Raw genomic sequence first — 69,573 nt, 5'->3', positions numbered from 1 at the left:
GAAAGGCGATGAATTCTCCTCGACGACCCTATAGGCACTTCCGCCTATTCTATATTCTCGGAGATCTCGTACTTCATTTCGAAGATTATGGATTATAGTGATCACATCGAGACCGGTAGTCGGAGTAACTCCCTGTTCGGGAGAAGTTACCTGCCGCCTTTCATTAGACCCTTGACCCGTGCGGTGGTTCCCGTTAGTTGGGGCTGCTATGGGGATGTTTGGCCGAGAGCTTAGTTGCTCTCTTAGGTCATCGCCAAGCTTGTTGCGTTGGGCAGTAAGATGGTCCCTAATATCCGGGCTTGCTGCACGGAGGCGCAGGCTTCGTCTAAGACGACGCGCTCTTCGCGTGCCCTGACTTTCCGCAACATTCTCCCTTTAACCAAGTCGGTCATGGGCCGACCATCGGGAGCTCCCTGCTTGCGAGACCACAGGTGCATTTCCCATCTTGGGTGAAGGATCCGAAGGACCGACTTCATTCACAACGGGGAGTTCCCCGTCCTTTGTGAGAGAAGTCTCGATATCCTCCGAATCATCAACACCCTCATAATCTGGGTCGCGGTCGCGACTTTCCTCATTGAGGTTCTCGGGATCTCCATCGGGGATCACCGCGTTATGCGCGGGTTGCTTCGCAGCCAGTCGGCTGTGGTACCTCGCGTTCTTTGCCTTTAGTTGGCGGATATTCTCCTCCAACTCCATGATGCGGTCGTCCCTGCTATCTGGAGATAGAGATGGTGAGCGGGTCGAGCTCTCTTCGTGGAGCGACTCTTCGTCACCATGCGCTCGGGAGCGCAAGAAATATTTTTTGGTCCCAGTAACGTTATCGGGGTTGTTAACGCCCTCAGAACGTACGGTTGGAAAACTACTCATCCTTTCTCAAGTCCGAGAAAGTCGAGTTTTAAGAAGAAAAGAAACAGATGGATGGAAGGGATTTCGGGCTGAATAGGTCGGGAAGTCCCCTCCTTCTAGCGCCAAAATGTTGTTGCACGAAAATGAACAATGATTGAATACCTCGGGTGGTTCGATCCAAGGCTGGACCAAGTGATCGCACCCGGGCCAAAAGTGTGTACTCGAAAGTCTCGAGCTAGGTTTTCTCCGATCAACCCGCCTCCCAAAAGAGAGAAGGGGTGAGGATGGGGAGTGACCGTGCCTTATGTGTCGGCTGCCTACGTACCCATGTGAATAGGGATCAGGTCAGAACGTAGTTCAGGGCGTATGTAACATAGTGCGAGGCACGGAGCCTGGAGGGTGTGCTCGACAGAGGAGACGGAGCGCGGAGGAGTCCTCGGCGTCGTCTCAGAACTCTAGGATCGAGTGACCCGAGAGAGAATATGTGTTTTCTCTCTTTTGGAGACGTCGAAGACTCTAAGTCAAGAGTTCCTTGTTGGGGCGGAGATTCCGGACGCGTAGGCGATTTCCAGTCGAAAATGGCGGACTCGTAGGCGATTTCTTTTCAGAAATGGTGGACGCGTCTAGTGTGCTAGACGCGTAGGCGATTTTCAGTCGAAAACCGTTAGAGCACTCGTGGGCTCGAGATTAATCATTCGATCGAGAGAGGCAGCACTCGGGAGTCCCCAGGAGTGCTTCGCAATCTCTAAGAACGAGAAATCGAGGAGAATCCGCTTCAGGCCAAGGATGGTATCCAGAAAAGCAGAGAGAAGTCTCAAGTTCCTTGAGAATGAATGGGATGGCATCCTCCTCAATGAGATGGGGTATTTATAGTAGTTGGAAGGCCTTAGGAGGTGTGTTTCTCGTCCATGTGGGACTAGGGGGCGTTCTCCCTTCAAGGAGAGGAGCGCCGCGCAGCGTGCGGCGCACAACGCGCGACGCACGGACTGCCCTGCGCAGCGCGCGGTGCGCGGTCTGCTAGGCACAGCGCACAGTGTATGGCGCGCGTCTAGGGCACGGCGCGCGTCCAGTGTACGACGCACGTCCAGTGTGCGGCGCACGTCCAGTGCGCGCACCTTCTTCGCGCGGCGCGGGAATGCCAGGCGCGGCGCGCCTGGCAGGCCTTTGGTGGGCCTTAATGACATTCATTTTATTTGGCCCGTTGGGCCTTCGGAGCTCCGGATATCTTGAAAGTCTCTACTCGAGGAGAACGACTCGACTCGAGGAACGAGACTCGACTTAAGGGGAACGACTCGATTCGAGGAGTGACACTCGACTCAAGGAGAAGGACTCGACTCGAGGAGCGAGGCTCGACTCGAGGAGAACGACTCGACTCGAGGAGCGAGGCTCGACTCGAGGAGCGAGACTCGACTCAAGGAGCTGAAAGTTTTGACACGAGGGCTTGCTAACAACTCGTGACGGAAGGCTTGCCACTCTTCAGGACGTCCGGCCTGACCATCGGCCCTTTGAGCGGCATGTCTTCTCGGCGTTCCGGGTTTTCCGAAAATGACCGACAACAATAGCCCCCAACACTAACTTTGAAATACGTTCTGACCTGATCCCAACTAATGGGTACGTAGGCAGCCAACCTTTGGCACGGTCACACCCTCCAAAACACAGCTCGGGGTCTGGAGGGTGCAACTCGGTCCACGAGTTCATATTTTTGGCCCGTGTGCGATCACTTGGTCCGGCCTTGGATCGAACCGCCAGAGGTAATTAATCGTTGTTCATTTTCGTGCGACAACAGACCACGTTCATGCCCGAGCCCCCCGAGTCATCACTCGTCGTAGGGGTCACTATCGCGACCACCTCTTTTCCTTTCCTTTGCCATGTTTGGCGCTCGGTCGAGGTTGTCACCCCGGAAGCGCACATGACAAACTCTTTGAGTTTTGCGTCTTGTACCAGAGCCTCAATTTTTCTTATGAGTTGGTGGCATTTGGATGTCACGTGTCCGTGATCCTGGTGATACTCGCAATATTTTCTCTTGTCCCACGTTGCGGGGTCGTTCCTCAGCGGCGGAGGTGATGCTAACTTGTCTCTGTGCAAGGCTAGGATTCGGTCGGGTGTTGCGTTGAGGGGGACAATGGATTTCCTCCAATTGTCATCAATAAACGGTTGCCTTGAAGTCGAGGAGTGATGGCCGATAAGGGCTTGGTCGTTCTTACGCCTTTTCCTTCTCGCCATCAACTCTGCCACGATTCTCAGGGTTCTACCCACGATTGACTTGAGGAAATCACTCCTCTTAGCTCCTTCAGTAATGGCGGTGATGGCATCTTTGTCGTCGAAGTCTTCAACCTTATGTGACTCCTCCGTGAACCTGGCGAGGTATTGATGTAGCGTCTCACCATTTTCTTGTCTTATAGTCCATAGGTGCGACTTAGACTTCTTTTGTGCCACGAGCGTGGCGAATCTGGTGAGGAATGCCTCTCGGAGCGCCTGGAAGAAGGCGATGTCGCCCGGTCTGAGGCTCCTAAACCACTAGAAGCCTGAGCCACTTAGGGTCAAGCTAAAAGCTTGGCAGAGCGTGACATCGGCTGCCCTTGCATCCTCATCCATGTCTCGTAGTGTTGGATATGGAAATTCGAGTCAGATCGACCGTCATATGATGGGATCATAGGCAACTTAAAATTCCCCCCAGAATGTTGCGCGAGGATTTGAGCGGTGAAGGACGAGTACGATGGTCGGGGCCATGGGCGTGGTGACATGCCTCTCGTTGGATGCTTGATCGACAACGTTGGATGGCGGGTGTTGGAATTGATCTAGGGTTTAAGAAAAAGATTAAACGCTTCGGGAAGCGGCGGAATTTTAAAAAATTTCTTTTCAAGTAAAAACAGTTTTTACTAACCTAGACAAAGAAGCAAGTACATGTAAGTAAAAATCAATATGAGCTAAGAGTTTACTAACCTTTCTTGAAGCTTGAACTTTGAAGAAGCTTTTGGAAAGTTCGCAACGCTCGTCTCCCCTCGCAGCACGTCTCTCTTTCTTTCCTCGGCACCTCGAGCAACCACGAAAGTTTCTATCACTAAATCACTCGAAAAGAAGGAATCAGTGAGTGGGCACTTTTAAACACTACGACTTAAGAACGAGTCTCGAAATCGCAGAGCTAAAACTAGGTCGAGTGAGGACCTAGGTGCCAAGACAAGAAAAAATCGAAAATAAACTAGAGAGAGAGAGAGGATTTTCGGCCAAGTTCTAGAGAGAGAGTCTCTCAATCTCTTAAACTTAGGATGAATGAAATGTGAGGAATGGGGCTCCTATTTATAGGAGAGGTTTTACCTTCAATAAGGTAGTTTCCTCTTCTATAGAATATCACATATTCATGAGCAAAAATCCCTTATTTCCCATTCCATGTTGGGCGCCCAAGGCTGCCTCCTAGAGGCTTGGATTTGTTTCCTTTTTTGTTCCTTGCCTTGCCCATTACACTCTTGGCCGAAATTCCTTGTGCATCTACATGCAAATTTGTTTCCTCTTTTTCTTTTGGCAAGTATCTAAATACATTTATGCACAAAATAAACTCTCTTTCCTTGGGTATTATGGGCGCCTATTCTCATCTAGAAGGAGCTTCTAGAAGCTTCTTCATTTGTTCATGACAACATGAGAAAAGCACATTAAGAATTTTCAATAAAATTCTTATGAAACAAAATTAATTCACAAGGCCCAATAATCAAGTTATGGCCGAGTGACATTAAGTCATCAAATGAACTTGTCAAAAAATTTATTGAAATTCATTTCATCATATGTCTCAAAAGACAAAAATACCCTTTTGACTATTTTCGTTCTTGTTTTGACTTAGCTTCCAGTTTAACTATTCCTATCGATGTGATTCGTGACAGTGACCTCATGGACCCAAATGAACAAAGCTTGAGCTAAAAACTTGGACTCAAAAGTTCACAAACCTTTTCCAAGTTTAGCTTAATGCCAACTGACTCCACTAAAGAGCTGACAGTGAAAATCTCTCGGTTCAAATGAATTTGTTTTCTACTCAAGAATTCGACCTAATTATGATGAGCGGATCCACTGAATATTATCTATGTTTACCCTTCATGAATGTCATCAGCTAGTCGGAATTTACTAAATTACCATTTTACCCTTCTAGCTGTTATTTCCTCAACTCCTTTGTCGCTTGTGAATAAGTTAGAAACAATGTATTGACGAGGAGCTAACAAGTCACATTGTTTCATCCAAAAGAGTCAGGACTCAATTTGGACACTGGCCAGTTCATTTATTCACACTCCAAGGAACAAAGCATGAGGTGACATACATTGCATTTCAACAATCTTGTACATGAATTCCATATCTATGAGAACTTCACAAAGTTACTCATGACAGACTCACAACTTAGTACTTCACCAATAGGCCTTGTTCGGAATCACATAGTGAGTCCGAACTTTGACTTTCTCAAATGAGAATACTAAGGTGTGAAATGGCATGTCTCATTTCAGGATTAAGGTAAGCATGATGCAATTCATACATAGTGACTTTGAGACATAAGAGGTTAAATGGTTTGTTCTTATATTGTCTCTAGAAGTGCACTGGTCAATTCAGTACCTTCGGAAGATACCTAGAAGAACTATAGAGTCCCCAACTCTCAATGCCTCATAACCAGACATCATAGATTCTTCTAACAATCATACTGAGGTCAATAGTCCTTTGACCCTAAGATTGCGAATATATCGTTTTAAGCAAACTACGAAGAGTTTGTTCATGCAAATCTACATTTGTCTCTTCGTAAGTTGTTAAGTTTGTTTATGGACTAAAAGACTAAGGTTTTATCATAAAGCTTCAAACAAAGAAAGAATGAATGAACGTTTCAACTTTATTAATGAATAGATAGGCAATTACAAGCAAGAGTCTTCATGAGACTTTATTACATCAAATGTACAAAATAAAGACTACAACTCTTCTTGTGGGCACCATTGACAACAGCGGGTGCCCCAGAGTTATTCCCCCCATGGTCCCACCATGAGAGTTAAGTCTATGCCCCAAATCTCCCTTTTGTTGTTCCCTTCGGGAATTGAGGTGATCCCTTAGATCTCCATTGGTCGTTCCCACGACTCTCGACGTGGGAACATCATTCGAACGACGTCCTTGACGTACATCTCGATTATCGTCATCATCCTCTCCCCGGGGGAATTGAGCGTGTGTTGTAAATTTGGAACGCCCCTCGTGGGACCTCGAGATTATGCATCCTCGAGTGTTCCTCAAACCTTGACTCCTTGATGCGGTCGTTCGATAGTGTCCCCTCAAGGGCGCGTTTGTCTTCGTCACCATGAGTGGTTGGTGATTGGGTGTAGGATTGACCCATCTCGGTCGCAATGACTCGGTCGCCTGCGATGTAGTCATGGTCTTGAGAGTCTCCTATGTCGCCCTCATAGCCCAATAGGCTGGCAATGAGGGCCTTGTCCACTCCGGGCCGTGCTAGCAACTCTGCTAGGTGTCGTTTCGTCTCCTCCACGAGGCTATCTCCGTCGGGGGCAAAAGAGTCATGAGTAAGTTCGTCGCCTTGGGACTATCGCCCCAATTCCCTATGAGGGAGTCGGTAGAATTCATACCTCGAGCAAGTCGCTCGGATGTCGTTGTAACTTGGACGGTCCGCTGTGGAGGCGTCGGGTGCCTTGCTCATCTCTCGAGAGCAAGGTTTTCAATGTCGAAGAACGTCGTGGTAGAGGGAGCGAGCTGCCAAGGTCGGGAAGTCCCCTTCTTCTAGCGCCAAAATGTTGTCGCTCATTTTTGGACAATGATTCAGAAGCTCCAGAACGGTTCGACCCAAGGCCAGACTGAGTGGTCGCGTTCGGGCTTGAGCGTCTTGGACTCAGTATCCTGAGTCGTCCCTTAGCTTGCTTGTAGATACGTTCATCGTATACCTGAAACAAGGAGAGAACACATGAACTACAAAGGGGAAACAGATGGGGTGCCTTTGTTTACCTCTCTGACGCTCAAGATTAGGAGGATTGAGGAAGAGTGTAGAGGTGTTTAGAGGGTTAAGATTCTCGAGTTGAGTGAAACGAGCGAGCTATGAATTCGGCAGCCTTTCGGGTACTCAAGCACGAGGGAATTGTGGTTAACTTTTGGTGAGGGGCCAAGTCCTATATTTATAGAGCTTGGAAGTGCCTTGGTGGTTGATAGGCCAAGGGGCCTAATGGCCGTTGGCCAGGTGTCCTGCCGGACGATCGAGCGGCATGCTGGACGGCCGAGTGGCCTGCTGGACAGCCGAGCGGACTGCTGCCCAGATGGCGGAGTGGCCTACTAGACGGCCGAGCGGACTGCTGGCCGGATGGCCGAGTGGCCTGCTGGACGGCCGAGTAGGCTACTGCCCGGATGGCCGAGCGGCCTGCTGGATGGGCGAGTGACCTGTTAGGCGGCCAGGTGGCCTGCTGGATGGCCGAGCGGACTGCTGCCCGGATGGCCTAGCGGCCTGCTGGACGGCCGAGTGGACTGCTACCTGGATGGCCGGGTGGCCTGCTGGATGGCCGAGCGGACTGCTACCCGGATGGCCAAGCGGCCTGGTGGACGGCCGAGTGGGTTGCTTCCCGGATGGTTGACTGCGTGTCGGACGGTCGGGAGGTCTGCTGCCTGGATGGCCGACTAACCGAGTGGCCGCCTGCCTGCTTGATGGCCGGGAGGTCTGCTGCCCGGTTGGCCGAGCATCGGCTGGACGATCGCAATGGCCTGGAGGCCGGACGGCCGTGGTGGATGGGGGGCCGGACACCCAAGGACGATCAGGCAAACCTTGGCCAGCCAGGGAATGTCCGGACGGGAGACGGCCGAGCAGGTTTAGACCGACCGGGAGATAGCTAAAGCCTCTAATGCGAATTTCCCCTTTTGCCCCTGTCGGCCGTCGATGGGCCGAAATCACCTATCAGGTTTTTGAGAAACCCTCCCACTATGTCGAAGTACTACTTGATGAGGTTCTGATCAGTTAAGTTGTGTTTCAGTTGGGGCAAGAACAGTTCTTACAGATGAGGTAGAAGCTTCCTCACCCAACTTTTCTTCAAGGACAATTTTTCTTCTAGGTTTTACATCTTTCATAAAGTCCTACTCAAGGAAATGAGCGTTCGTACTAACGAAAGTCTTGTCGTCCTCGAGACTATAGAATGTGAAACCTTTGGTTTCCTTTGGATATCCAACGAACAAACACAATTCTGACCTACTAGCCAACTTGTTAGTCTTTTGCCTTAGGACATGTGCAGGGCAACCCCAAATTCAGATATGGCCTAGATTTACTTTACGGCCAGTCCATGATTCATAAGGAGTACAAGGAACTGTTTTAGATGGAACTTGGTTCAGAATGTAAGATGTTGTTTCGAGGGCGTATCCCCAAAAAGAAAGAGGGAGTGATGAGTAACTCATCATTGATCTAACCATCTCCATTAGAGTTCGGTTTCTTCTCTCTGACACTCCATTTTGTTGAGGTGTGCTAGGTGCTATAAGCTGAGAAGCAATATCTTTTTCTTTAAGATAGTCATCGAACTCTCCAAACATATACTCACCACCTCGATCAGATCAAAGGGTTTTGATCTATTTGCCAGTTTGTTTTTCCACTAAAACCCAAAACACCTTAAATATGTTAAAGGTCTCAGATTTGTGTTTGAGCAAATAGACATAATTGTATCTTGAGTAATCATCAGCGAAGGTAACGAAGTATTCGTATCCTCCCTGTGCTTGTGTACTGAGCGGACCACATACATCAGAATGTACAAGTTCCAGCAACTCAGTGGCTCTTCAACCCTTAGCTGAGAAAGGTTGCTTAGTCATTTTTCCTTCTATACAAGATTCACAAGTAGGTAGTGAACCTATTACAGAGGCTTGGAGTGGACCGTCCCTCACAAGTCTCTTAATCATTTCTAGACTTATATGACCAAGTCTTAAGTGCCAGAGGTATGTTGATTTTATTAGATCAGAGGAATCAGAAAGTTTGATCCTCTTTCGCTCCCTAATTAGATCATTGTCTATTTCAGTGTCTAAAAGAGAAGGTTGCGTGGGATAAATGTAAAAAAGAGCACTCTTTATACATGCATCGGTGATAAAAGTATTTGAAAAAGAAATACGAATTCCATTCTTTATGAACTTTAAACAATAATCTTGCTCAAAACTCGAGCAACAGATATTAAGTTTTTTACCAAAGGAAGGAACAAAATAAACATTATTTAAATTTAAAGTTCTGTCTTCAAAAGACAGCGTCACTAATCCCACAGCCTTCGCCGACACCGAGCTCCCATCACCCCATCTGAAGGAGAAGTCACCTTCCTCTAAACTTTTGGTTTTCGTGAAACCAGTCAAGGAGCAACAAATATGGTTAGTAGCATCGGAGTCAAAAATCCACGTTGATATATTATGTCACGACCCGCGAGCGACAGCTCGCCCACGAGCCGCGACCGATCGACTCCATATCATACATATTAAACAATAGATCATAATACTCTTATATATTAAAATAGTTTGCGAAAATCCGGGGAAATTTTTCGCTTTTATCACTTAGAGTCTTATAGCGGCTCCTATACAAATACGTTTCGGAACATTTTAACAAAAGACACTAACCCCCGGTTAAGAAACCCCATAGCCCATAGGTCAAGGCAATACGTGCTCGGTCTCGGTCTTCGATCTCGTTTCTCTCTTACAAGCTTTTCCCTTATCTACATTACCAAGGGTCATAAAACTATGAGTCGATTGACTCAATAAGTGGGAGTCTAACTTAGGAAAAGAAAAACAACTAATGCCATGTAACGTGCAAACAAACACATAAAAATGCATAATGCAGATGCATATGATTCAAGAGCATGCCTAACGCGGGGCCTTGCTCTACGCTATCACTTGCCATTCCACAAGATTGTACAACATCCCCTGCTACAACCCTTGGAATGACAAGAAGCCAACCTCAGACTTCGAGCAGTAGTCCTCAGTGGCTTTAGTGTTTTAAAACTGTCTGGGATCCACTAGTGGTACTATCTTTGTTTGGGCCCCGGCGCTACGTGCCGTCATGACACAGCAAATGGGCTCGCCGGGGCGACCTTTCCCATTGCCAGAACGGAGTGCTCTCAGCAGCTCCCGTGGAGTACTCAGCGCCATCAGGACAGCCTTAGTCCTCAACACGAGTCGGAACTCGTGGGTACCACCTGCAACATTATTTATTATTTGGATACTCTAGCTTATAGAGTATACAATTACAAATAGGAGACCGTCTCGGAATAAATCCCGAAAGAATTATGGTTTCCCTTTCATGCTCGTTAAGTGTTTTAGATTGAAGACTCGGGACGTGACTCCCGGTACTTCTACCCTCGGCTCGAATCCGAGAGTCCACCTCTCCTGTCACAAGAGATCTAGCCAAACTCTATGGTTAGCAGAGGGATCTAACTACAACAAAGCAGCAACGTGGCTGCTTCTATTCGCATTTAAACCTAACGGGCGTACCTGAACTAAGTTTTCAAGCAAGAGTGGCCGAAGCCTTAGTTTATGTCTGGTATAGATTTCCAAAAGTTGTTTTGACTTTTTAAGTTAAAAAAATTGGAAACAAAAAGTGAAATAGGGGTTTGGTTTAATTTTTCAGGTAAAATTTTTAAAAAAATTTTGAAGTTGTTTTGAAAATAGGGTAAAGGAAAGTGAAAATAAAAAAAGGGTGTTTTTCGAAATTCTTTTCTCGCGTGGTACTCGACTTCTCTGTCATTCCTCTCATTGTCGAGAAAAAAAAAACTGGAAGAGGGAAAAGAGCGCAGATCCGAGAGAGAGAGAGAGAGAGAGAGAGAGAGAGAGAGAGAGAGAGAGAGAGAGAGACGTCGGAGTTTTGGGTGAGTTTTTCTTCTTCTTCTCCGTTCGTCATTATCGTATGCATCTGTTCTTATTTGTCTTCGTTCATCTTCTTCATTCATGTTCTGAAATTTGGCTTCGATTTTGTTCTCTCTACAAGGTTAAGCGTGATTTCTTGGAGTAGGAGAGGCCGACAGTGTGGGTTCGCGTTCTACATCAAGGTAGAAATCCAATTCCTTTTTGTTCTCTTTGAAATCTGATTTCTAGGGTTTCCAATTAGGGGTTTTGATGTCGTTTGGATTATCTCGTGGTTTGTTTGTGTTTAGGCTCGGGTTGTGGTCGTTGTTGATGTGAAATCCTGTGTAGGGTTTCAGTTTGATGATTAATTGATTTCGTTTGATGATCTGAAATTATTTGTGGTTTGCTCGGTTTGGGCTCGACCTTTTACGATTCCAGATTTAGCATGAAACCATAACTGTGTAGTAAAAAAAAATCTATACCACAGACACACACACATACACAAACACAATCCAAATTTTTTTTGTAAGCAAATATTATTAACTCTTGAATAAAATCCTATGTCATGGAGATTCTTTTACCATAATTAATTGATATTGTAAAATTATTTGGATCAGACATTGAACTTTGACTTTGATGTGTAAGTGGTTTGATATTGTATGTGAGGCTATGATGATGTATTTTCCGAGATTTTTGATGAGTTTGATTTGGAATTTGGGTTCGGCCGTGGGGTTGCTTAGCCGTGTGACTTATTGGCCGAGTATTGTTCTAACTGTGTGTTTTTGGCCGTGAGTTGATTTTGGATATGAATATGTGTTGCTTTGCGATGTAATTCTGAGCCTCGGAAATTCGGAATTGCTGGTGTGTGGGTTGGTCTGAATTGATTTTTATTATTTGGAATTAAAGTTGATTTGAGAATTGGGGTTTGGAAATGGTTTTGAGTTTTAGATTGTGGTTGCGGGATTTGAGACTTTGGACATGAGATTTGTGATGTTCTGAATGTGATATGATTTTGTTGAGTTTATTTGCAGGGTTGAACTGATAAGTTTATTTGTTCAGAATGTGATACACTGATTTGTTCGGCAGAGATATGGTCAATACTTGTTTTCTGTTTACACTGCACGACATGTTCATTTGATTTGCTGAATACATGTTCATTTGTCAATACATGGCGAATACTAAATTCATACTAATTATGGAATGTACTAAAAAAGTTTTTAATCAAAGTGGTATGCCCTGCAAAACTGCATTGTTTTCATTTCATCACATATCAATTATGGTTCAGTGTTTTGAAAAATGGATGACGGTGCTCATTGACCGGACGAGCCTTCGGCTAAGTTCATTGACCTTTGTCATGAAGAAGTCCAAGGCCGTATGGGACCAGCTCAATTTGACAAACGCTCTTGGATGAAAATTGAGTTGGAAATGGTGGCAAACTTCGGTAAGCCTATAAGGTGGATAAATTGAAGCAAAAGTGGCAAAGTCTTAAAACTCATACCAAGATCGTCCAAGGACTTACGGAAGCCACTGGTTTTGGATGGGATACGGACACAAATACAGTGACTGTCGATGATGAAGTTTGGGAGACTTATATAAAGGTATGTGCTTTTTTTTTGTGTATTTAGTTTATATTTGTAATACGTTGAACTTTATGAATCGGCCGGTGTGTAATATTCTTTGAAATTGTGTCAATTTACAACAACTTACGTGTGAATTAGATAGGTATTTCTTCAATATTTGACCGCAAATGATAATACATAATACGTTTGTCTATAATCTAATGAGTACCTAATAAGTGTAAACATATACCAATTACTTTCTGTTTGTTTTATTTTTATTTTTGTTCTTAAACAATTATCATCGGTTGGTATTGACTAGAATAATTAATAGCATATATTTGATTAATCTCTCATTTTTTTTTATTTGCTTGCTGTTTCTGTTAGTAATTTCTGGTAGTTGCAGAAATATCAGTCAAGAGTCAAGCCTCAACATGATACGACTACAAGCAGAAATGCTTATAGTCGGGTGACTGAAGGCCTTAATTTAATATAGTTTATATGTAATAAAAGCCAGGTCGTTTTATACCTATAGACTTTTTCTGTGTCAAGCCTTTATTTACATGGTCAAACTTTCTCGGAGCAAAAACTAGAGGGGGTCAAACTATACATGTTTTGATAGAGCATTAATAGCAAAGGTGGTTGTTTCATTTCTGTTGGTGTAGTTTGTAGAATGTAGAATCTGTGTTGACATATTGTCATCGGTTGAATGAGTTGGGGTTCAATTTGAGGCTTTATGATTTTTTTTAGAAGCATGCACTGAGTGAAAGTTAATTTCTAGGAAATATAGCTTAGTGAAAAATATTGACTGCAAAATGGCATGTAGTGTATGTATATAAGTTTTTATAATATATTTGATTTCATTGAATAAATTTGGAACTCCAACATAGGGTAAACCACTGCCTCAGAAGTCAGACCCGAAAATAACTTTTATTTATGTAGGTTTACTTTTTTAAAACTATTTATTAAGGCTTATAGGTCATATGTGTTTACTTTATTTAATGTTTTGATTATCTGTTACAAAAAAAATATGCTTCAATAGTTAGTATACGGAATGAGTTACATAAATCCATAATTTGAATATGCTAATTTTCTGAATATATCAAAATTTGAATGAAACTGTGATATCATGTGAGAAAGTCATCAGCACAACATGTAATTTATGCTCGGCAGATTTGTCACCCTTTTCATTATCTTGTTTGTGGTGAAATATATGAGGAATTTTCATAAAAAATTATCTTGTTTTTGTCCCATTTCTGATTTGTCATACCGGTTAATGCTATGTTTTGTGCATAAATATCTCGAGTCGAAAAGGTTCAAGAGAAAGGGATTGGCGCACTACGACAAACTAAAGGAAATATTAGCTGGTAAGCCAGCAACCCGTGGATTAGCGATGGGACCAGCCGAGGTAGCCGCCATCGGCAAAGCTGCAACAAGCACTCGGGAAAAGGTCTCGTGCGTATCGGCTGCGGGAAGTGCGCCTGATGCGGAAGAGGGAGGGGACTCATCTGATGAAGCCCGGGAGGTCGAGAAACAAACGGCGAAAAAATCTACTGCACGCAAGAGGCAATCCCCGATGAGCAGTAAAAGCATGTGGCGAGAGGCAATTTGTCACGACCCGCAGGACACCCGTCGCTCTCGGATCGCGACCTTTCTCGTAACATTTTCATAACCATTTATATTTTCAAACGAAATGAACATAAAACATTTTCAAACGCCATTTACAAAACGTTTATTGAACAACAGCGGAAATAAATTTAATTTACATATAAGGAATAGCAAAAGTTTCTAGAGCTAGTCCGCTAAAAACCGGTAAAAATTTTCGCTTTTAAAAGGGTTACAAAAATGCGGACTACCCTAGCTTGCTATCCATAAGCACAGGCCCATAATCGTGCTAACCGAGTTTCAAAACGTAAAAAGAGGTTCGGGCCGATTATCTAAACGTTATGATATAATAAAAGTTCTTCCAAAAGCTATATAAAACTTTCACGAGCATACAAGCTCGGTTTTCAAAAACCTGATACCCATTTCCCAAAAAGACATTTCCTATGCCACAGGTCGTCATGAGATCTACCTTGACTAGCACTCCTGCTTCGCCTGAGCTTTTCCTTTATCTACAAGGAGATGGATTTAAGGGGTGAGTCACACCGACTCAGTAAGCAGGATATCTAACCTAGCACTACAAGAGATGCATCGTTGTAGATGATAAAATGCAGATGACAGCAGATAATAGATTCAGAAGAATAAAGAAGTTCCATTATTCAATCAGGATAACAAAAATCTCAGTCAATCAACAGAGACATATTCAGTTTTAGAACCCCGTTCTAAAACAATCAAACACATAATCATATAGGAATCCGGCTAACAACCGTCTTCCTAGAAACTCATCCATCTCACTCATACCGGCGCCTTACATCAGTGGACTGGCCAATCAACACTTCAGTCCGCAGCCGTTCATGAGAGATGAGTAAACCATTCTGAGAGCTTGAGCCTAGCCCTTAGAAGGCCGAAGTTTTAACGTCTGGGATCCATTAACACATGTAGGAGGGCCTTAACGCGCGTTTGGTAGAGGGAATCAAACCCTCACCAATCCATGGTCGATCCAGGGTTCATATTTCCTTCAGGACAGATAAGCCACCCATCAACTTACCTGAAGCCACCCATCGACTTCCCATTAAAGGGCCTTTGGGAATGCCACTCGCTACATTTCCGACAAGGGTTCATTACGTTTTACAGGAGCAGACTACAGCCTACTTGTCTATCTTATTACAGGAGGAGATCTTATCGGGATAAAGCCCGTCATTAACATTATTAATTTCACTGTATGGCTCTTTAAGTATTTTAGAAGGAGTTGTCGACAGCTGTAAGGCTGGACCTTCTCCTAGAACAGTTCCTCTCGGGATTGAATCCGGAGGATGTTGTCGCACGAAAATGAACAACTATTTAAAACCTCGGGCGGTTCGATCCAACGCCGGACCAAGTGATTGCACCCGGGCCAAGAGTGTGAACTCGATAGTCTCGAGCTAGGGTTTTCTCCGATCAACCCGCCTCTCGGGAGAGGTAGGGGTGAGGAGGAGGAGTGACCGTGCCTTGGGTGTCGGCTACCTATGTACCCATGTGTGGGATCAGTTCAGAACGTAGTTCAAGCGTATGTGACGCAGTATGAGGCGCGGAGCCTTGATGGAGAAGCGTACTCGACGAAGGAGACGGTGCGCGGAGGAGTCCTCGGTGACGTCTCAGAACTTCGGAGATCGCGAGCGCGAGAGAGAATGTGTGTTTTCTCTCTTTTGGAGACGTGGAAGACTCTAAGTCAAGAGTTCCTTGTTGTGGCGGAGATTCCGGACGCGTAGGCGATTCCTAGTTGGAAATGCCGGACGCGTAGGCGATTTCTTGTCAGAAATGGTGGACGCGTCTAGGGTGCTAGACACGTAGGCGATTTTCAGTCGAAAACCGTTAGAGCACTCGTGGGCTCAAGAGTAATCGTTCGATCAAGAGAGGCGGCACTCGGGAGTCCCCGGAAAGCGCTTCAGAATCTCTGAGAACGAGAAATCGAGGAGAATCCGCTTCAGGCCAAGGATGGCATTCAGAGAAGCAGAGAGAAGTCTCAAGTTCCTTGAGAATGAATGGGATGGCTTTCCCCTCAATGAGAGGGGTATTTATAGGTGTTTGGGGGCCTTAGAAGGGTCCTTTGGCGTCCATGTGGGACTAGGAATGCGCGCGGCATCAATTGGAGGCGCACGGAGCGCGCGGCGCGCGGGGCGTGGCGCAGGGGGCGCGGGGCAGGACGCGCGGCGTAGGATGCGCGGCGCATGGACCGCACGGCGCGGGCGCGTCTTGGCGCGGCACGCGCCTGCCTGGCACGGCGCGCTGCCTTGATGGCGCGGCGCGCTGCTTGCTGCACGGCTGGCCGGCGCAGCTTGCTGTGCGCCCGATGAATGGCTCGTCTTGCCGGGCTCTTGCGAGCCTTTAGGGGTCTTCGAATACCATTCTTCCCACGTGAAATATGAAGGTTTCCACTTGACGAGAGTGACTCGACTCGAGGAGCAAGGCTCAACTCGACGAGAGTGACTAGTGGCTTGACTCGAGGAGCGACTCGAGAACGACTCGAGGCTCGACTCGAGGAACAACTCAAGGCTCGACTCGAGGAGACTGTCTCAAGGCTCAACTTGAGGAGCGAAGCTCGACTCGAGGAGACTGTATGAAGTCTCAACTCGAGGAGCGAGGCTCAACTCGGGGAGCCGACTCAAGTCTCAACTCGAGGGGCTAGGCTCGACTCAATGAGTCAAGAGTTTGGGCGAGGGCTTGAAGACTTGCCGCTCTTCAGGACCTCCGGCCTGACCATCGGCCCTTTGAGCGACGTGCCTTCTTGGCGTCTCGGGTTTTTCGAAAATGACCGACAACATTAAGCGGTGAACTTTTAGTTGTTTCCGCCGGGTGTTTGAGGAAAATAGACTTCCTAGTGCTTCACTATCACGAAGATTTTGTGGTTATGAAGGATATTCTCACAATTGCTAGTGCTCTCTCTCGCTTTTCCGCCTCTCTCGACACGCGTGTGTGATCGACACGTGGAGGAGGATCCAAGCGGATAGGAGACGTAGCTTGACATTGGCGAGGCAGACGCATTTGCGTCCGTCGCTCTAGCCCCGGAGCAAAGGGGACATGCGTGGGCAAGCGGGACACGCATTTGTGTAGAGGCGGACGGGCGTGTCGCGGCTTGTTGATCTTTCGGTGAAGTCACGCCCAAGCCTTTCTTCGATGGCATTTTGCTTGATAATATCATTAATCCGGAGTCCATGGGACTCGACGGTGACTAGCAGGGCGACGATTGTGTAATCGTGACCTATTAGGGGAAGATCATGGCTTCCGTCTCGGCCAGCTTGGAAGGCGACTGCACTTTTGCATTTTGCAAAGGCGTGCTCATTCCGAGGTCTCAAAGGCGGAGGTTGATGATGCGGGCTGATGCTTCGAGAAGACAGAGTGGCACCTGGAGGAAGGCTCTGCCGCACCGGAGGGCTTCGACTGCTCGGGGATAAACGCTAAAAGTTTGACCACGCATCAAGCATAAGTCGGTCTCACGGGGCATCCGCCATTCCCGCCTTGGTGACGCTTCTTCGTCTGCGTTCGGAAGATCGACCCTTATTCCCCAGGCGCGAACGCGGGTCTCTGCATTGGCTAACCTGTTCTTCACGTCGCTCCAGGTGCTTGCTCGAGGAGCGGGACTCGACTCGAGGAGACTGACTCAAGGCTCGATTCGAGGAGCGAAGCTCAACTCGAGGAGACTGACTCAAGGCTCGACTCGAGGAGCGAAGCTCGACTCGAGGAGACTGAATCAAGTCTCAACTCGAGGAGCGAAGCTCAACTCGGGGAGCCGACTCAAGTCTCAACTCGAGGGGCTAGGCTCGACTCGGGGAGCCGACTCATGTCTCAACTCAAGGGGCTAGGCTCGACTCAAGGAGATTGGCTGGACTTTAAGGAATATGACTCTACTCGAGGGGCGATGCTCGACTCGAGGAGTATGACTCGATTCGAGGAGCAAGACTTAACTCGGGGAGAATGACTTGATGAGTGATGCTCGACTCGAGGGGGATGACTCAAGGAGAGTGACCCGACTCGAGGAGCATGGCTTGATTTGAGGAGGATGTCTTGACTCGAGGAGCACGGCTTGACTTAAGGAGAGCGTGCCTCGACTCGATGAGCGAAGCTTGACTCGAGGAGTATGACTCGACTCGAGGAGCGTGTCTCGACTCGAGGAAATTGACTCGTTTCAAGGAGCGAGATTCGACTCGAGGAGAATGACTCGACTCGAGGAGGTTCTATACGACCTCATTTGTTTCCTGGGACTCTTCCAGGAGGAGCTTGCTCGAGTGAAGTCTCAGCTAGCTCAGGCTGAGCGAGGTTCTCGCTCAGAGGCGGAGTTTGCGAGTTTTTACGAGAAGCTTTGATTAGCTCGCACGGAATGGAGAGTCTCCCAAGGCAGGTGTGATCGTGCTCAGTCGGCGGTGGCGGAGATAGCATGAACTGTGCCTAGTGTGGCGGTTCAGGTGCGTTGCGGTTAGTCATCATATGCAATGCCTTGTGGTGACTCAGAGCGCGTCGTTAGAGACGGCTCTGTACGTTGTTTTAGGCATCGTAGGCACGTCGTGAGGGATGGCCTAGATGCGGCATGTAGGTTACTTAGGTGCGTCACGAGGGACGACTTGGTTGCGCCATGTGGGCGTCTTAAGTGCGCCACGAGGGATGACTTGGTTGCGCCATGTAGGCGTCTTACGTGCACCATGTAGGCGTCTTAGGTGCGTCGCGAGGGACGACTTGGTTGCGCCATGTAGGCGTCTTACGTGCGCCATGTAGGCGTCTTAGGTGCGCTGTGTAGGCGTCTTAGCCTGCATCTCTGGGATGGCTTGTGGCGCGCCGCGGAGGCGTCTTAGCCTGCATCTCTGGGATGGCTTGTGGCGCGCCGCGGAGGCTTCCTAGCCTGCATCTCTGGGATGGCTTGTGGCGCGCCGCGGAGGCGTCTTTCGCTAATTTCTTTGAACTCTCGGACTTGGAATTTAATGGCGTACTCTTCTTCTCCGAATGATTGATACTCGGAAGGTCAACGAGATCCATTTCAAACTTGGGAAAGCAATTTTCATGTAAGTAATCTCTAATTATGTTCATAAAATATAAATTTTGTGTTAAACTAATAAGAAACAATAGGATGTTTTCAGGTTCTTGGGGTTAGAGTATGCATTGATCACCGACTTATCAATGGAAGAAGGCCCGTCTAATGAAGATAGGAAAGCACATTTTTCCCTAGACTTGTGCGAGAATTATTTGGACGGAGAGAACCATGACCACTATAGAGCCACGCTGATCACCGCAACTCACGATAGATGAAAACCATGACCGCAATATACTGCAATTCACCGCAGTGCACCGCAATTTTTCGCGAATTTGAAGTCTACTATATTGAAGTCTAAAACAGATTAAACCATAACAAAATAGACACAAATTGAAGTCCAAATCATAACAAAATTGTCTTTAAAACAAACTTAGAGTACAAGAAGTACAAGATTATCCAATTTAAAGTCATTACATACTAAATGAGCAAAGTCATTATCCAATATATTAAACTCTTGAAGTACAAGAAGCTCTATTATGATCGCGAACACCACATTTGGCAACATTTGCGACGTGTTACTAGAATTTCACCTTGAGAGGGTAGACGATTCACTCTTTGTCTCTTTTTTACTCTTCCAACTGCTCTTTTGTAAGGCGGCACTTGCACATCCATGTCTTTGCATCATATCTTGTTTAAAAATTTATGACATCATGACTTTTGAAACGCGTACATAGCGAGCTTGAATTCAGGGTTAAATTATTCGGTCTTGAATTTGTTTTGAACATTCATTTTAACGTGGTCATAGCATACACCATGTTAAGCATTTGAAAACACCTCTTTTGATGCATGTCTAATACTCTCGTGCTTGTGGACAAAGACGGACCTAGATGGGATAAAGACGAAGGCCAAGATTAGAGACGAGCTACGAGGACAACAATATTGTCGAAAACATAAGTTTGAATAGAGTTTCGATTTTGGGGTTTTAAATTTTCAGAGAGCATTTTGAAGAAGAGTTGAGGACTACAATATTGTCGAAAACATAAGTTTTAATAGAGTTTCGATTTTGAGGCTTTGAATTTTCAGAGAGCATTACGAGGAAGAGTTGAGTTAATGAGAATGGAATAGCATTTTCGTCGGATGGAAAATGCGTAATAGAAAGGAAGAGGTTTTGAATCTAGGTTTTTAGTGTCTTAAGGTATTTTTGTCAAAATGCACGCACTTTCCAAAAAAAAATTTACCACTCTTTATAAACTCAATTTCTCAATCTCAATTTCTCAATCTTCAACACGCATTTTACCAAATTTTCCTCATACAAACTATGACTACTTTTTAATTGTCAAAACTTAAAAAGGCTCATTTACTTGGTTGCTCAATTTTATAAAACTATATGACATAGATATCGTATCGAGAGAGTGAAAAAAAACTAGATCTCGCCTAAATATAATTAGAAATCGGCTAGTTCAACAACTTAAATTACGTTCCCTCGGTAAGTTGAGAATTGAGAATTGAGATCGGTAAAGATGTGGGTGGAGATATTGTGTGGTCTGATACTGTACAAATTGGTGAAACGTTTCTTCTACGCGGACGACCTCGTGGAACTCGACACTTCCGACTCTTCGGCTCTCTTCTCCGTCGCCAACAGGTATTCATTTCATTTAATTTGTTGGACTGGATTGGATTCGATTGGATGTTGCGTTGTGGTCAGATTGGAGAAGCTTTACGGCGGTAAAGCATACGTGGGCCTAAAAATCCCCGATGCCGACACGGCCAAGCCTGTGACGATCGACATCGTGCTGGTCTCCGACGGAGAGGCCACTGTGGTTTCTGTGAAGAATGTGTCGGGATTCGTGCGCGTGAACCCCGATGGTTCCTGGGACTGCGAGTCGGATCGCAAAAGAGTGCAGCTTTGTGATCCGGTGGAAGAGATTCGCAGGCAAGCTTCGGTTCTGGAGTCGTACGTTGAACAGAGAGGACTCGCCTCATCGTTCTCCTGCAAAATCATTCTTCCCAATCCCAAATCATGGTACCACCCCTTAACTTGTCTTGTCATTTGTTTGCTTCGTTGGCTTATCGTTTACATGTGTAGTGTCCTCCAACAGAGCTGTTTTCCGCCACAAGTGATCACGTACGACCAGTGGTCTCAACTGAAAGCCAGACACAAGTCAAGTCTGTCGGGGTGGATTAAGGGTGCTCTTGGACCCGCGAAGAAAGAGGCACAACCACACGACCTGAACTTCATTCTGGGTACCGCGCCCATGTGGGACAGGCTGGAGCTGAAAGGCAACAAGCCTGTGCTCGGCGAATTCCACGAGTTCAAGGGAAAGCAGCAAGACATGGATGCCTTGGCCAATATCAAGAGATCCAAAGTGGGTCGTGTCCTAGTCCAGAGCACCAGTATGCTTGGCTTAGGTACGTATGTATCAAACTCACTCACTTTGCTTTCCAATCCGTATTTCGTGTTTGATGAATGAGTGATTGTTGAGTGCCAGCCCCTTTGAGGCTCCAGGTTTTGTACTCTCCGCGCGACTATCGTGCTCAAGGGGCCTCAACTTCTGAGTGGAAGGAAGTGTCGGTGAGATCAAGTACGGAGGTCGTCTTTCAACCCACCAATTCTACTAAATTGCGCAAGTTCAAGCTCTCCTCAATTCTCTCCATGTCTCTCAGTGCCTGAAGTCGATTGCCATGTCTTGCTTATGTTTCTAGTGTTTTTTTTTTTTTTTTTTTTTTTTTTTTTTGTTAAGGCGTCTAACAAATTTCTGTATAATTTGTATGCACACACGTGGAGGGACTCGATTCCTTGTAGAAAATGCAAATGAATGAAGTGGAGTGTTAGGCCATGAATTGTTTCTCAAGACAAACGCAGTTGAGGCTTCATATATTAAACATCTGAAGATATAAAAGTAAGTGTTATTCCATGAGCTGGTGCCGTTATAGCTACAAAGATTTTAAGATATATATATGCGAACATAAGAGCCAACACGGAGTTGATGTGGGTGTTATGTACATGAAATGAACAAAAAAGATGAGAGAGTGCGGTGTTAGAAAAGGGAAGAGGAGGAAATGGTATTGGAAATGAGGGAGGCATCGGGGCGGAGGGCAGGGGGGTGGGAGAGGCAGCGGGAGGCGAGGTCCATCAAGCGCGCAGCGGCCTCGTGGTGGGAGGGGTGCAAGCGGGGATCGAGGGGCGGGGGGAAGGGGAAGAGTTGCCCGGTCGCGGCCGTGAATGGGACCGCCCCCGTTAGGAGGTGCAAGAGCAGCACCCCGAAGCTGTACACATCGTTTTTCTTCGAGGGGATCCCAGTGCGCATGTAGTGCGGGTCAGTGTACCCCGGAGACCCCCTCATCACCTGAGAAGAAGACGAAGACGAGAACCCAGTCCTGGCCGACCCAAAGTCGCAGAGGACCGCGTTGAGGTGGCGGTCCAGTAGCACGTTGGAGGCCTTGACGTCTCCATGCACCACCGGGAGGGGCCCGCACCTGTGGTGGAGGTGGTCCAGGGCATCCGCCACCTGGAGTGCCACGCGCACGCGGGCCCCCCAGTCAAGGAGGGTGTCGTGCAGGGTGCTGTTGGGGGCGTAGTCCAAGACGAGAGCCGCGAGCTGGTCATCCTCCGGGTGGCGCGAGTACCCCTTCAACTTCACGATGTTGGGGTGGTCTCCCACGCGGCGCAGCGTCTCCAGCTCGTCCTCGAACACTCTCCTTCCGTACACTAACTTCACCGCCTCCTCCGTCTCCTCCAAGTGGTACACTGTGCTCGATCCCCCGCGCCCCACCACCCGCCCCTGCTGCGTTGCCCGCTCTATCTCTTCCCACCCCACCTCCCTCAAACCCTCCTTCCTCTCCTCTCTCTCTTCCGCTGCTACGCTGAAGCACTGCACCAGCATCTTCATCTTCCTCTTTATCTTCATCTTCATCTTCCTCTTTATCTTCTTCTTCATCTTCCCTCTTTATAACTCTCTCTACCTCCCTCTATGTATATATATATACACACACTTATGCGGTCAGTCCAGCGACAGACATCCACAGACACAGTGTTGCTAGATTCTGTGTTTCGTCTCTCGCTCGCTCCCTCTTGCCTTCTTCCTCCAATTCCTAACCACTCTATATAATTCTTTTTCATTAACGATGCTTCCACTCTTCTTGACCTCCCTTTATACCTTCTTTTTGTTATTTATTGCTTTCCATACTCTAATTTATTATTATTATTATTATTTCGCCCTGGTATATAAATATATTCTCTACTTTTCACATTTCTAATTTCCTACACACGGTTTCATCTTTGACTTCCTCAAATCTATTAAAAACCTGGGTGTTTATTTGATGTTCCACGATCACCATGCCAACAACACCGCGGTGTGTATATAATACTAATTAACTCCGACACAATCAATTTGTGGATTGCTCGCTCGACTCACCTTCCTTCATCTTATTCTTTATATTAGTGTCCCTCTTAAATTATTCATCTCATAGCTTTGTCAATCAACATAAAATTCTCTTAAAATAAAATTGATTTTCACCGCGTCATATATAATTGCACAGCTTATGCACGTGGACATTACTAATATTCTCCCCATCTATTCGCGTCAACAAATGGTTTCATTAATTTTTTTAATGTAAATTGGTACATCTGATCATTTTTCTTTTGAGCTTCTTTAACTTTTGAGAAAAATTATGATGATGACGATGATACCTTTTTTAAGGAAAAAAAATTACAATAGTAATAACAAAACAATTAGTTATTAGCAATATGATAATGAGAGTGTGGCATAAGCTGAACCTGGATGAATTGCGCAGGCACAACATCCTTGTCCCAATTGATTAATATAATCAGATCTGAATATGATGGATTACAACATTTAATTGTGCATAACGTCCATCTGTTAGCTATACCTAATGAATTTGACTTTTGATTAGCCTTGACATTTTGTTTGAACATAATGATGTGTGGCAACAACTTGAAACAGCGACTTCCTATCCGAACCAATTACCACGTTTGTTTTTAATTTACATTTTATTTACAAACAATGTGGATGCTGGGAAAAATTCTTATTGCAACAAATTAAATATCTTTAATATTTGAAGGCATGTGGAAAATATTAGTGCAAGATAGTACATGTCAGATTAAAAAGTTGCAAGTTGATCAACAATTAATGGGTTCATTTTGGGGGATGGGCCCAAAAGTATAGAGGGGCAGCCCATCCAAAAAGTAGAGAAGCGATGATGATAAGACCAAGAAGGCGGTGATTGGAAGTTCGAACGAAGAAAAAGAGAATGCAGACTCACACACTCTCCGCCACCGCTGCCACATCCACATTCCCTCGCCTCCGCTTGCCGTCTCGGAGTTGCGGAAGGAAGAGAATCATTGCCAACGTGTCATGTTGTGCCACTAGTAATAATGTAACTACCGATTGCAGTCATACATGCATACATATATACTGACAGTGAACAGGTGAAATTGCAAGCGACGGTGACGAGCAAGTGCTTCTTCGACGTGGACATCGGAGGCAAGCCTTGTGGGCGCATCGTTCTCGGCCTCTACGGCGACGTGGTCCCCAAGACAACCACCAATTTCCGTATTCTCTGCACTGGTCTCACTCTCTTTCACTCACTAGTATATATGTTTCCCAACTGAAAGCCACACAAATACATAACATATTCTGCAACCAGGGGAGGAAGGGTACGGTTACAAAGGATCCTCCTTCCACCGCATTATCAAAGATTTCATGATTCAAGGAGGCGATTTCACCGAAGGCAACGTACGTATATACATACATGTATGTATATATGTAGATGAAGCGTGGATACATATATATTTATTTGTGTATTGTTGTTGACTGCCAGGGAACTGGGGGAGTGAGCATCTATGGTTCCAAGTTCGAGGATGAAAACTTCGATTGTAAGTCGTGTGATATCAATTGTGTTAATTTGAGAAATTGTTGTTAAAAAGATTAATTAATTTGGTAGTGAAGCACGTGGGGCCTGGCGTGTTGAGTATGGCTAATGCTGGGCCTAATACCAACGGCAGCCAGTTCTTCATCAGCACCGTCAAGGTCGGTCTGTCTGTCTGTCTCTCCTCTCTCTCTCTCTCTCTCTCTCAAGCGCTTAATTTAAATAGATAGATTCAAGGGAATAATGATAGATATTGTGGTGCAGACAGCGTGGCTAGATAATAAGCACGTTGTGTTCGGGCAAGTTGTGGAGGGAATGGATGTGGTGCACACACTGGAGTTTACGGAGACCACCAGATCCGACTTTCCTCGCCAGCCTTGCCGCATCACCAACTGCGGGGAACTACCCTGATCCCTTCTTTCTAATTTTAATTTGGCAACTCAAATTAATTAATAAAAGATATTCGCTTTATTAGATATTGTACTAGTAGTAATACATTGTAAATAGAGAGGGTCAAGTATATCATGCGAGCACAACGGTGGTTGCAGGGTGGATGTGGAGGTCCACAGGTGATTCGGCCTCAGTCTCCCACAGCTGTGGCAGCGCTTCTCTCATGTTGTGGATGCTCATCAGTGCATGATCCGCTCCTTCCACCACCTCCGACCGCCCCACCTGCCACATCATATCCGAAATCAATTACAATTTTAACCCCAACACACGACTAATTCCTCATTTTCTTTTCTTACTATCACTGTCTCCAGTCCCGCTGCTTTTCCGCTCGCAATGTTTCTAGGGCTGTCATCAAAGAATACCTGCCAACAACACAATGTCATTTCTTTCTACTAATAATAATAATAATTAAATAAAATTGAATGCCAGAGTGTTTGTTGTGTTTGTTCGTCGTCTTACTGTCTTGGCGGGGTCAGCACCGGCAATCTCTATGGCTGCTTGGAGCGCTTCCAGAGAGGGTTTGCAGAGGATTTTGGAGTGAGCGTCGCTGGGAGGGTTGAGAGTTTCAAAGCATATGATTCCTTCGAAGCACTCCTCCAACCCCATCATCTTCAGAGCCCGCCCCGCGTGGGCTCTGTCCGCGTTCGTGAATATCTGCAAAATACAAACCCACCAACAAGGCTTAAAACGATTCATTGCTTGTGTGGAAATGAAATAAAATAATAAAAAAAAGGCTTTGGTTTCTTAATCTACTATTTTTCGCTGGGGCATAGAAGAAAGCAGGTTCCTGAGCACGGGGTCGGGCGTGAGCACATCATATGGCAGTCTTCCGTGGACGTAGGCGTGGTACACGTCGTTGTCAAACTCATAATCCAGTTCCTGATCCCACAATAACACATTCACGGAATTTCAAGCATAGATTAATGAAATGATGTGATGAATGATACCTTAAGGCCGGCCATGGTGGTCCCACACTCCCTGTATAATTGGAGGCACATCTCGGGGACTCGCGTTTCTTCAATGTGCAACTGGTGCAACATGAACTCTGAATCCAACCAAAACGTAACAAACATGAGGTGTACATCCATCCAAAGCATCGAAAGATGATCAGCATACCCTCAATGTTAGTGCGGCATGCGGAGTTGAGACCCAAGCTCAAAGGGTACAGCGTGTCATCCAAATCTGCATCAAAATGAGTGAATGAATGAATGAATAATAAATGAACAGACGAATGAACAAGAGTCATGTTAGTTTGTTACCGAAGAGCAAGCAATCGAATTTGGGTACAGAAGAGGCAACGCCATCACCGTCCATCTCCACCTGCACTTAATACCAAATTCGAAGCTGGTGAAGAGAGTGATGATGGAGGTTGGGAGATGCAATGTCTGTATATATGTACACACAAAAACAAATATTAGAGACCCCACCATGCAACTATCTTGTAATGCATCTGACTCTTAACACCATAATATGAGTATCACCATTTGTTATTCTAACTTATATTTGCTTTACTTTCATAATCATAGTGGATTGTTCATCATATCCCACCTGTCACTTGTTTTGTGATTTATTTAAGGCAATTAAGTTGGTATGGAGTTAATGACTCACATAAGCACAAGCTCAAAAAGTAAATATAATCCCTGGAATCCAATCCAACAACAACAAGCACATGCATATTCTATTCTTCTTCTGGATTTTTGCAACCAAACGGGCATCAAATGCATTTGGAACTGTTACCAAATTGGAAGATAATGGATTCGAACACAACATGCACTTATTATCTTGGGGAATCTGGAACGGGAAAGTGAGTTTACTAGCCCAATCAGCACATCAATATTAGAAAAACAGCTCAAGTTTGAATAAATTAAGAAAATAGCTCAAGTGATATTTCACTATCTAAATTACCCTTGTATATAACAAAGCAAAACTCAATCAGTCTTCCAAAATTGCATCGACATAAATTCCCCAAACCTAAACTCGCCGATCCACTTCACCCCACCGATCCATTTCACGCCGCCGCATCGTCGCCGATCGTCGTCCATCGTCGTTGCTGATCAACCAGGGCCTCTCTCTCGTTCGTCGTCGATCGTCGTCCATCATCGTTGCAGATCATCCCACAAATCAACAAGTTTGAGATCGTCACCACAACAATTAACGTAAGATTTGAGTACATTAAACTCTTCGTCTCTCCGTGTTTGTACATGGTCAGTTCATTACATTAAGTAAAGCAAATCCATAACTCAAAGATTCAGTTACTTAATTAACTCATCCAGTTAATTAATTAACCTAATGCAAGCATTCAGTTCATTACATTAAGCATACATTAAGCATAGCAAATCCATAACTCAAGCATTCAGTTTATTCATTAACCTATTCAGTTAATTTGTTTACCTGATGCAAGCATTCAGTTCACTACAATAAGCAAAGCAATTCCATAACTCAAGCATTCAGTTTATTCAACCTATTCAGTTAATTAATTTACCTAATGCAAGCATTCAGTTCATTACATTAATTTACTAGGACAAGCGATGTTGCGATGATGATGATGATCGTAAAAGTTGGTTTGATTGTTGAATTCTGGACAGAGAATGATCGCCCAAGCTTGTTTTGAGCGTGAATTTATTTGTTCTGTGAATATTATGAGCGAATGTATATTATAAGCGAATGGTATAATTGTTTGCTAAGAAAAAATGAGATATTTCCTTTAATTAAATGAAACTGAGGGTATTCCCCTAATAAGAATGGTAAGATGGGCTAGTGACAACAGATATCACATCTGGAACGATATCTCGTATATTTTGGTAAGTTAATAATATTTATCTAACTTAGAATACTACAACTCTCCAAACATTTAGTTTTAAATAAAATAAACTCTCTAAACAATTATTTTCAATGTTTAAATTCCTTAAATTTACTTGTAAAATATAATACAATGGTTGCAATTACTTTTAATATTTACATCTGAATCTTAAGGGTTAGGAGTTTACGATTATTTTAAAATATTTAAAGAAGATATCTGTGTCCATTCCTTGTCGCATGATATATTTGCCGATCTGTCCTCGATGGGGTTATTTGAATATAATCTAAATGTTTAAAAAATTGTATTTATAATTCCAAATATCGCATTATAATATGTGAAATTTTTTGTAACTAGCCAAGTTTTCCATTTTTTATTGGGGGAATAGCCCAAGTTTTATTTTATTAAGCAAATAACCCATATATTCGGCTAAGACCATAATGCCCTCACTTCCTTCGCGAAAAGGTTAATTTAATTAACTTATTAGTTGAATATTAGCTTAGGTTCTGATTTTTTTGTGAATAAAGTTAATTTACTAAATGATTGAATTAGGAATTAGGTTAATTAATTAAATACTTTGAATATCAATTGACTTAAGTTCCTATTTTTGTAAATTTTTTGTGAATTTCAAATCTTTCACGAATCAGTTAATTAATTAAGCTAACTCACTCTAGTACGTTAATTAAATTAACCTATTCGCGAATTTACAGTGAATCAACAAAATCAGAGATTTTTCTTTCTCTTTTTCTTTTTCTGCGGCGAGGATTCGTCGAGGCCTCCGTCGAACCGGTTCGACTCGAGGCGGAGAGTCTGCAGTCTCGGGAGACGAGCGAGCTCGGTCTCCGGAGTCTCGCCAGTGAAACGGTTATGTGAGAAATCCAGTCTTTGAACTCGCCGTAGCTTTGAGATCCCGGAGCAGGAGGGCGTGGCGGCGACGGATGTGGTGGAGGAGTCGTCGTCGGAGAGGTTTGGGACGGCGGTGAGAAGGAATGAGTTAGGGTTAAGGGAGGTTGTGGATGATAGGGGTAGTTTAGGCAATCTATTAAAGTTGGACTATTTACTTAATAAAATGAAACATGTGCTAATCCCTTAATATTATTGAGCCAATTTGACAATAGCCCTTTTAATATTTGGATCATTTATATTATATAAACAAAGTACACATAGCTATTAGTTTATTTATTTATTTACTTTATATATCAGTAGTTTATACCCTACAAAATAAACTATTGAGATTAAGAACGAAGAGTGTGCTTACTTAGGCTATACGTTTGTATTTGATTCTGAGTAAACGAGGGTTTAGGATATGTTTAGCTTTTTTTTTTTTTTTTTTTTTTTCGCTCTTAGGGTCATTTCTGTTCACTTGAGTGGAGGCGCTATTAATCTCGTTATATACTCGGTATATGCTGTTTGAGAATTAATTCAAACTCCTCTCTCTCTCTCTCTCTCTCTCTCTCTCTCTCTCTCTCTCTCACACACACACACACACACACACACACACACTAAATCGGAGCTCGATCGTATACTAAATTTGTAATTATGAATATGAGGAATCGTAAAGCTAAATTGTATTGTTATGTAAACGACAATTTGTACATTGTATATAGTTTGTACTTGTTTGTAATGAGAAATTTCATTTTCTAGACCAAAAAACTATGAAAATATCACCATTAGACCCGTTACTTAAAAAATATCCAAAATTGGACTTTTGGACACACTTCGGACAAAAATACCCTTATTTCAAAATAAACCCTATCTTCTTCTCCAACCACACCATTCTCACTCTCTCACTCTCACTTTCTCTCCAACCACAACCACACTCATTCCGACGCCCATTCCGACGAAACCACACTCATTCCGACGCCAACCACACCCATTCCGACGTGTTCCGACACGCCTCCGACCGAAGCTCCGTCACGCCTCCGACCGAACCACCATAGCTCCAACCTTCACCAAATGACAAAAAAGGTTAGTTTTTTTATAGTTTTTTCATGGTTTGATTAGAGTAGGAATGATAGGATACAAGATTTGAGTGGTTGTTAGTTATTTTAGGTTGATTTGAATGAGATTTGGAGGTGAAATTTTTTTTTTTTTTTTTAATTTCTGGGAATTTTCCGATGAATCTCATCGGAATTCATCGGAAACTGTCGGATCCGACAGTTTCCGATGAATTCCGATGGAATTCATCGGAAATTTCCGACTAGTTCCGACGTTTTCCGACCCTTTCCGACCTCTTCCGATGTATCGGAAATTCCGACGTTTTTTTTTTTTTTTAAATGATTTAAGATAAATAAAGAGTTTTTTGTATTTTTTTTAAATGATGAACAACATAATTAATCTAATTAGTTGTTTGTGTAATTAATGATTAGTTTTTTTTAATTATGAACATCAAAAATAGTTGTTTTTTTCTAATTAATGATTAATTATTTTTTTTATTATGAACAACAATTGTTTTTTGTAAGTATATTTTTTAAATGATGAACAACATACAAATGAGTTGTTTTATATAATTATCCCGCACCTCCCGCTCGTCACGATCATCCCGCACCTCCCGCTCGACCCGATCATCCTGCTCCGTGGGCTTTGACGGAGAATATGTGGAATCAAATGATACATTCTCAGGCAACCGTCTTGAGAGCACTGAGTACGAACGGTCGCAGGCTAGAAAGAATGAGGCAAACTCAGGTTAGTATTAATTTTCGTTTAATAAATAAGTTTCTAATCAGTCGTTTCTATAAATGTTTAGTTTCTTATTCAGTATTTTGTGTCACAATTTATAGCTTGACATGCTTGAGAAGATAAACATCATGTTCGAGGACGTGACAGGTTTACCTCCGGGGCCGTTACCAACTACGCAAGCTGGTTCACGCCGTCGACATCGATCGCGTAGTCCTCCTCCTCCTGGTCCTCCTGATCCCCCTAGTCCTCCTAGTCCTCCTAGTTCTCCTACTCCTCCTCCACCACCTCCTCCTCCTCCTCCTCCTTCACAGCCGTCCTCTTCGACAATACCGCCTTCTTCGACTCCATCGTCGAAGAAGCCACCCTCTCCGAAAAGGAAACGTTCACGACGGCTCGATGTATCGGAAAAGACGCTACCATTGTCAACCCTAGCGCAGAAGAGGCTGAGGTCGGAAAGCGACTCGGTACGAACACCATCTAAGAAGCGTCACCGAAAAGATACTTTTCCCTCCGATTTCACAGACCCGACGCGGCCGAAATACTCCTCAGAGGTGCGGGTAACGCCGTTCAGACCATTGAAGGAACCAAAAACTTCTGATTGGAATGACTGCGTGAAGTGGTCCCGCACTTCTAAACTTGAGGGAAAGTTCTTGGGCCGAGTTTATGTGAAGGTCGCTGATGTGGAGACCGAGTTCTTCAAGCTCCTTTTGGAAAATGGAAAATGGCTAACAGATACGGTAAGTTCAATTACATTGAGTACGTTTATAAAAAAAAAAGTTAATTAATATGTTTGTTGTTTCATATACGATTACAGCATATTGATGCTATTCTGGATATGCTTCGGAGACGTCAGCGACAGTATGCGGAGTATCGTCAAGACATATGTGTCATGGATAGCCGGTGGGTCCAAAACGTATACGGTCATTATACGAAGCAAGAGGAGAACAAGAAGATAGTCGCAGAACAAGGCACAGAGGTGGAGCTCGTAGAATGGGATCGCAAGGTCGTGTTCGACCCGATGACTGGCTGCAGAGATTCCCAAGTCATTCCGTGGACTAGAGCGCGAGAGATCTTGTATGTCGTCAACTTCAAGAACATGCATTGGTTTACGTTCCGGGTCGATCTTCAAAAGTGGACCATAACCGTCTTGGATTGCCAGAAAGATATTGTGAAGATGCAACACAATTCAGTTGATTTTAACACGATGATGGAGGTTAGTAAATGAGATCTCTAGTAAATACTCTTATGAACTTTATGTTTATTATCTTACATTATTATAACATTATTATGTTAACGTAGAATTGGATACGAGCGTTGCCGACGGTTATGGCAATGTCGGGGATGTTCACCGAGCATCCAAAGGCGGAGCGAGAACTAGATGGCGGCGAAATTCGACTTCCTGAGTTTCTATGGCTAGTCGATGAAAAAGTGCCACAATGTGTGACAAGGTATGTAATTTGAATAAGAACAAGATTAAGAGTATTTTGTGTATAAATTTTGTGGTTTTGTCTTTCAGTGGTGATTGCGGGATGTTCGCAATCAAGTATGTGGAGCACATCCTTGTTGGCGTGGGGTTCGATACACTTCTAAGCGAGAACATGAGGACGTTCAGGAAGAAATGGTCGACCGATTTATTTTTCCAATTAGAAGCGCGATGATATGTATTCATTAAATATTTGGATATTTTTGTGTCATTAAATATTTTAAAATGTTATGTTAATGTTCGCTATGAAAATATATGATAAATAGTAAATATAAATTATATGAAATTACATAAAGATGAAGTTCACCTTAAACTACAAATATTCAACAAAACACGTACAAAAGTTGTCAACATAGAAATGCGTCTTTAATTCAAAACAAACAAAATAAAAGATAAATGTTGTCACTCTCTCCAAGTGCACGTCTTCCTGTTATGGCCAATACCACCACATTTACCACATTTGCGGTGAATAACAACTTTTTCGCCTTGCGAAGGATAACGATTGACCCTGCGCCTTCCTTGTTTACTTTTCTTCGGTCGACCGGCTTGTTTTTTTTCAATTGGTTCTGACACCTTCATGTTCTTTATGTCATCCGGAACGTTCCATTGGTCTTCGTTCCCAACAGGATATATGGATTCCTTGTACATCTCAATCCATGTTTCCTTCGAATAGAAAGGACTGCATAAAGAATAGATGTCGACACTCCTGTGTTGTGCAGATGCAATGGCATGCTCGCATGGGATTCCAAGTAGTTGTGGTAGGCCGCACGTGCATGTCTTTCTCAATAAATCAACATCAAAGTCACCTCTCTCGTCTTTTACATGACATTCATACATACCGAGTCCATAGGTATTAACGAATTGTGCCTTATTGTTTAGATGGGCGAGATTGTCTTGAAACTTCGGGGATAGTCTTGTATCACATTTTCTAGCCATTTCCTCTCGATCAAAAAACCACGTTTGAAGTGTGAATCTAATAAACTCAAGCAACGTGGTAATTGGAAACGTTCTAGCATTCCTCGTCTTATTGTTGAAGCTTTCTGCATTATTACTTGTCATTATATCGTACCTATATACACAGTTACATATTAGCGACGTTCTAGTTAAAACACTTGTAATGACAAAGGGAAAAGTTTTAGTTTTACCGTTTTCCAGGAAAAAATGCTCGTGCCCACCGATCAAAACCGACTTCCTCGAGATACTTAGCCATCTCAACATCTTTTCTCCGCAATTGCTGAAAATGAGCTTCGAAAGCCCTCTTATTGAAGGCATAAGCGGCTTCATACAGTTCAATTCCACAATGATCGGTCTTGAATTTGTGTTGAACATTTAGTTTGAGATGATGGAAGCATGCTCCATGAGGGATACCGGGAAACACCACTTCGACGCCATGTATGATGCTAACATGTCGATCGGATATGAACACCAACTCTTCAACGTCTTCACCGATAGCTTCTCTCAACTTTCTCAAAAACCAAATCCACGAAGCATGACACTCGCTATCTACTACCCCGAATGCAAGTGGATATAATTGTGAATTAGCATCCATCGCAATTGCGCATAACAACTGTCCACCGTATTTTGTCTTCAAAAATGAACCGTCTAATGATATCACCGGTCGACAAGACTTGAATCCTCTACGACACGCCCCAATAGAAAAGAACGCGTACTTGAATCTATCGCCATCTTTCACAAACGCAGTCAGAGTCCCAGGGTTCTTCTGCTCCAACATGTATAGCCAAGATGCTAACTTCTGATAAGATTCTTTTGGCGTACCCCTTACGTATGAAATTGCTTTCTCCCTGGTTCTCCAAGCTTTCAAGTACGATATCTCAACACCCCATCTTGTCTTGACTTCCTCTCTTACGTTATGTGCCGAATACTCAGCCATAGAGCTAATATTGTACTTATCTTTAAAAACGTGACCAATAACCCATGGTGCAGCTCCTCTATGTCCTTCTGTTCGAACCACACGCGCACAAGAATGTCTACTCTCGTACGACGTAATCTGCCACATTTCAGACCACTGCACAACACCCCTCAGCTTCCAAGTGCACATCTCATTTTTGCATATGACATACCATCTACTTCTCGAAGAGGATTTCACTCTAAACTCGAAATTATTTTTTAGAGCAAAAACATGAATCTCTTGCTTCATCTGCTTCTTGGACTCAAACTTCTTCCCAAGATACATTTCTTCTGTGCTACCTATTGCATTCAATGGTTATAATACATATAACATTACATTATTCATTTAAGAATATAAGTACATCTCATTCTTAATACCTGTCAAAGAATTTGGCAACCGACTTGGATCGTCATTATGTTCTTCCTTCACAAAATCATCGGTTGTGAACTCAGGGGCTTTCCATGAATAAGGCACGCAATCTGTTGGTGGTACAACTTTATGAGGGTTACGTGATTGTTCACCGTGTCTCGATGGTTCACCCTGTCCCGATGGTACTGTAAAATGTTTTACAAAATCTTCATATTCTTCAGTGTTCGCGAACTCTTCAAATTCTGTTCCTTTGTCACAGTTGTTTCCATCATCTAGGTCAAACTTGTCGTCATCATCCAGATCGTTGTTGTGGTAGTCATATCTATCACGCTTGTATACTTCATCGTCTCGATCATCTATTCGACTGTTGCACACGTCATTATCATCTCGATCATTTGTAATAAGATTATGTTGTCTCTTGTTGAGTTCAACACGAGACAATTCTTCGTTCATGACATTTTTCCCTTTATCTTTTTTTTTTGGAGTTAACGCCTTGACTTCTTTCGATACCAAAGTTACACAAAGTGCATAACTTCTACGACTTTTATTCTTCGTATAATACTTAACGTCCATATCGTCCTTCAACAAAGCAGGCTCAATTGGCATATTACCAGCCTCATATGGAACTTCAAACTTTAAGTCATACTTTGATCTGTCTATATCGACTCTCTTGTACACCTTGTCGACTAACTCCATGTAGGTTGTCTCTTTCGAAACTTCAAGCGGAAATGTTCTCGCGTTTTTGAACACGTATAAGTGTCCATTTCTCTCCCACGTGCCGTTAACCATCAATAAAACTGCAAGAAATATCAAAAAAATGCATTAAACTTTGATTTTTTCCAAACTCATCGGAATTGGTCGGAACCGGTCGGAATTGGTCGGAACCGGTCGGAATCGGTCGGAAACGGTCAGAAACCATCGGAATTTTGGTCTTGTCGGAATGTGTCGGAATTTGTCGGAAATTGTCGGAATTTGTGGCTTAAATTTCATCGGAATTTTTACATGATTTTCATCCGAAAAGGTCGGAATTCATCTGAAATAACGTTAAATTCCGGAAACTTTTACCTACATCTACCAACTTTATTTTTTCTATACAAGCTATATGACTAAAGCAATAAAAGATGAATGGAGAAGCATACTTACCCATTTTGAAGGAATTACACCAATTGGATACGCGAAATGATGAAAAAATGATAGACAATGAGAGAGAATGAGAGAGAATGAGAGAAGTAGAGAATGAATTTTTTTTAGTAGTGTTATATGGTCTTGTAAGGGTATTTTTGTCCGAAATGTGTCCAAAAGTCCAATTTTGGATATTTTTTAAGTAACGGGTCTAATGGTGATATTTTCATAGTTTTTGGGTCTAGAAAATGAAATTTCTCTTTGTAATAAACTATCGTCTTTTCTTTTCGGCAAACTAATCTTATTGTCACAAAACAAGATATTTTCCGTAAGTCGCAGATGGTTTCTTTCCGAAGTCTGTTAATCTTCTCTTGAGCCTCAGCCCCAACCCCAGCGGGTCTCGAGCACAAATTTGGCTGCAGCGCCTCTATCTTCTTCTTCACGGTCTCCACCTATCAAGGAGGGTAGACTAGAGTTATATTTAACTGTTATATTATTATTATTATATTTATAATTGTGAAAGTGAAAGGAAAAAAAAATGGTATAACCGTATAACAATAGTGGAGATGCTGGCGCAAACTTCCGCAACCTTGCAATTTGGGGTTGTATAGAAGTTTTTTATTCTCAAGGATTTTGGGGATTTTCGCTTTTCTTAATTCGTTTTATTATTCCCTTTTGCTCCAAAAAAAAGGATCAAGAAAATTCAGAGTAAGAAAACGATATGGCTTCCTAAATTCTTTTCTATTCCTTCTTTTTATTAATTATTTTTTCTTAAAATATAATTTTGGTTAATTATTTTTTAAGAAAAAATAATAATTAAACTTGCTTAAAATCTACGTGGCCCTTGCACTAGTAGAAAAAAGGCTTTTAATGGCGTTCAAAATCCGCCATTAAAACAATTTCATGACGCTAATTAAGCGCCGCTAAAGGCGGTGCCGCAAATGCCTCCCACGCTGGACTACCACTTTTAACGGCGTTGTGTACGAAAACTCCATCAAAGTCTATATTTATAGGGAAAAAAAAATTCTCATAATACCAAAAACATTTGTATCCATTTCCTTGCAGTGAATCAACTGCTGCCATTTAATTATATCCTTCTCCAATTCTTAAGCTGAACATTTTTAACATAGGCAAGAAATCCTATATATAAACAAAGCAGAAGCACAATATAACAAAAAGAACCTAGGCAATAACTAATTTGAATTCAAGGTTATACAGGTTATAAAAACTCTTTCAGTACTTGAATCTTGTTGACAACACTGGAAGATCATGTTCTCGTCCGGAAAAAGACTTCTCGTACCAATCTTTAATATAGAAAAGAAAAAAAATATCAAGTAATAAGTGAAAAGAATATAAATTATGACAACAATAATATCCTAAATTTTTTATTACACTATGCTAAGTTATTTTGATAGCAATAATATGTAAGTTAAAGGAAGATAAGTCAAGGTTTGGAATTGAGAATGAGTGTTTGGATGTTAGCAATATTACATAAATAATATTGATATAGACGAATAAAGACAAATTGCTTGTTAGGAAAATACCCGTAAATAAATTACAAAAACCCGGTTACACCTTTGTACACAGAACCGGAGAAAACAAAAACAGATCGGAAAAGTCGAGGCCCGTTGGACGGTTTCCTTGAAGCTTTTTATCGCCCTCCCACATGTGCTGGAATTCGTGAGCGAAAGCCTCCCAGGATACAACGACTTCAGAGACAAGTTGAGCACCAACCACTTGACTCTCTCAGCGAACTAGAACCTGTGAGAATACTATCACCAAGACAAAGAATATTTTCTGGGAAAGAGAGAGAATCCGGGAACAGTGGGGAAAGAGGAATTTTCTCTATGTATATTTCGGTATACTTCCGTGTATATGAATGAGAGCTTAAACCTCTTTATATAGGCCAAGGCAGTGAGGTTTGAATTCTAAAACGTCCAGCCATAAAGGCAATAACGCAGGTCATTACACCCAGTAATTACACAGTTTCAAACCATTCAGAGCGTCCAACATTTTCAGCATTAATGGCATTGAACACAGCCATAAAGTGCGCTTAAAACCCAAAAACCGTAGGCTTTAATTCGTCACTTCGTCTGGTCGAGCTCGTCCAATTCGACCTCGCCAGTCGAGCTGATCAGTTCGACCTCGCCAGTCGAGCTGATCAGTTCGACCTCTCCAGTCGAGTTGATCCAGTTCGACCTCTAATACGTTGGTCTCGCCCTTGTCGAGCTGAATGACTTCGTCAGTATGTCCAGCTCGACCTCGCCTAGTCGAGCTGATCAGTTCGACCTTGCTTGTCGAGCTGATCAGTTCGACCTTGCCTGTCGAGCTGATCCAGTTCGACCTTGCCAGTCGAGCTCGCCCGGTCGAGCTGAAGTGACTCCGTCACTTCGTCCAGTTCGACCTATCTAGTTGAGCTGCCCAGCTCGTCCTATCTAGTCGAGCTAAGTGACTTTGTCCAGCTCGCCCCAGCTCGTCAATTTCTCATTCAACTTAGGTCCGATTTTGGCAAACAAAATCAGCCATCCACATGTTAATAAATATTATTTATTTATTTATTAACTTTATTCCAACAAATAAATAATATTTATTTATTTATTAACTTTATTCCAACAATCCCCCACATGAATGAAATTGAGACGACAATTATAAAAGACACGACTCGATGTGGTGATAGCTTCTACGGTCAATACCAGTATAGGATAGGTAGGCAAAGCCTTTGAACCTTCCCTCGGAAAGATATGCCATCTTTACTGACTACTCAGTAGAGACGTTGTCCTTGAACTGTTAGCCGTTTTGTACAAACGATAAACATATCCCCCACTGATATCTCCCTGACACGGGTTCTGTTCTCATGGTTATGTTTATTTTGGCCCTGAACATCAGCCTGGTTCTGCAAGAGTTTCTAAAGAATTAAGCCCAATTAATTCTCCTTCGAAGCGGCCCCACTTCTCTCTCACATAGGTGATTCTTTTGTTAAGAGTAATCCCGCATTACTAGAATCATTAAAAGCTCTAAGCTTAGCCTCGTACGGGAGTCACTGTTTAAGATTTAGGAATAGGACTAGGGGTTTTCCCCCACAGTGACCTCACAAAGCCATTGACAATTAGGTTGTCCCTTTGAACCAAGATCTTGGGATCTCCGGTCATGATGGTTGGGTTTCCTTTGCCTTGGCTTTATTTGCCATGGGCTTTAGCCCCATTCCTTTGGTTGTCTTCTCTACTTGGTCCCTATTTAACCCTTTGGTTAGCGGATCCGCAATGTTCTCTTTGGACCTAACATAGTCAATACTAATGACTCCGGATGAGACAAGTTGTCTAATGGTATTATGTCGTCGACGGATATGTCTAGACTTACCATTATACATCACATTATGTGCCGTACCAATAGCAGATTGGTTATCACAATATACACATATTGTAGGCATCGGTTTTGTCCAATTAGGAATATCCTCCACAAAGTTCCTTAGCCATTCGGCTTCTTCCCCACATTTATCCAATGCAACAAACTCAGATTCCATCGTGGATCTCATTATCACAGTTTGTTTGGAGGATTTCCAAGATATGGCTGCACCTCCCAGAGTGAATACATAACCACTCGTGGCTTTTGAATCTTGAATATCAGATATCCAACTTGCATCAGTGTAACCTTCAATTACCCCAGGATATCTCGTATAGTGTAGACCATAATCACGAGTGAATCGTAGATACCTCAAAACTCTAACGATTGCTTTCCAGTGTTCAGTACTTGGATTACTCGTATATCGAGCTAGTCTACTCACGGTGTAGGCTAAATCCGGTCTCGTGCAACTCATCAAGTACATGAGACTGCCTATCACTCTAGCATATTCAATTTGAGAGATGCTTTCACCTTTATTCTTAGACAAGTGTTGACTAATATCTATGGGAGTTCTCGAGACTCCAGAATCGTCATTTCCAAACTTGTCCAGAATCTTATCAACGTAGTGTGTTTGATCCAGTACAATCCCATCGGGTGTTCGGGTAATCTTGATCCCCAGAATTACATCAGCAATTCCCAGATCTTTCATATCGAACCTTGAGTTCAACATATCTTTTGTGGATTGGACCATACGATCATTACTCCCCACTATGAGCATGTCATCTACATATAAACACAGAATCACATATCCATGTTCAGTGGTTTTAATGTACACACATTTGTCACACTCGTTGATTTTAAAACCATTTGACATCATCACGTTGTCAAATTTCTCATGCCATTGCTTTGGGGCTTGTTTAAGGCCATAAAGCGACTTGACAAGTTTACAGACTTTCTTTTCTTGTCCATGTGCGATACAACCCTCAGGTTGATTCATATAGATCTCTTCTTCGAGATCTCCATTAAGAAAGACTGTTTTCACATCCATTTGATGAATTTCAAGATTGCGTAATGCAGCAACGGCAATTATCAATCTAATAGACGTTATTCTCGTCACGGGAGAATAAGTATCAAAGTAATCAACACCCTCTTGTTGTTTATACCCTTTGATTACCAGTCGTGCTTTGTATTTATCAATTGAGCCATCGACTTTCATCTTCCTCGTAAAGATCCACCTAGATCCAAGCGTTTTACTTCCAGGAGGAAGATCAACCAACTCCCAAGTGTGGTTTTGCATGATAGAGTCTATTTCACTTCTTATGGCTTCTTTCCATAAGTGACCCTCAACAGAGTTCACGGCCTCTTTATAATTTAGAGGTGGACCCTCCAACATATAGGTGAAATAATCAGAACCAAATGATTTTTCTACCCTCGCTCGCTTACTTCGTCTAAGTCCCTCAGACTCTATCTCTTCTTCGGACTCTTCATCATTATCGTGAGTTATTTCCTCAATATCCTCAAGAGAATGGTTTGATGAACTTGGTTCATCTTCCTTAGACTTATAAGGAAATACATGTTCAAAGAACGAAGCATTTTTAGATTCCATAATCGAATCATTGTGTATATCGGGGTTTTTCGAGTCATACACAAGGAATCTATATGCATTACTATGGTGTGCATACCCAATGAAGATACAATCTACAGTTTTTGGTCCTATCTTCATTTTCTTAGGAGCGGAAGCCTTTACCTTGGCCAAGCACCCCCACATTCGCAAGTATTTATAGGAAGGTTTCTTTCCTATAAATAACTCAGACGGAGACTTATCCTCCTTCTTTCGGGGTATCTTGTTCAGAAGATAATTTGCAGACAAGATCGCTTCCCCCCACATTTCTTGGGGTAACCCAGAACTTAACAACATCGCATTCATCATCTCCTTGAGAGTGCGATTCTTACGTTCGGCCACGCCGTTTGATTGAGGAGAATAAGGTGGAGTGACTTCGTGAATAATACCATGTTGTGCACAAAAGGCACCAAAAGGTTCAACATATTCACCTCCTCGATCACTTCGCACTTTCTTAATCTTCTTATTAAGTTGATTCTCAACTTCTAATTTGTATACAACAAATTTCTCAATTTCTTCATCTTTGCTTTTAAGCAAATATACGTAACAACATTTTGTACAATCATCAATAAAAGTCACAAAATATTTATTACCACCTCTCGTGGGCATGAACTTTAAATCACATATATCGGTATGGATTAAGTCTAGAGATTCATTACTTCTTTCAACACTATGAAAGGATGTTCTTGTGAGTTTTGCTTCAACACAAATTTCACATTTATGATTTGAGTCAATATTAAACTTTGGAATACATTCCAAATTAATCAACTTTCTCAGTGTGTCATAATTTACATGACCTAGTCTACCATGCCATAAATTAGACGACTCAATCATATACGAGGAAGAAGAAGCTTTATTAATATCTTTTGTCTTGATGGCCATTACATTCATTTTGACCATGCCATTCTTGACATAGCCCTTGCCCACATACATGCCATTCTTAGACAATACAAGCTTTTGAGACTCTAAAACCATCCTAAACCCATGGTTATCTAGCACAGTCCCAGAAATCAGATTCTTCCTCATATCAGGCACGTAGAGCACCTTGGTGAGCTTCAGTTCCTTCCCAGAGGTCATCTTTAAGAAAACTTCACCTTCTCCCTTGACTTCAGAGGTGGCAGAGTTGCCCATAAACAACCTCTCTCCATCTCCAGGTAGCTCAAGGGTGGAGAAGGAGTTCTTATCAATGCAGATGTGGCGGGTTGCTCCAGTGTCCAGCCACCACTCCTTCGGGTTTGAGTCAACCATGTTGAGCTCGGAGACCACAGCGACGAGGAGGTCATTATCATCCTCCACAACATTGGCCTCCTAGTTCTTCTTCGGCTTTCTACAATCGACAGCTCGGTGACCGACCTTGTTGCAATTGTAGCATTTACCAACAATCTTTTGTTGGCCCTTCTTCCTGAACGTCCCACTCTTGACTCCAAGCTTGTGGGCGGGCTTCTTCCCCTTCGAGTTCTCGCCATGTTCGACGACGTTAGCTCGCTCGGAGACGGTTCTAAGTCTCCTATCGGATCCTCGGTTGTCTTCCTCGATTCGGAGGCGAACAACCAAGTCCTCAAGACTCATCTCCTTTCGCTTGTGCTTGAGGTAGTTCTTGAACTCCTTCCACCCAGGTGGTAACTTATCTATCACGGAGGCAACTTAGAAAGACTCGCTAATGGTCATTCCCTCGGTTTGAACCTCATGGAAAATGAGTTGAAGCTCTTGGACTTGACTTACAACGGTCTTTGTGTCCACCATCTTGTACTCAAGGAAGCGACCCACAATATACTTCTCGGAGCCCGCATCCTCAGTTTTATACTTGCGATCCAACGAATCCCATAGCTCTTTAGAAGATACTTTAGAGCTATACACGTTGTATAAAGAGTCGGCGAGACAATTTAACACGTGGTTTCGACAAAGATAGTCGGATTCGTTCCACCCCACATAGGCCCGAAGCACTTGTGGGTCGGCTTCACCCTCTCGAGGAGTGGCCGGTGGATCTTCGGTTAAAAACCGTGCAAGTCCGATGGTTGTCAAAAAGAAAACCATCTTTTGTTGCCACCTTTTGAAGTTGAGTCCGTCAAACTTCTCAGGCCTCTCGGTCGGCATCACCGTGGGAGGCTCTCGAGCCACACCCACGTTTGAACCATCTAGGCCCAAACCCGCCATAGGTTGAACAAGACCCGCGGGTCCGTTCCCGGCCGTAGCCGCCATCGAGCCTTGTCCCAGAACCACGAGAATATGGCCGATGTTGATTTGGTTTGGCGAGGTGTTCACCACGGAGGGGTTGTCTCGAACGTTCCCTCCAACATTCACATTCATCGAGTCGTTGTTGTTCACGTTAGTCATATTTTCTACAAAAGAAAATTCACAAGTCAGTAAACTTTAAACAAATCCGACAAACAAATCGGAAACAAAAACTGGAAAACCGATAATATCAAGGAAAATAATTATATTTCCCTTCCTCCACGCAACCTGTCTTCTAAAACTAAAAAAGCTTCAAGATTGTTAGCAATATTACATAAATAATATTGATATATACGAATAAAGACAAATTGCTTGTTAGGAAAATACCCGTAAATAAATTACAAAAACAAGGTTACACCTTTGTACACAGAACCAGAGAAAACAAAAACAGATCGGAAAAGCCGAGGCCCGTTGGACGGTTTCCTTGAAGCTTTTTATCGCCCTCCCACAGGTGCTGGAATTCGTGAGCGAAAGCCTCCCAGGATACAACGACTTCAGAGACAAGTTGAGCACCAACCACTTGACTCTCTCAGCGAACTAGAACCTGTGAGAATACTATCACCAAGACAAAGAATATTTTCTGGGAAAGAGAGAGAATCCGGGAACAGTGGGGAAAGAGGAATTTTCTCTATGTATATTTCGGTATACTTCCGTGTATATGAATGAGAGCTTAAACCTCTTTATATAGGCCAAGGCAGTGAGGTTTGAATTCCAAAACGTCCAACCATAAAGGCAATAACGCAGGTCATTACACCCAGTAATTACACAGTTTCAAACCATTCAGAGCGTCCAACATTTTCAGCATCAATGGCATTGAACACAGCCATAAAGTGCGCTTAAAACCCAAAAACCGTAGGCTTTAATTCGTCACTTCGTCTGGTCGAGCTCGTCCAGTTCGACCTCGCCAGTCGAGCTGATCAGTTCGACCTCGCCAGTCGAGCTGATCACTTCGACCTCCCCAGTCGAGCTGATCAGTTCGACCTCTCCAGTCGAGCTGATCCAGTTCGACCTCTAATACGTTGGTCTCGCCCTTGTCGAGCTGAATGACTTCGTCAGTACGTCCAGCTCGACCTCGCCTAGTCGAGCTGATCAGTTCGACCTTGCCTGTCGAGCTGATCCAGTTCGACCTTGCCAGTCGAGCTCGCCCGGTCGAGCTGAAGTGACTCCGTCACTTCGTCCAGTTCGACCTATCTAGTTGAGCTGCCCAGCTCGTCCTATCTAGTCGAGCTAAGTGACTTTGTCCAGCTCGCCCCAGCTCGTCAATTTCTCATTCAACTTAGGTCCGATTTTGGCAAACAAAATCAGCCATCCACATGTTAATAAATATTATTTATTTATTTATTAACTTTATTCCAACACTTTATTCCAACAAATAAATAATATTTATTTATTTATTAACTTTATTCCAACATTGGATACTCAAAGAGAAATCATCTACTGAGTATGTTTATTGATTGAACAACTAACTATTACATTGGTGGTTATCTCATATATACATATACATACAAACAATCAGTGAATCGTTGACATTACAACCGTTCTAACTGATCATCTCAACAGACTTTGACTGTGACTTAACCATCTTTGGGAGCTTGTTTGAGCCCATAGAGTGCTCGATGTATCTTGCAAATGTGGCCAGGTCTGGTGGGATCAGAGAATCCATCCGGTTGTGACATTAAGACTTCTTAAGTAAGCAAGTTGTTCAAGAAGGCATTATTGACGTCTAGCTGATGATGAGGACATGCCCCAAAAGGAGCCGCAAGAAAAATACCAAGTGCCGGAAGGACCCGTGACGAGGGCTCGAGCGAGGAGATTCAAGGAGGAGCTTAACAATCTGATCATCAAGATCCAAGATGAAGAAGGTGACAAGCTCGCAAAGGAGAGAATTCAAGGAAGCCAAGAAACACCAATGAAGAACGTTATTTGGGCTGAATTGAATTAGTCGGACTATTCCTATTTTTATATTTTCAGTTTATGTTATTTGGGCAAAGACATGTTATTTAAAAGCCCGTATGTCTTTGTATTGGGCTGGTCCTTTGTTTAATATTATTAGTGCTTAAATAAGGCTAAATGGGCTTATTAGGTTATGGGGCCCATGGAGCTGCGAATTTGCCTTTGTAAACTCTATAAATTAAGCCTTTAGGCTGAATGGAAGACACACAATTTGGATTTTTGAGTTAAACACTTTCTGTGAGGATTTCATTCTCTCTTTGGTTCGTTTAGAACTATTCGAGTCTCTTACAAAGCGGTGCGTGTAGGAGTTCGAGACCGACTCATCAGACGGCCATTCGCATCCGTCCGTGACGTCATTCGATCCACCTTCGTTCCTAAATTGTAGACGATCCGTCGCTGTGCTATTGGGGTATCGGGTCTCGGAGCTTAGTCGGCCGAGGTTCGTATCAAGTGGTATCCGAGCTAGTCTATACTTTTAGGTCTGCTTATCCTTTGTTTCGTTTTCTTTGTTTTCTCCGTTCATCTTTGTGTCGTGTTCATTCCGTACGTAATTGTTGTGTTGAGTTTGTGTTTGTTATCTTTGTGTTAGGTCTGTGTTATTTGTGGGTTAGGTCTGTGTTCTTGAGTGTCAAAAAAAAAAAGAAAAAAAAAAGAAAAAAAAAAGAGAAAAAAAGAGAAAAGAGAATCCGTGGAGTTCAATTCTTATTCGGTGGAGATCAATTCTAATTATCGCAGCCTATTTTTAGGAAATCAATTTTATTCAGTTTCCCGATTTTTTGCACTTAATTTCGGGAGTATCTTTATTTCCTAGCTTCCCTGATTTCGGTTGTCAATTTAATCTCAGATTGCTTTTATTCCCATTATTTCCAGAATCCTTTCCTTATTCCTTACCGTTTTTATTCTATCTTTTTTTATCATTCACATTTAATTCTGATTAGCAATTATCTCCCGGATATCAAAAAAAGAAAAAAAGAAAGAAAAAAAGAATGGAAAGAAAAGAAAAGGGATCCGAAAAAAAAGACCCCTGGTCAGATTCCTTGTGTGTTTTGGAGCGTTTTTAGGTACCCTACAGCCTATCGATATTTTTTTTGTCGCCATTTGTCAATTGTGGGCTGATTGTCGCACCTTGGGAGAATTGTTTTTGGGACTCTTTTAAGATCCCTGGTCATAACTTTCTGTGGTGTTGTCTTTCTTGTTTGTGTCGTTTGGGTGTCGTTTGTGTCGTTTTGGTGTATCGGTTTCGAATTTCCTTTCATCACCTTCTGGTCTCTGAGTAGTTCGGTACGAGCCTATAGAGAGTGTGAGTGAGTGGTAAAAGCCAGAGAGAATAACTATCGCCATTATCAAACACGAGCGCTGAGTGATAATTTTTTTAGTGTAAACACGTGAGGGAGATTTTTGTGAGGTTTCTCTTTTGTTACTAACAATATCTTGCTGCAACCATGTCCAACAACGGCGACGAAAATGAAGGAATTCCAGACCGGAGGCTGATGATGCAAGCCATGATAGAAGAGATGCGGAGGATGATGAGGGAAGAGTTGGAGCCACTACGAGAACGTGTTGAGAGATTGGAGGAAGGCCAACAAGCTCCCAACAGAGGAAGACGAAGACAGCCTAGGGAGGAGACAGAAGATGAGATGGATAATGATTTTGAAGAGGAGGATTATAGAAGAGGAGGACGAAACGAAAGAATGTTCGAAAGAAGGCAAGGAGGAAGGGACAGAGAAGACGGAGGAATTGGTGGCATCAAGCAGAAGATTCCAAAATTCCAAGGAAAAAGTGACCCGGACGCCTACTTTGAATGGGAGACGAAAGCCCAGTTTGTGTTCAATTGCTACAACTACACCGAACGCAAGAAGGTAATACTTGTTGCCGCTGAATTCACTGATTATGCTATTGTTTGGTGGGATCAGCTGGTGACGAGTAGGCAACGGGCTGGAGAGGAGCCGATAGAGACTTGGGATGAGATGGGGGCCATCATGAGGAAGAGATTCGTGCCTCGCCACTATTACATAGAGCTCTATCAGAAGCTTCAGCGTCTACGGTAAGGCACTCGCAGTGTTGAGGAGTACTACCGGGAAATGGAGGTTGCCATGATCCGAGCAAACATAGAGGAAGATCGCGAGTCTACCATGGCCAGATTTATCAACGGGCTGAACCCTGACATAGCGGACAAGGTGGAGTTGCAGCATTATGTCGAGATGGAGGATTTGGTTCACTTGGCCGTCAAGATTGAGAAGCAGCTCAAGACGAGGGGTAGCATGCGGGGAAACCCATTCTCAGAACAACCTGCATGGAAGAAGACCTTCAACCGAGACAAGAAGAGCAGTTTCAAACCACGAGGGGACGTAGCCAAGCCAAGCACTTCCACGGCCCCAACCACATCTAGAAACCGGAGATGACATCTCAGAGAAATCGTGATATCAAGTGCTTCAAGTGCCAGGGAGTTGGTCACTTCGCAAACCAATGCCCGAATAAGAGGAGCATGACGATTCTTCCGACCGGAGAGATGGTTACCGACGATGAAGAGGAAGATCAAGAGTGGCCTGATGAGGAATCAGACGAGGAAATTGAGGCACCGGCAGAGCTCGTGTTGGTCTCTTGACGAACGATGAACGCACAGGTTGTACGAGATGATGAAGAGCAGCGCGAGAACATCTTTCACACCCGGTGCCATATTGGTGAGAAGGTGTTCAGTGTTATCGTCGATGGAGGGAGTTGTACGAACATAGCCAGCGTTGCTGTAGTGAAGAACCTCGGACTTCCAACGACAAATCACCCTCGTCCTTACAAGCTTTAGTGGTTTAATGATGGTGAAGAGGTACGTGTCTACAAACAAGTCCTTATCAGTTTTCGAATTGGCAGCTATGAGGACTCGGTGCTCTGTGACGTGGCACCAATGGACGCGGAGCATATACTTTTGAGGCGGCCGTGGCAATTTGATCGGAGGGTGACTCATGACGGCTACACCAACAAGTACTCCCTCAGGCACAAGAATCGTACCATCACCCTCGCACCCCTTACTCCAAAGCAAGTTCATGAAGATCAACTGAGGATGCAACAAGAGAGGGAAAGGTTTAGGGCACTAGAGAAGGGAAAGGAACCAAGGGATGAGGTTAAAACAGAGAGGAAAAAAGAGAGAGCCCTAGAGAGAAAACCCGAGAGAGAAGTGGGGAGTGAAAGAAAAGATGGGGTCATGAAAAACAAAATCGGTGAGAGAAAACAAAACAACTTCTTTGCGGGACAGAGTGATGTGAGGAAAGCCTTCTTTGCCAAATAGCCGATGATTTTACTTGTGTACAAGGAGGCTGCCTTATTCTCTAACCAACATGGCGAGGTCCTACCTACGGCCATTGTTTCTCTTTTGCAGGAGTTCAAGGACGTTGTTGTTCGAGACATGCCAACAGGACTACCACCGATTCGAGGGATTGAGCACCAGATTGACCTTGTACCCGGGGCCTCGCTTCCAAACAGACCGGCCTACTGAACCAACCCTGAGGAAACGAAGGAGTTGCAACGACAAGTCGAGGAACTTTTTTCAAAGGGGTACATTAGAGAGAGCATGAGCCCGTGCGCTGTACCAGTTCTACTAGTTCCAAAGAAGGATGGGTCCCAGAGGATGTGCGTGATTTGTCGAGCCATCAACAACATCACGGTCAAGTATCGATTTCCCATTCCTAGATTGGATGATATGCTAGACGAATTACATGGTGCGTGTGTTTTCTCTAAAATTGATTTAAAGAGTGGGTACCACCAAATTAGAATGAAAGACGGGGATGAATGGAAAACCGCTTTTAAAACTAAACTTGGGTTGTATGAATGGTTAGTGATGTCTTTTAGTTTGACTAATGCACCTAGCACATTTATGCGACTTATGAATCATGTTTTGCGTTCGTTCATTGGTAAATTTGTGGTGGTATACTTTGACGATATTTTGATTTATAGCAAGACCTTGGATAATCATGTCTTACACTTGCGTGAGGTTTTTATTGTACTCAAACGTGAACAGTTATTTGCTAACCTTGACAAGTGCACCTTTTGCACCGATCACGTTGTTTTCTTGGGTTTTGTTGTAAGTTCAAAAGGAGTGCAGGTAGATGAGGAAAAGGTGAAAGCTATTCAAGAATGGCCGACACCGACAAATGCAGCACAAGTACGGAGTTTTCATGGCTTAGCGAGCTTTTATAGGCGCTTTGTCAGAGATTTTAGCACGATCGCTGCCCTGCTCACGGAGGTGATGAAGAAACATGTGGCGTTCGCATGGGGGCAAGCACAAGAGGAGGCGTTCACCGCAATCAAAGGAAAATTAGTCAACCCTCCTTGTCTCGCATTACCTAACTTCGATAAACCATTCGAGGTTGAGTGTGATGCGTCCCGCGTGGGAATCAGAGCAGTTCTCATGCAAGATCGACGGCCGATTGCGTATTTTAGCGAAAAATTGAGTGGGGCCACCCTTAATTACCCCACTTACGACAAGGAGATGTACGCATTGATTCGAGCTTTAGAGACTTGGCAGCACTACCTTTTGCCAAGAGAGTTCGTGGTCCACACCGACCATGAGTCACTGAAGTACTTGAAGGGACAACAAAAGCTTAACAAATGGCATGCGCAATGGATGGAGTTCATCGAGCCGTTTCCATATGTCATCAAGTACAAGTAAGGTAAGGAGAATGTGGTAGCTGATGCCCTTTCTCGAAGGTATGTTTTACTTTCCACTTTAGATGCTAAACTGCTTGGTTTTGAACATATCAAAGAGATGTATCCAGAAGCCCGAGAGTTTAGTGAGATATTTATGAAGTGTGAGAAGATGGGGTCGGGAGATTACTTTAGGCATGATGGATTTTTGTTCAGGCTTGGTAGACTTTGTGTGCCTAGTTGTTCTCTTCGGGAGTTATTAGTTAGGGAAGCTCATGGTGGGGGCCTTATGGGACATTTTGGGATAGCAAAAACTCTAGGAGTGATCCAAGAGCACTTTTATTGGCCTCGCATGAAGCGTGATGTTGAGAGGATCTGTGGTAATTGTGTCATATGTAGGAAAGCTAAGTCGAAAGTTCAATCACACGGTATGTATACACCTTTGCCTATTCCTAGCTCACCTTGGGTAGATATATCTATGAATTTTGAGTTAGGCTTGCCTAGGACTAAGTGAGGTCGTGATTCTGTTTTCGTAGTGGTTGATAGGTTTTCAAAGATGGCACATTTTATCCCTTGTCACAAAACCGATGATGCTTCTAATGTTGCTGATTTGTTCTTTCGAGAGATTGTTAGGTTGCATGGCATGCCTAGGACGATTTTCTCGGATAGGGATACCAAGTTCTTAAGTTACTTTTGGAAGACCTTATGGGCTAAGTTGGGTACTAGGTTGTTGTTTTCGACTACTTGTCACCCCCAAACGGATTGTCAGACCGAAGTAGTTAATAGGACCTTGTCGACTTTGTTGAGGGCAATAATTAAGAAGAATATCAAAACTTGGGAAGATTGTTTACCACATGTTGAGTTTGCTTATAACCGCGCTATTCATTCATCTACTAAGTTCTCACCCTTTGAGATTGTCTATGGTTTTAACCCACTAACGCCGTTGGATTTATCTCCTATTTCTATGTCTGAGCATGTGAATTTAGATGATGAACAGAAAGCAAAGCTTGTTAAGTAGCTTCACGAGAGGGCACGACTCAACATTGAGCGGAGAACGGAGCAGTATGCACAGTAAGCCAACAAGGGCCGCAAGAGAGTGATTTTCGAACCCGGTGATTTGGTCTGGCTACATATGCGCAAGGAGCGTTTTCCGGAGCAACGCAAGTCCAAACTACAGCCGCGTGGCGATGGACCATTCCAAGTTATTCACAGGATCAACGATAATGCCTACAAATTGGATCTTCCAGGTGAGTTTAATGTTAGTGCTATATTCAATGTGACTGACTTATCTCCTTTTGACGCAGATCATGATTTGAGGGCAAATCCTTTTCAAGACGAGGGGAATGATGAGGACATGCCCCAAAAGGAGCCGCAAGCAAAATAGCAAGTGCCGGAAGGACCCGTGACGAGGGCTCGAGCGAGGAGATTCAAGGAGGAGCTTGACAATCTGATCATCAAGCTCCAAGATGAAGAAAGGGACAAGCTCGCAAAGGAGAGAATTTAAGGAAGCCAAGAAGAACGTTATTTGGGCTGAATTGAATTAGTCGGACTATTCCTATTTTTATATTTTCAGTTTATGTTATTTGGGCCAAGACATGTTATTTAAAAGCCCGTATGTGTTTGTATTGGGCTGGTCCTTTGTTTTATGTTTATTAGTGCTTAAATAAGGCTAAATGGGCTTATTAGGTTATAGGACCCATGGAGCTGCAAATTTGCCTTTGTAAACTCTATAAATTAAGCCTTTAGGCTGAATGGAAGACACACAATTTGGATTTTTGAGTTAAACACTTTCTGTGAGGATTTCATTCTCTCTTTGGTTCGTTTAGAACTATTCGAGTATCTTACAAAGCGATGCGTGTAGGAGTTTGAGACCGACTCATCAGACGGCCATTCGTATCCGTCCGTGGCGTCATTCGATCCACCTTCGTTCCTAAATTGTAGACGATCCGTCGCTGTGCTATTGGGGTATCGGGTCTCGGAGCTTAGTCGGCCGAGGTTCGTATCAGCTTATTGATGTCTCAACCCTTGAATGGCTAGTGTGAGCACAATTCTGATAGTGCATGGCTTGATTACTGGGCCGTAGGTGCTAGAGAAGTCAACACCTGGCTCTTGAGCATATCCTTTAGCCACAAGCCTTGCTCTGTATCTTTGGAGTGAGTCATCTGTGTTGTACTTCAACTTGAATACCCATTTAATTTATTAACGATGAAATTATGTTGATTGGTGTAGGGCACGAGTGACCAGGTGTGATTGTGGTGAATAGCTTGTAACTCAGCCTCTATAGCCTTGCGCCAACTCGAGTCTACAATAGCATGCACAACACTCACAAGTTCAACTGGTCCAAGTGAAAGGCTAAGGGGTGTTATGAATGTGCTTTTGATTTGAAGATCCTTTATTTGAATCGAGATTGCATGGGATGAGTTGAACGGGGATTAGAGAGTGCTGGTGTTTGATAGATAGGAACATGTGAGGGTTGAGCTAATGCTAAGACTGGAATACGATATTGACACTGGTTTATGTGTAAGGTAATAGGGATGGATGTGGGTGATGGTGTGCTATGAGAATGGGTGTCACTTCGATCCACGCGACCGGCACGAAGCCTCGAACGGCCTCTGGGCGGCAAATCCTTGCCTCGGCCGTTTGCCGGCCCAAACTAGTGGCCGGCCCAACCTTGCCATGGCCATTGGCCGGCCCAGACCAATGGCCGGCCCAAGGTTGACTCGGCCATTGGCCGGCCAAAGCCTTTGGCCAGCCAATGGCCGACCCAAAGGTAAACCCGGCCATTGGCCGAGTGAACCTTCCAGCAGTTCACTCGGCCAATGGCCGAGTGAACCTTCAAGCAGTTCACTCGGCCATTGGCCGAGTGAACCTTCCAGCAGTTCACTCGGCTAATGGCCGAGTGAATCTTCCAGCAGTCCACTCGGCCATTGGCCGAGTGAACCTTCTAGCAGTTCACTCGGCCAATGGCCGAGTGAACCTTCATCCAGCCCGAGCTCCCCACTCGGCCATTGGCCGGTCAACTCATTCAACCAATGGCCGACCCAAGAGGCTCACTCGTTCAAGGGGTTCCCCAAACACCCCTTGGCCGCCTATAAATAGAGAGGTTCGCCCTCTCTCAAAGGTAATCCAATTTTGAGCCCCGAAACGCTGTCAAATTCATAACTCACTCGTTTCACTCATCTTTGGCCTCTGAACACTTAAACCCTCTACATTCTACCTCAACCCTACAAATGTTGAGCGTCGGAGAGGTAAACAGAGGCAACCCCTCTGTTTCCCCTTTGTAGTTCACGTGCTCTCTACTGCTTTTCAGGTATCGAGACGAGGTGAGCTTCATCTACAGCTAAGGGATGACTTGGGATACCAAGTCAGACACGCTCGAGCCGGAGTGAGACCACTTGGTCTGGCCTTGGGTCTAACCACTTTGGGCTCCTAAATAGTTGTCCGAAAACGAGTGACAACATTTTGGCGCTAGAAGGAGGGTGTCTCCCGAGCAACGCTCTCCCTTGCATTCCTCTCACTCACAACATCTACGACTCTCGAAAGATGAGTCACATTCCCGCTACCTCTGCAGGCACTCGAGCGACGAGCTCGAGGTACGGCCTCTGAAGCCTCGCGCACCGTCTTGAAGGGCAACCTCATGATAACGAGAGCCAGCCCCAAGACCCGATGAATGACCCCGAGGCCGTGCTCCGAGAGGACACTGCTCGGAGGCTCACGGAGCTGCTAGACCGTCCCGGCGTCGATGGCACGCTCATCGCCAACCTCCTCGGCTACGACGTCGAGGATAGGCCCGCCCTGGATGACTCCGACCCCAACTATGTGGCGGAGTCGAGAACCAATGAGGCAACTCCTAGCCTTGCCCATTCACGGTCCGAGAGGACGAATGGCGCCTTGGTCGGGCCGTCGCACTCGACGAGACGTCAGGCACGATCACATTCCCGGGGACTCACCCCCTCGGCTTCAAGAGGCGGCCGTACACGGCCTCTCGCCGGGGAGAGGGCGACCTTAGGGGAGGATGGGGCCGATAGCGGAAGCGCTCGCCGGACAATCCGGCCAAGGGCGACCTCGCCCCGCCAAACGCCGAGCGCGGACCTTAGAGAGTGCCTGACGGCGCAGAGAAACTCCCGAGTGGAGGATCTCCGCCAAAGGATCAACTCTCGAAGGGACGCCCACAACTCTTGGCCGACCTCAGGCCAATGCCGGGGACCAAGCGTCCAATAAGCGCCAGCAGGCGACTCCCGCGATCCCGGCGGTCAGCCCCGCTAACGGGCTCGACATGGTGACGATGATTCAGAGCCTCCAGAATCAAATCATCGAGATGAGAGAATCGGGGAGGCAAAGGCCTTACGGAGGGATCGAGGAGTCATACTCTCCCTTCGCCGCCCAAATCCTCTTGCAGCCTTGCGTGGGGAACTTCAAACTACCGTCCATTCCCCCTTACGACGGGCGGACGGACCCAAACTTCCACATCCAACACTACGAGACGTGGATGACAATGCAAGCGCAGTCGGACGCGACCCTCTGTCAAGCCTTTTGCCTGACCCTTACGGGGTCGGGATTTGAGTGGTTCCGAAGCTTGACACCGGGAAGCATCCCGTCTTTCTGGGCCTTGCGAGAGGCTTTCCTTGCCCGTTTCGCCACACTCGTGGCGCAAAAGAAGTCGAAGAGCTACCTCTTGTCTATCCGGCAGGGGAGGGACGAAACCTTGAGACAATATCTCGCACGCTTCACCGAGGAGTCTCATAAGGTCGAAGGGTTCGATGACAAGGACACCATCACGGCGATCACCGAGGGAGCTCGCACGAGCGACTTGCTCAAGTCTATTGTTGGAAAGGTCCCACGGGACATGGCGGAGCTGATGTCGAGAGCCCGTACCTACATGGGAATCGAGGACTACTTCGACGACCGAGACGGCCGAAGGTCGGGGCGGCTAAGCGGTCGCCGCCGCGACGATCAAGACGAAGATCGTCCTGACCCTCGAAAGAGGAGGAACAAGGGAGGCTAGACCCCTAACGGTCACTCCCTCCCTGGGCCTAGACCCCCGCACGTCGATAGCCTCCGAAAGTTTTCAGCGTTTACCCCTTTGAACACTTCGCGAGAGCGGATCCTAGCTTTGCACCGTGACGAGCTAGGGAGCCCCGCTCCACTCACAAAGGATCCCGCGAAGCGGTACCGAAGCAAGTTATGCGAGTACCACCAAGACCATGGGCACCTGACGTCCGAGTGTTACCAGCTCAAGCGCCAGATCGAAGCCCTCATTCAGGATGGGAAGCTGAAAGAGTACGTCCTTAGAGCTGAGTCCTGAGTCCACGAGTCGACTGATAAGTCCTCGTGCCGACTCTACGCGTGGGTCCTCAAGTTGAGTTCACTCCTCGAGACGAGCTCCGAGTCCAGGAGTCGACTGATAAGTCCTCGTGCCGACTCTACATATGACTCCTCGAGTTGAGGTCAATCCTCAAGATAAGTCCCGAGCCCGCGAGCCGACTTGCGAGTCCTCGTGTCAGACCTGCACGACCTCTTGGCTCACCAATCAACGATAGACTCACAAGTCTCGATTACAAATCTACACGCTCTCCTACAAGCAACAGGGAAAAAAAATCGTCCCTAACGACGTGCTTAAGTCGCCCCTAACCGCGCATCAAAATACTTTCCACGACGCTCTCGTGAGAGAGTTAATGGCCCAATTGAGTCCCCAATTGAGTCGCCATGGCATCACATTCACAAGGGCACAAGACTCGACCCAAAGAGACTCAACCCGAAAACGCGACCAGTGCACTAAGGTGCCACACTCGCCGGGGGATCAAGTCTACACCTAACCCCGCCTACCATATGACACGCACACCCAAGCGTGCCACGCTCATGAGGAGGTATGAGCACGCTCACCGCCCAGCTCGTGCGCTAATAGGCAGCGAGTCACAAATGGGTTTCAAAGGCTTGCGTCCGCCGGACGTACCTGGTCTAGCCAGCGTCCACGGGAAACCTGGCCACATAAATGTGGCACCGCGCTCGCCGCCCAGCTCGTGCGTCGATAGGCAGCGAGTCACAAATGGGTTACGAAGGCTTGCGTCCGCCGGACGTACCTGGTCTAGCCAGCGTCCACGGGAAACTTGGTCACACAGATGTGGCACCGCGCTCGCCGCCCAGCTCGTGCGCCATTAGGCAGCGAGTCACAAATGGGTTTCAAAGGCTTGCGTCTGCCGGACGTACCTGGTCTAGCCAGCGTCCACGGGAAACCTGGCCACATAAATGTGGCACGGCGCTCGCCGCCCAGTTCGTGCGCCGATAGGCAGCGAGTCACAAATGGGTTTCGAAGGCCTGCGTCCGCCGGACGTACCTGGTCTAGCCAGCGTCCATGTGAAACTTGGTCACACAAATGTGGCATCGCGCTCGCCGCCCAGCTCGTGCGCCGATGGGCAGCGAGTCACAAATGGGTTTCGAAGGCTTGCGTCCGCCGGACGTACCTGGTCTAGCCAGCGTCCACGGGAAACTTGGTCACACAAAAGTGGCATCGCCCTCGCCGCCATGCTCGTGCGCCGATAGGCAGCGAGTCACAAATGGGTTTCGAAGGCTTGCGTCCGCCGGACGTACCTGGTCTAGCCAGCGTCCATGGGAAACTTGGTCACACAAATGTGGCACCGCGTTCGCCGCCCAGCTCGTGCGCCGATGGGCAGCGAGTCACAAATGGGTTTCGAAGGCTTGCGTCTACCGGACGTACCTGGTCTAGCTAGCGTCCACGGGAAACTTGGTCACACAAAAGTGGCATCGCGCTCGCCGCCTAGCTCGTGCGCCGATAGGCAGCGAGTCACAAATGGGTTTCGAAGGCTTGCGTCCGACAGACGTACCTGGTTTAGCCAACGTCCACAGGAAACTTGGCCACACAAATGTGGCACCGCGCTCGCTGCCCAGCTCGTGCGCCGATGGGCAGCGAGTAACAAATAGGTTTCGAGGGCTTGCGTCCGCCGGACATACCTGGTCTAGCCAGCGTCCACGGGAAACTTGGTCACACAAAAGTGGCATCGCGCTCGCCGCCCAGCTCGTGCGCCGATGGGCAGCGAGTCACAAATGGGTTTCGAAGGCTTGCATCCGCCGGACGTACCTGGTCTAGCCAGTGTCCATGGGAAACTTGGTCACACAAATGTTGCATCGCGCTCGCCGCCCAGCTCGTGCACCGATAGGCAGCGAGTCACAAATGGGTTTCGAAGGCTTGCGTCCGCCGGACGTACCTGGTCTAGCCAGCGTCCACGCGAAACTTCGCCACACAGATGTGGCACGGCGCTCGCCGCCCAGCTCGTGCGCCAATAGGCAGCGAGTCACAAATGAGTTTCAAAGGCTTGCGTCCGCCGGACGTACCTGGTCTAGCCAGCGTCCACGGGAAACCTGGCAACATAAATGTGGCACCGTGCTCGCCGCACAGCTCGTGCGCCGATAGGCAGCGAGTCACAAATGGGTTACGAAGGCTTGCGTCCGCCGGACGTACCTGGTCTAGCCAGCGTCCAGGGGAAACTTGGTCACACAAATGTGGCACCGCGCTCGCCGCCCAGCTCGTGCGCCAATAGGCAGCGAGTCACAAATGGGTTTCGAAGGCTTGCGTCCGCCGGACGTACCTGGTCTAGCAAGCGTCCACGGGAAACTTGGTCACACAAATGTGGCATCGCACTCGCCGCCCAGCTTGTGCGCCGATAGGCAGCGGGTCACAAATCGGTTTCGAAGGTTTGCGTCCGCCGGACGTACGTGTTATAGCCAGCGTCCACGGGAAACTTGGCCACATAAATGTGTCACCTCGCTCGCCGCCCAGCTCGTGCGCCGATAGGCAGCGAGTCACATATGGGTTTCAAAGGCCTGCGTCTGCCGGACGTACCTGGTCTAGCCTGCGTCCACGGGAAACCTGGCCGCACAAATGTGGCATCGTGCTCGCCGATAGGAAGCTAGTCACGAATGGGTTTCAAAGGCCTGCGTCCACCGGACGTACCTGGTCTAGCCAGCGTCTACGGGAAACCTGGCCACACAAATGTGGCACCGCGCTCGCCGCCCAGCTCGTGCGCCAATAGGCAGCGAGTCACAAATGGGTTTCGAAGGCTTGCATCCGCCGGACGTACCTGGTCTAGCCAGCGTCCATGGGAAACTTGGTCACACAAAAGTGGCATCGCGCTCACCGCCCAGCTCGTGCGCCGATAGGCAGCGAGTCATAATTGGGTTTCGAAGGCTTGCGTCCGCCGGACGTACCTGGTCTAGCCAACGTCCACGGGAAACCTGGTCACACAGATGTGGCACCGCGCTTGCAGCCCAGCTCGTGCGCCAATAGGCAGCGAGTCACAAATGGGTTTCGAAGGCTTGCGTCCGCCGGACGTACCTGGTCTAGCAAGCGTCCACGGGAAACTTGGTCACACAAATGTGGCATCGCGCTCGCCGATAGGAAGCTAGTCACGAATGGGTTTCAAAGGCCTGCGTCCACCGGACGTACCTTGTCTAGCCAGCGTCTACGGCAAACCTGGCCACACAAATGTGGCACCGCGCTCGCCGCCCAGCTCGTGCGCCAATAGGCAGCGAGTCACAAATGGGTTTCGAAGGCTTGCATCCGCCGGAGGTACCTGGTCTAGCCAGCATCCACGGGAAACTTGGTCACACAAAAGTGGCATCGCGATCGCCGCCCAGCTCGTGCGCCGATAGGCAGCGAGTCATAATTGGGTTTCGAAGGCTTGCGTCCGTCGGACGTACCTGGTCTAGCCAGCGTCCACGGGAAACTTGGTCACACAGTTGTGGCACCGCGCTCGCCGCCCAGCTCGTGCGCCAATAGGCAGCGAGTCACAAATGGGTTTCAAAGGCTTGCTTCCGCCAGACGTACCTGGTCTAGGCAGCGTCCACGGGAAACCTGGCCACATAAATGTGGCACCGCGCTCGCCGCCCAGCTCTTGCGCCGATAGGCAGCGAGTCACAAATGGGTTTCAAAGGCTTGCGTCCGCCGGACGTACCTGGTCTAGCCAGCGTCCACGGGAAATTTGGTCACACAAATGTGGCATCACGCTCGCCGCCCAGCTCGTGCGCCGATTAGCAGCGGGTCACAAATGGGTTTCGAAGGCTTGCGTCCGTCGGACGTACCTGGTCTAGCCAGCGTCCACGGGAAACTTGGTCACACAGATGTGGCACCGCGCTCGCCGCCCAGCTCGTGCGCCAATAGGCAGCGAGTCACAAATGGGTTTCAAAGGCTTGCTTCCGCCAGACGTACCTGGTCTAGGCAGCGTCCACGGGAAACCTGGCCACATAAATGTGGCACCGCGCTCGCCGCCCAGCTCTTGCGCCGATAGGCAGCGAGTCACAAATGGGTTTCAAAGGCTTGCGTCCGCCGGACGTACCTGGTCTAGCCAGCGTCCACGGGAAATTTGGTCACACAAATGTGGCATCGCGCTCGCCGCCCAGCTCGTGCGCCGATTAGCAGCGGGTCACAAATGGGTTTCGAAGGCTTGCGTCCGCCGGACGTACCTGGTCTAGCCAGCGTCCACGGGAAACTTGGCCACATAAATGTGTCACCTCGCTCGCCGCCCAGCTCGTGGGCCGATAGGCAGTTAGTCACAAATGGGTTTCAAAGGCTTGCATCCGCCGGACGTACCTGGTCTAGCCAGCGTCCACGGGAAACCTGGCCGCACAAATGTGGCACCGCGCTCGCCGCCCAGCTCACGCGCCGATAGGAAGCTAGTCACAAATGGGTTTCAAAGGCCTGCGTCCGCCGGACGTACCTGGTCTAGCCAGCGTCTACGGGAAACCTGGCCACACAAATGTGGCACCGCGCTCGCCGCCCAGCTCGTGCGCCAATAGGCAGCGAGTCACAAATGGGTTTCCAAGGCCTGTGCCCGCCGGACGTAACTGGTCTAGCCTGCGTCCACGGAAAACCCGTTCACACCAACGTGACGTCAAGGCCCCCCCAAGCCGTGCAAATCGATCGCGCCTTCACTGGTAAATTGAGAAAATAAGCCGCGCACCATCGAGACGTGCAAATCGATTACGCCATCGTCAGCAAATCGAGAAAATAAGATGCTCGCCGACGAAACCGTGCGAATCGACTACGATAATACGTCGAGAACATAAGACACGTAAAACGAAAGACAATGAAAGCCGTCCCTCATGACGCGCCAAAACCGTCTCTCGTGACGCACAAAGGCCGTCCCTCGTGACGCACAAAGGCCGTCCCTCGCGACGCACAAAGGCTGTCCCTCGCGACACGCAAATGCCATCCCTCACAATGCATTAAAAGTCCCTTACGGTCGAGAGCGTTTATCCCGGGTTCGCACTTCAGCTCAAGTATTGAGTTCCCACTCGACCCACGCTCGACCGGAAACTCGGGGGGCTAATGTTGTTGGCCCGTCTCGGGCGGACGAGGACAAAGGCGTCACTTCGATCCACTCGACCGGCACGAAGCCTCGAACGGCCTCCGGGCGGCAAATCCTTGCCTTGGCCGTTTGCCGGCCCAAACTAGTGGCCGGCCCAACTTTGGCATGGCCATTGGCCGGCCCAGACCAACGGCCGGCCTAAGGTTGACTCGGCCATTGGCCGGCCCAAGCCTTTGGCCAGCCAATGGCCGACCCAATGGCCGACCCAAAGGTTCACCCGGAAATTGGCCGAGTGAACCTTCCAGCAGTTCACTCGGCCAATGGCCGAGTGAACCTTCAAGTAGTTCACTCGGCCATTGGCCGAGTGAACCTTCCTGCAGTTCACTCGGCCAATGGCCGAGTGAACCTTCAAGCAGTTCACTCGGCCATTGGCCGAGTGAACCTTGTTGTCGGTCGTTTTCGGAAAACCCGAGACGCCAAGGAGGCACGTCGCTCAAAGGGCCGATGGTCAGGCCGGAGGTCCTGAAGAGCGGCAGGTCTTCAAGCCCTCGCCCAAATTCTTGACTCCTCGAGTCGAGCTTCGCTCCTTGAGCCGAGCCTTGAATTGTTCCTCACAATGCATTAAAAGTCCCTTACGGTCGAGAGCGTTTATCCCGGGTTCGCACTTCAGCTCAAGTATTGAGTTCCCACTCGACCCACGCTCGACCGGAAACTCGGGGGGCTAATGTTGTTGGCCCGTCTCGGGCGGACGAGGACAAAGGCGTCACTTCGATCCACTCGACCGGCACGAAGCCTCGAACGGCCTCCGGGTGGCAAATCCTTGCCTTGGCCGTTTGCCGGCCCAAACTAGTGGCCGGCCCAACCTTGGCATGGCCATTGGCCGGCCCAGACCAACGGCCGGCCTAAGGTTGACTCGGCCATTGGCCGGCCCAAGCCTTTGGCCAGCCAATGGCCGACCCAATGGCCGACCCAAAGGTTCACCCGGAAATTGGCCGAGTGAACCTTCCAGCAGTTCACTCGGCCAATGGCCGAGTGAACCTTCAAGTAGTTCACTCGGCCATTGGCCGAGTGAACCTTCCTGCAGTTCACTCGGCCAATGGCCGAGTGAACCTTCAAGCAGTTCACTCGGCCATTGGCCGAGTGAACCTTCAAGCAGTTCACTCGGCCATTGGCCGAGTGAACCTTGTTGTCGGTCGTTTTCGGAAAACCCGAGACGCCAAGGAGGCACGTCGCTAAAAGGGCCGATGGTCAGGCCGGAGGTCCTGAAGAGCGGCAGGTCTTCAAGCCCTCGCCCAAATTCTTGACTCCTCGAGTCGAGCTTCGCTCCTCGAGTCGAGCCTTGAGTCAATCTCCTCGAGTCGAGCTTCGCTCCTCTCATCGAGCCTTAAATTGTTCCTCGAGTCGAGTCTTGAGTCAATCTCCCCGAGTCGAGCTTCGCTCCTCGAGTCGAGCCTTGAGTCAATCTCCTCGAGTCGAGCCTTGAGTCAATCTCCTCGAGTCGAGCTTCGCTCCTTGAGCCGAGCCTTGAATTGTTCCTCAAGTCGAGCCTCGAGTCATTCTCGAGTCGAGCCTCGAGTCATTCTCGAGTCACTCCTCGAGTCAAGTCGCTAGTCGCTCTCGTCAAGTTGAGCCTTGCTCCTCGAATCGAGTCACTCTTGTCAAGTGAAAATCTTCATATTTGACGTGGGAAGAATGATATTCGAAGGCCCGCAAGAACCCGGCAAGACGAGCCGTTCATCACGCACACAACACGCTACGCCGGCCGGCCGTGCAGCAGACGGCGCGCCGCACGCTCTATGCGCCGCGCGACATGCGCCGCGCCCGGTGACCCGCGCGCCGCGCCCCCTGCACCGCGCGCCGCGCGCCGCGCGTTGTGTGCCGCGCTTTGTGCGCCGCACGCACCGTGCGCCTCCACTTGATGGCATGCGCGTTCCTAGTCCCACATGGACGAAAAAGGGACCTTCTAAGGCTCCGAAACACCTATATAAACCCCCTCCCATTGAGGGGAAAGCCATCCCATTGAATCCTATTCAATACACAAAAATTCTCTTCATCTCCTATCGACACCCTCGATTTCTTACTCTTCTCTGCTTCTCTGGATGCCATATTTGGCCTGAAGCAGACTCTCTTCTCCCTCCCTCGTTCTCAAAGGTTCCGAAGCACTCACGGGGAATTCTCGGACGTCGCTCCCTTTGACCGAACGTTCTCCGGTGCTCAAGCACGCCCCTAGGGTTCTCAACTAGAGTTACCCTCGCGCGTCTAACACGCTAGACGCCTACGCGATCTCCGAAGTTCTGAGACGCCGCCGAGGACTCCTCGCGCCCCGTCTCCTTCGTCGAGCACGCCTCTCCGCCAAGGCTCCGCGCCTCATACTGCGTCCTACACGCTTGAACTACGTTCTGACCTGATCCCACGCACGGGTACGTAGGCAGCCGACAACCAAGGCACGGTCACTCTTCCTCCTCACCCCCTACCTCTCCCGAGAGGCGAGTTGATCGGAGAAAACCCTAGCTCGAGACTATCGAGTTCACACTCTTGGCCCGGGTGCGATCACTTGGTCCGGCCTTGGATCGAACCGCCCGAGGTTTTAAATAGTTGTTCATTTTCGTGCGACAACATTTTGGCGCTAGAAGGAGGGGACTTCCCGACCTATTCAGCCCGAAATCCCTTCTATTCATCTTCTTCTTTTCTTCTGCGAACTCAACCTTCTCGAACTTGAGAAACGATGAGTAGCCAACCACCCGTACGTTCTGAGGGCGTGAACAACCCCGAAAACGTCGCTAGGACCAAGAAATACTTCTTGCGCTCCCGAGCGCATGGTGACGAAGAGTCGCTCCACGAAGAGAGCTCGACCCGCTCACCATCTCCATCTCCTGATAGCAGGGACGACCGCATCGTGGAGTTAGAGGAGAGTATCCGCCGACTGAAGGCGAGGAACGCAAGGTACCACAGCCGACTGGCTGCGAAGCAACCTATGCGTGACACGACGATCCCCAACGGGGATCCTGAGAACCTCAACGAGGAAAGCCGCGACCCTGATTATGAGGGTACTGGTGAGTCGGAGGATATCGAGACTTCTCTCACGAAGGACGGGGAACTCCCCGCCGTGTTTGAAGCCGGTCCGTCGAATCCCTTACCCCGAACAGGCGATGCGCCGGCAGCTTCTCAAGAGGGGAATTCCCGACGTTCGGCTCTCGACCGACTAGGTCCGAGGGAGAATGTTGCGGAAAGTCAGGGCGCGCGGAGAGCGCACCGCCGCAAGCAAAGCCGGCGCCTCCGTACGGCCAGCCCTGATCTTAGGGACCACCTCACTGCTCAACGCATTGGGCGTGGCAATGATCTGAGAGAGCGACTAAGCTCTAGACCCAATATCCCGCTGGCAGCCCCAACTAACGGGAACCACCGCGCAGGACAGAGGTCTAACGAGAGGCTGTAGGTGACTCCTCCCGATCAAGGGGTTACTCCAACGACCGGTCTCGATGTGGTCACTATGATCCACAACCTTCGAAATGAGGTACGAGATCTCCGAGAATACGGAATAGGTGGAAGTGCCTATGGGGTCGTTGAGGAGAATTCATCACCTTTCACTACTCAGATACTGGCTGAGGTTTGTAAGGGGAATTTCAAGCTCCCGAACCTCGCTCCCTATGATGGGAAAGCAGATCCTGCCTACCACATCCAGCACTATGAAACCTGGATGACGATGCAGGGTGTTTCTCCTGGCGCCATGTGCCAAGCTTTTAGTTTGACCCTCGCCGGACCCGGCTTTGAGTGGTTCAAAAACTTAAGGCCAGGAAGCATCCACTCGTTCAAAGACCTGAAGGACATGTTCCTAGCACGGTTCGCTACGTCTATGGTCCAAAAGAAGACCAAGATGTACCTGTGGTCAATCAGGCAAGAGAGTGGCGAGTCTCTTAGACGATACCTCGCCCGATTCATTGAAGAGTCAAACAAGGTCGACCGCTTTGACGACAGTGACGCAATTGCCGCTATCATAGAAGGCTTGCGCACAAGTGACTTCCTCAAGTCTGTCGTCGGCCGTGTCCCTTCCACCATGGCCGAGTTAATGACTCGAGCTAAGACCTTCATGGGAGTCGAAGACTACCTCGACGGCCGCAAGAGCACTAATCAAAGCTCTCGCCGCCGAGAAGAACCTGGCCGCGAGCAGAGCGAACCTCGTAAAAGGCGAAACAAGAGGAACCAGGTTCCTAGCAACCAACCCCCTATACCTCAGAAATCGCGACTTGCGGAAAACTTCAAAGGGTACTCGTCATTCACGCCGCTGAACACAGCGCCGGAAAGGATCTTGGCTCTGGCACGTGACAAGTTCACGCCCCCGGCTCCAATGAAGAAGGATCCCGCAACTCGCGATCGATCCAGGTATTGTGAGTTCCATCGGGAATACGGTCATTTGACCTCGGAATGCTACAACCTCAAAAGGCAAATCGAGGCTTTGATCCAACGGGGTGAGCTGAAGGAGTTCGTGTTGCGCATGATTGGCGCTGCGGGCCCCACCGCGAACAGACAACAGTCTGGTCAAGGGGGAGGAACAGCCGCTTCTGCCGACCGAACCACGGCTACTGCCAACGCCAACCCACAACTGCACGTGGTAACCACCATACTGGGAGGTCCACAAGATGGAGATTCGGCCCGACAACGGAAGAAATTCCTTAGGGCCGTGTCTCAGGAAGACGCTGCTATGCACGTCAACTTCACATATGAAGAACCTCCGTCCGTGCCTCACGAGATGATGTATTTCACCAATGAAGAGGCCAAGCGAGTTGTGCATCCGCACAATGACGCGATCGTGCTCAAAGCCCAAGTGGCCAATAACTTGGTGAAAAGGGTTCTCATCGATAATGGCAGCGCTGCCGACATAATTTTCAAGTCCACCCTAGAGCGCATGAAGCTCGGGGGGCTGCGCCCGACTCCGACCCAAACACCATTGTTTGGGTTCACTGGGGAAAAGGTTATGACCGAGGGCATTATCGACCTGCCGGTCACCTTTGGGACCCCTGGAGGGATCGAGGCCGTTCACATGGTCCCATTCCTAGTGGTCGATCAGGAGTCGCCTTACAACTTAATCATCGGGCGACCCACGTTGAACCGGCTAAGGGCAATCACTTCCACGTATCACCTACTGGTGAAGTTCCCCACCGAAGGAGGAATTGGCATTATGGCTGGAGACCAATCCCAAGCCAGAATATGCTACGTGCAAGGAGTTGATAGCAAGTCCGCGGGAAAAGCGGTCAACACAATCTTCCAACTGGAAGACGATTACCCATGCAACCCAAGGGATGCAAGGAAGTTCGGAGAACTTGACCCCCGTGATGAAATCGAAAGACTTAAGGTGGAAACCTCCGATGATCTTGTGCCAATCGTCCTGGACGAATCTAAGCCTGATCAGGTTGTAAAAATCGGCACCCGACTTCCACTCGCCATCAAAACTCAGCTTACCACCTTCCTTAGAGAGTTCAAGGATGTTTTTGCATGGACTCATGCGGACATGCCTGGAATCGATCCCGAGGTAATAGTGCACCGACTGAACGACGACCCAAAAGTCGCCGAAAAAGTGCAGGCTAGACGAACGTTCAACCCAGAACGATACCTGGCCATAAATGAAGAGGTCGAGAAACTCCTCACCGCAAACTTCATTCGAGAGGCTAAGTACCCCAAGTGGGTCGCCAACGTGGTAATGGTAAAAAAGCCCAACGGGAAGTGGCGAATTTGTATAGACTATAAAGATCTTAACAAAGCCTGCCCTAAGGACTGCTTTCCACTCCCGCGCATCAAACAACTGGTGGACGGCACGGCCGGCCATGAACTTCTAAGCTTCATGGACGCTTATTCAGGCTACAACCACATTCGAATGCATGAGCCCGATCAAATTAAGACGACCTTTGTCACTGATCGAGGTCTCTACTGTTACAAGGTCATGCCTTTCGGCCTTAAGAACGCGGGAGCAACGTACCAACGCTTGGTAAATCGGATCTTCGCCGATCAAATCGGCAAGACGATGGAAGTATACGTGGACGACATGCTCGTTAAAAGCCTACTGGCAACCAATCACGTACGCGACCTAAGGGAGATGTTCACAATCCTCCGCCGATATAAAATGAAGCTCAACCCCAATAAATGCGTATTCGGGGTTGAATCCGGAAAGTTCCTCGGTTATATCGTCAGCCGGCGAGGCATAGAGGCGAACCCGGAAAAAATCAAGGCACTCCTTGAAATGAAGTCGCCAAGACGAGTTAAAGAGGTACAAAGCCTGACCGGTCGGATTGCCGCTCTGACACGCTTCGTGTCTAAAGCCACCGACAAGTGTCAACCGTTCTTCAAAGCTCTGAAGAAGACGGACGGCTTTGAGTGGACGGACGAATGCGAAAATGCCTTCCAAGAAATGAAGGCTTACTTTGGGTCCCCACCATTCCTCTCTAAACCGAGAGAGGGCGAGACGCTATACGTGTATCTCGCCGTCTCCGAAAGAGCTGTAAGTGCTGTCCTTGTCCGCGAAGAAAACAAGGTCCAGTGGCCGATCTACTACGTGAGCAAAGCCTTACTCGACGCGGAAACGCGCTACACCGAGATTGAGAAACTTTCTCTGGCTCTCGTAACGGCAGCTAAGAAGCTACGACCGTACTTCCAAGCTCACCCAATTGCGGTGCGAACTGAGCATCCAATCGGTAAAGCTCTTCAAAAGGGAACATCGACTCGCATGGCGATCTGGTCCCAAGAATTGAGCGAGTACGGGATTGAGTTCCACCCAAGAACGGCTATAAAGGGGCAGGCCTTAGCCGACTTCGTGGCAGAATTCTCCTACGCTCCCGATATGGGAAGAGCGGAAGCCGACCTTAGCGACGATACGCTAACTCGGAAAAGGAAGGTAGACCCAACGGGTCCCATCTGGGAGTTATACGTAGACGGAGCATCTAATGCTCGGGGGGCCGGCGCCGGAATAATCCTGATTAATCCCGATGGGGAAAAGCTGCGATACGCCCTTCACTACGGCTTCCAAGCCTCCAACAATGAAGTTGAATACGAGGCGCTCATTGTAGGGATAGAGCTGGCACAGAAACTCGGCTCCTATAACCTGCGAATACACTGCGACTCGCAGTTGATCGTAAACCAGGTTAGAGGAGATTACACCGCCAAGGAACCCAACATGATCGCGTACCTGGCTAAGACAAACTCCAAACTCGAGGCCTTCTCTTGGTTCGAGATTCACCAAATCCCGAGAGAACAAAATTCGGAGGCTGACGCGCTTGCTCGCCTCGGATCTGGCATCGACGAAGACGGATTGGGGACCGTACCCATTGAATCTCTCCCACGACCATCCGTCTCCCGAGACGAAGTCGGGAGCATAGAGATGGCATCTCAGCCCACTTGGATGGACTCAATTGTCAAGTTTTTGCGAAGAGGGGAACTCCCCGAAGACAGCAAGGAAGCCGACAAACTGAGGGCCTTAGCATCCAAATACACGCTCCGTGAGGGCACACTCTATAAGCGCGGTTACTCGACACCGCTGCTCCGATGCCTCGATAGCGTTGAGTCGACCAAGGTCCTCCGCGAAATCCATGAAGGCATGCGGAAACCACGCCGCTGGAACTTCCCTTGCGCTCAAAGCGCTTAAGCAAGGATATTTCTGGCCTACCATGAAGCGAGATGCTTGCGAATGGGCAAGGCATTGCGATAAATGCCAGCGCTTCGCGGAAATTCCGCGACAGCCCCCGACCCCGTTAAGCAGCATCGTTGTCCCACGTCCCTTTGCTAAGTGGGGCGTGGACATCATTGGCAAGCTCCCTAGAGCGCCAAGGCAATACGAGTACGCCATCATCGCCATCGACTACTTCACTAAGTGGGTAGAGGCCGAGCCGCTTGCCAGAATAACTGAAGCGAACACGACAAACTTCATCTGGAAGAACATCATATGCAGGCACGGTATCCCCGCCTCGATTGTGACCGACAACGGAGCACAATTTGACAACGCGCGAGTAAGAGATATCTGCGATCAACTGAAGATCAGCAAGACCTTCTCCTCGCCACGTCATCTTCAGGCCAATGGCCAAGTCGAGGCAGTCAACAAAACTATCAAAAGCAACCTGAAAAAGAAGCTCGAAGACAAGAAAGGCGCCTGGGCCGAGGAATTGCCATTCGTCCTATGGGCATATAGGACAACCGCGCGAAACGCCACCGGCGAGACGCCATTCTCCCTTGCATATGGGGTCGAGGCCGTGGTTCCAATTGAAACCGAGGTACCCACGTTCCGAGTCGATACATTCGACGAAGCGGACAACGACGAGGCCATGCGCCTTAAGTTGGACCTGATCGATGAAAAGAGAGCGGAAGCATTCAGACGCCTCGCCGCACAGAAGCGCAAGGTCGAAAGATACTACAACTCCAAGATCAAAAGGCGAACCTTTGCCGTCGGAAGCCTCGTCCTCAGACGAGTGTTCCAGAACACACAACTCCAAGGCGCCGGCGTCCTAGGCCCGAATTGGGAAGGCCCTTACAGAGTCCGCAAAGTCATTCATGACGGGACATACTACATCGAGCACACGGACGGAACTCCGATTCGCCACCCGTGGAACGCGGAGCACTTGAGGCAGTACTATCAGTAGCTAGCGTCCCCCGCATTTTTATCGCTTTTATTTCCCATTTTCAATAAAGCCTACGAGCCAATGTCTTAGGATTTTAATTTTCTCGCAAGTTTTTCGCCAAAGTAATAAAACTCCAGTTTTCCGTTTCAAATTTTGTTTTATGCAAGTTTTCTGGTTATCAAACAATTAACTTATAACCCAAAAACTTGGGGGGGCTAGCTATGGTAAGGAAACTCTCAAAAGAACACGCTCCACCAAAAAACGTAAGACGCGTAAAGGCGCAGCCCGTAAGACGCCTACATGGCGCAACAGAAGACGCCTACATGGCGCACGTAAGACGCGTAAAGGCGCAACCCGTAAGACGCCTACATGGCGCAACAGAAGACGCCTACATGGCGCACGTAAGACGCGTAAAGGCGCAACCCGTAAGACGCCTACATGGCGCAACCTAAGACGCCTACATGGCGCACTTAAGACGCCTACATGGCGCAACTTAAGACGCCTACATGGCGCAACCTAAGACGCCTAAATGGCGCACGTAAGACGCGTAAAGGCGCAACCCGCAAGACGCCTACATGGCGCAACTTAAGACGCCTACATGGCGCACGTAAGACGCGTAAAGGCGCAGCCCGTAAGACGCCTACATGGCGCAACTTAAGACGCCTACATGGCGCACGTAAGACGCGTAAAGGCGCAGCCCGTAAGACGCCTACATGGCGCAACCGAAGACGCCTACATGGCGCACGTAAGACGCGTAAAGGCGCAACCCGTAAGACGCCTACATGGCGCAACTTAAGACGCCTACATGGCGCACGTAAGACGCGTAAAGGCGCAGCCCGTAAGACGCCTACATGGCGCAACCTAAGACGCATACATGGCGCACGTAAGATGCGTAAAGGCGCAGCCCGTAAGACGCCTACATGGCGCAACAGAAGACGCCTACATGGCGCACGTAAGACGCGTAAAGGCGCAACCCGTAAGACACCTACGTGGCGCAACCTAAGACGCCTACACAGCGCACTTAAGACGCCTACATGGCGCAACTTAAGACGCCTACATGGCGCAACCTAAGACGCCTACATGGCGCACGTAAGACGCGTAAAGGCGCAACCCGCAAGACGCCTACATGGCGCAACTTAAGACGCCTACATGGCGCACGTAAGACGCGTAAAGGTGCAGCCCGTAAGATGCCTATATGGCGCAACCGAAGACGCCTACATGGCTCACGTAAGACGCGTAAAGGCGCAACCCGTAAGAAGCCTACATGGCGCAACTTAAGACGCCTACATGACGCACGTAAGACGCGTAAAGGCGCAGCCCGTAAGACACCTACATGGCGCAACCTAAGACGCCTACAAGGCGCACGTAAGACGCG

General features: G+C 46.9%; 6 protein-coding genes and 1 pseudogene across 7 annotated transcripts; 4 read left to right on the top strand and 3 right to left on the bottom strand.

Annotated features, from left to right (window-relative positions):
• The first annotated feature begins 20,183 nt into the window (after positions 1–20,183).
• LOC149389953 (plasma protein) lies at positions 20,184–21,638 on the top strand. Its single transcript, XM_089623077.1, has 4 exons — positions 20,184–20,443; positions 20,507–20,824; positions 20,888–21,210; positions 21,291–21,638. The coding sequence occupies exons 1-4, from the start codon at positions 20,322–20,324 to the stop codon at positions 21,470–21,472; spliced, it is 945 nt and encodes a 314-aa protein (XP_089479203.1). The 5' UTR covers positions 20,184–20,321; the 3' UTR covers positions 21,473–21,638.
• On the bottom strand, positions 21,493–23,156 carry LOC149389952 (putative receptor-like protein kinase At1g33260). The gene has a single exon (XM_089623078.1). The coding sequence runs from the start codon at positions 22,737–22,739 to the stop codon at positions 21,840–21,842; it is 900 nt and encodes a 299-aa protein (XP_089479204.1). The 5' UTR covers positions 22,740–23,156; the 3' UTR covers positions 21,493–21,839.
• A 785-nt stretch (positions 23,157–23,941) lies between these two features.
• On the top strand, positions 23,942–25,166 carry LOC149389951 (peptidyl-prolyl cis-trans isomerase A1-like). Of its 2 annotated transcripts, none has more exons than XM_089623081.1 (6): positions 23,942–24,190; positions 24,264–24,389; positions 24,469–24,557; positions 24,643–24,697; positions 24,766–24,851; positions 24,955–25,166. In XM_089623081.1, the coding sequence occupies exons 1-6, from the start codon at positions 24,073–24,075 to the stop codon at positions 25,099–25,101; spliced, it is 621 nt and encodes a 206-aa protein (XP_089479207.1). In that variant the 5' UTR covers positions 23,942–24,072; the 3' UTR covers positions 25,102–25,166. The 2 variants fall into 2 exon arrangements, with proteins under 2 accessions (XP_089479207.1, XP_089479206.1); XM_089623080.1 differs by having other exon boundaries at positions 23,947–24,198; positions 24,251–24,389.
• LOC149389950 (Haloacid dehalogenase-like hydrolase (HAD) superfamily protein) lies at positions 25,140–26,586 on the bottom strand. Its single transcript, XM_089623079.1, has 8 exons — positions 26,568–26,586; positions 26,400–26,460; positions 26,257–26,322; positions 26,088–26,185; positions 25,894–26,019; positions 25,600–25,794; positions 25,437–25,502; positions 25,140–25,362 (listed from the first exon to the last, which is right to left on the bottom strand). Exons 1-8 carry the CDS (start codon positions 26,568–26,570, stop codon positions 25,213–25,215), a joined length of 765 nt encoding a protein of 254 aa, XP_089479205.1. The 5' UTR covers positions 26,571–26,586; the 3' UTR covers positions 25,140–25,212.
• Positions 26,587–30,458: 3,872 nt separating this feature from the next.
• LOC149389949 (uncharacterized) lies at positions 30,459–32,373 on the top strand. The gene is made up of 5 exons (XM_089622773.1): positions 30,459–30,622; positions 30,718–31,353; positions 31,431–31,829; positions 31,916–32,064; positions 32,133–32,373. The coding sequence occupies exons 1-5, from the start codon at positions 30,533–30,535 to the stop codon at positions 32,272–32,274; spliced, it is 1,416 nt and encodes a 471-aa protein (XP_089478899.1). The 5' UTR covers positions 30,459–30,532; the 3' UTR covers positions 32,275–32,373.
• Positions 32,374–32,501: 128 nt separating this feature from the next.
• LOC149389948 (uncharacterized) lies at positions 32,502–41,707 on the bottom strand. Its single transcript, XM_089622772.1, has 7 exons — positions 41,432–41,707; positions 36,740–36,803; positions 36,445–36,500; positions 35,816–35,951; positions 34,386–35,174; positions 33,245–34,307; positions 32,502–33,168 (listed from the first exon to the last, which is right to left on the bottom strand). The coding sequence occupies exons 1-7, from the start codon at positions 41,705–41,707 to the stop codon at positions 32,502–32,504; spliced, it is 3,051 nt and encodes a 1,016-aa protein (XP_089478898.1).
• A 5,548-nt stretch (positions 41,708–47,255) lies between these two features.
• Positions 47,256–50,595, top strand: LOC149389947 (uncharacterized; annotated as a pseudogene).
• Positions 50,596–69,573: the final 18,978 nt, after the last annotated feature.

Source organism: Urtica dioica, chromosome 8 (genome assembly GCF_054948205.1).
Source record: "Urtica dioica subsp. dioica isolate 48M chromosome 8, U.dioica_male_clone48M_v1_H2, whole genome shotgun sequence".
Classification (NCBI taxonomy): domain Eukaryota; kingdom Viridiplantae; phylum Streptophyta; class Magnoliopsida; order Rosales; family Urticaceae; genus Urtica; species Urtica dioica.
The sequence above is the reverse complement of the archived record's forward strand: the minus strand, read 5'-3'. Positions and strand labels throughout refer to the sequence as shown.

Bases quoted from the DNA above. Each gene is read 5' to 3' on its own strand.
- LOC149389953 (XM_089623077.1), top strand. From the start codon at position 20,322: ATGTGGGTGGAGATATTGTGTGGTCTGATACTGTACAAATTGGTGAAA. The intron at 20,444-20,506 runs GTATTCATTTCA...CGTTGTGGTCAG, and splicing joins CTCTTCTCCGTCGCCAACAG to ATTGGAGAAGCTTTACGGCG. The intron at 20,825-20,887 runs GTACCACCCCTT...TTACATGTGTAG, and splicing joins CTTCCCAATCCCAAATCATG to TGTCCTCCAACAGAGCTGTT.
- LOC149389952 (XM_089623078.1), bottom strand. From the start codon at position 22,739: ATGAAGAAGAAGATAAAGAGGAAGATGAAGATGAAGATAAAGAGGAAG.
- LOC149389951 (XM_089623080.1), top strand. From the start codon at position 24,073: ATGCAGACTCACACACTCTCCGCCACCGCTGCCACATCCACATTCCCT. The intron at 24,199-24,250 runs GTAACTACCGAT...GACAGTGAACAG, and splicing joins GTTGTGCCACTAGTAATAAT to GTGAAATTGCAAGCGACGGT. The intron at 24,390-24,468 runs GTCTCACTCTCT...TTCTGCAACCAG, and splicing joins TTTCCGTATTCTCTGCACTG to GGGAGGAAGGGTACGGTTAC.
- LOC149389950 (XM_089623079.1), bottom strand. The intron at 25,795-25,893 runs GTAGATTAAGAA...TGTATTTTGCAG, and splicing joins CTATGCCCCAGCGAAAAATA to ATATTCACGAACGCGGACAG. The intron at 25,363-25,436 runs GTAAGAAAAGAA...ATGATGTGGCAG, and splicing joins CGGGACTGGAGACAGTGATA to GTGGGGCGGTCGGAGGTGGT.
- LOC149389949 (XM_089622773.1), top strand. From the start codon at position 30,533: ATGTGGAATCAAATGATACATTCTCAGGCAACCGTCTTGAGAGCACTG. The intron at 31,354-31,430 runs GTAAGTTCAATT...ATACGATTACAG, and splicing joins GAAAATGGCTAACAGATACG to CATATTGATGCTATTCTGGA. The intron at 31,830-31,915 runs GTTAGTAAATGA...ATGTTAACGTAG, and splicing joins ATTTTAACACGATGATGGAG to AATTGGATACGAGCGTTGCC.
- LOC149389948 (XM_089622772.1), bottom strand. From the start codon at position 41,707: ATGGTTGACTCAAACCCGAAGGAGTGGTGGCTGGACACTGGAGCAACC. The intron at 36,804-41,431 runs GTTTTAGAGTCT...TCTATATTAAAG, and splicing joins ATAACCATGGGTTTAGGATG to ATTGGTACGAGAAGTCTTTT. The intron at 36,501-36,739 runs GTACTGAAAGAG...CTATAAATATAG, and splicing joins GTGTTGTCAACAAGATTCAA to ACTTTGATGGAGTTTTCGTA.